Genomic DNA, 72,089 nt, shown 5'->3' with positions numbered 1-72,089 from the left:
CTGATTTATTACTGTTACTGTTACTTGTACCCTCTATCGTGAAGACTGATGCAAAACACCTGTTCAGTTCATCTGCTATTTCCTTGTTTTCCATTATCAGTCCTCCAGACTCACTTTCTATAGGACCAACACTCACTTTGTTAACTCGTTTCTTTTTAAAATATTTATAGAAACTTTTCTTTCCTGTTTTTATATTTATGGCTAGCCTTCTCTCGTACCCTAATTTTGCCTCCTTATTAATCTTTTCATCATCCTTTACTGTTCCTTATAAGCTGTCAAATCTCTCTTTGCACACCTGACATTCCCAATCTATATGTAGATTAAAATCTCTTATGATTATCGCTGTGCCTTTCTGACAAGCTCCTATTATTTCTTCCTTTATGCTCCATCCTACCTTGTAGTTACTATTAGGGGACTTGCACATGACTCGCACAAGTGACTTCTTGCCTTTACCGTTTCTCACCTCTACCCAAACCATTTCCACACCCTGGTTTCCTGAGCTTTAGACATCTCTCCTTATTGTGCTAATAACATAATTAACTAACAGAACCACCCTTCCACCTTTCCCTCACTTCCTCTCCTCCCTAAATATCTTATACCCTTTAATATTCAGCTCCCAATCCTTGTCCTCCTGCAGCTATGTCTCTGTAATGGCTATCAAATCATACTTATTTATTTCTATGTGCGCTCTCAGTTCATCTGTTTTATTCCAAATGCTTCCTGCATTCAGATACAGAACCTTTAGATTCATCCTTTTATCCTTTTTACAACCTCTCCTCTCATCTGTTGCTTTGTTAGATTTGTACTCTAACTCCCTTTCTCTCATGCTCTGCTTTTCATTTCCGGTAATAATACCTTTCTTTTTAGTTTTGCCTCTACTCTTAGATTTACCACATCTTCACAATTTTGTACCCTTGCCACCACTACTTAGTTTAAAACCCTCAACAACATTCACGACTCTTCAGATACTGAAGCAGTCCCTGTTCAAATGCAGCAACACCTGGACAACATCCAGGCTTGGGCTGACAAGTGGCAAGTAACATTCACAGTGGAGAATTGTCAGGTAATGACCATCTCCAACAAGAGAGATAAAAACAAAAAAAACTGCGGATGCTGGAAATCCAAAACAAAAACAGAATTACCTGGAAAAACTCAACAGGTCTGGCAGCATCGGCGGAGAAGAAAAGAGTTGACGTTTCGAGTCCTCATGACCCTTCGACAGAACTTGAGTTCTGAGAATCTAACCATTGCCCCTGACATTCAATGGCATTGCCATTCAATCCCCCACTATCAACATCCTGGGGGTTACCGGTGACCATTTAGTGAACTAGACTAGTCATACAAATGTGGTGGCTACACAAGCAGGTCAGAGGTTTGGAATCCAGCAGCAGGTAACTCATGCCCTGACTTTTGAAAGCCTGTGCACCATCCACAAGGCACAAGTCAGGAGTGTGATGGAATACTCTCCACTTATCTGAATGAGTGCAGTCCAACAACATTCAAAAAGCTTGACACCAGCTAGGACAAAGCAACGCATTTGATTGGCACCACATCCATAACCATCCGCTCCCTCCAACACCGACCACAATAGCAGCAGTGTGTACCATCTACAAGATGCACTGTAGAAACTCACAAAGGCTCCTTAGACAGCACCTTCCAAACACATGACCACTATCACCTGGAAATACAACAGCAGCAGATAGATGGGAACACCACCACCTGGAAGCTCTCCTCCAAGCCACTCACCATCTTGATTTGGAAATCTATCACAGTTCCTTCACTGACACTGGATCAAAATCCTGGAACTCCCTCACTAACAGAACTGTGGGTGTCCTTCCACCACAGGGACTGCAGCGGTTCAAGGTGGTGGCTCACTACCACCTTCTCAAGGGCAATTAGAGATGGACAAGAAATGTTGGCCTAGCCAGCAATGCCCAGAGGGCTGTGCTGTACTGTGCAGGCTGATTGTAAAAGGGGAAAATCTTAAGGGTGATTTAAAGGGGACTATGAGATAGTATGTGGAGAAGTTTGGGTGTGACATACCCCCACTAGCTGAGCATTTGAGTAGGTTATGAGAGGAGATAGACAAGATCCAGGAAAGCATATTATCAAATGTGACCTGTCAAACATCAGACTTTGCAAAGAATTAAAGATATCTCAGAAACATTTTGGTGAGATGCTGGAGCTATTTTTGTAATATGTTCCTGCATGAATATAATATTGTATGTTCTGGTAGTGGTACAGCTTCGAGTTGTAATGTATTTAGTATGCGAATCTTGTACTTAGTCTGGCAAAAGTGTAATAATGTTCTCAGGTGAAACTATACACTTAAGGATGGATGCTGTAAGCCAACGTATCATTTCCCTTTTGAATGTACAATCACTTTTTAACAATGTAACAGTTTATTTCTTTTATACTGATTAATGGAGACCGGTTGTGGTGTAAACCTGTGTGTGGAGTCTGCCTCATGGTGGAAACATAGAACATCAAGGCAATAGAAGAACCCAGACAAAAGATATTTCCAAAGAGGTGTATTGAACTGCTCTGTATGCTCAGAACGCAAAGTATGATGGTTAATTTAGTCAAGTCAAAGCCTTGCTGGAATCAGCAATTTCTGAAAAATGACTTAAAATGTAGAAGTGCTCGTACCAGGGAAAATAAACGGACTGAGCTTCATCGCCTTCTTCCAGCTCGAGAGGTTGATAACAGTGTTGGAGATAACAAAGAGAAGTCAAGCTGGTTGTGATACCTCAAGTGTGACCTTCAAAGGGGGCTCAGCCAAGCATTATCTGGAGAAAGCATAGAGATGATCAATGATGTCATTAACAACCAATTAAAAGGATGAAAAGCAGGCTTTACCTTATATGGCACAGGAACACAGCAAAAAAGATAGCATGAAAGAGTCCTCAGAACCATCTCTACTGCAATGGTTCGAGCAATTTGGCCAGTTGCTCAGAAGACACACACGGAGGGTTCATTATTGGATTGACCACTGAGACCGACTCCGGCTCACAGGGAAGCTCAGCAACCGGTATTATTGTAAGTGTGTAGACTTGCTTAGTGGTTTAATAAAGGGGAAAATTTGGTGCAATTTCATCCAAGTTGTTGTGTGCTGTTGATATCCAAGACAAGAACTTTTAGACCAGGAACAGGGTCTTACAGGATTTGGCGAGTTTGCCCAGGAATCATGAAGCTGAAGAGATGGCAGAACATACTATGGATGGATTAATCAGAAATTACATGGCAGGGGAATCACCCCTTGAAAAGTGGCAGCTTCTGGTTAAAAGCAAAATACCGCAGGTGCTGGAAATCTGAAATAAAAACAGATAATACTGGTTAAACATAACGGGTCTGGCAGCATCTGTGGAGAGAGAAACAGACTTAATGTTTTGAGTTCGTCTGAATCTTCTTCAGAACCTGGAGGGGGATGAGGCAGACAAGATGCTTATTAAACAGGTTCAGACACTGCTCACCGAATGTCCAGAGAAGGAGGAGAGGGTTCCTTTTAAAGAAGTAGCAGTTATCCAAGGACAGGTGTATGAGAAAAGAGCGAGAGCTGAAAAGAGTGAACACTTTTCGGTTCAGACACCTCACTGTTCTGAGAAATGTGACAAGTTTTTTCAGAAGTCAGATAATAAATTAAAACAATCTGTTTCTGTAAATACCACCACATGGCAAGTAATGTGGAGATATAAAAGAATGTTTGGGATTAAAGAAAATGGTTCAGGGAAAGTAAAATTTAAGCTGATAGACCTACAGTATAGTTAAGATGCTGTGTGAAAAGGCAAAAAAAATGGAAAGAGATAACTGGTGTGTGAGGAAGTATTTGCTTGAGTATTTTTTGAAACATTTATTTTTTGTCTCTGTGTGGGGAATAAACTGATTGTTATTGTTTTAATGTTTCTCTTTCCAATATTGTGATTTTGTGGTAGTAGTTTCATTGCTTTAAGTTTAAAAGCTAATAAAAGGGAAGAGTAATTAAGAAAGTACAATTTTCAAGTTATGAACCTGGAGTCATGGTTACTGACCAGAATCATGATTCCAGGGGATCCTTACAAAATTTGTGGGGATTTTAATCTGGGTACAAATTTACACATTTGAGAATGAGTTAGTTCAAAAGGGTAGATTTGACTCTGGGATGCCTAAAGTGATTATGACCAATCCTGAGCTCGGTTGACCTCGGATTAAAAACTATTTGCAAAGTATAAAATTTTGTTCCTGACACAATTGTCACAAAGGGAAAGGAAAATTTTGTGATTGGACTCTGCAAAGAAACAGTTTTGGGAAGTTTCAGGTTTTTCATTATGAGCACAAATTTTAAAAGGGATGGGGACATCATTATGTCCATTAGAGAACTTTTGCTCCACCCCTTTCCAAGCAGAGAATTCACTCATTCCTGCTAGCTGCTTCAACTCATCACAGGTTCTACCTTGTTCAATCAAAATGTGTTTATATTTATATGCACTGGGCATTTCAAAATCTTAAGCTTCTGAATTGTCAGATATGTTTGGATGAATTAATCCATTTTGCCACGAGCAGAATGAATCTTTTGTGTTTTGTTTACAGGTAAGTGCAAGTGGAACAGGATTTGCAGTAGCTTCAAGGATTTGAGAATTTATCTGCAGACTTTCAATGGCACAGCATAGTCATGGACTAAAGGCTTTGTTTTATGAAAAAAAAACTAAGAGAAAGTTGTCCTTAATCCACTCAGTTCATCTGTAATTCCCAGAAACAAAGTGCTTGAGTTTGGGAAATCTGAGGTAAACACGTTGACCAATGAGTATCAGACTTTTAAAAACCACCAAGCCTGGGCACAAGAAACTGGAATTGATTAATTACTTTTAATTCATATGAGCTGGTGTTCCAAACATTTTGAGGACACATTACCTGAAATTCAAAGGGATTCTAGGATGATTAAAAAAAGATATAAACACATAGACTAGGTGGTTACTATGGATAAAGATAAGGTTTCTTTTAAAGAAGAGATAAATTAAATGTGAAAGGAAATCTATCAGATAAGGCTAGTAAGTTGATAGCATTCAGTTGGTGATATTTTTGTCCTTTTCTATGTTTTTTTTAAGAGAACTGAATTTGATTTTCTTGCCAACACCCAATTCACCAGAACCATACATGGAGGGATAATCAAAGAGCTCAAGATCTTTTGATAAGATCACATGAGAGTCAATAATGTGTGGTATACATAACACTTGGGACACTGCATATGTGTGCAGGAGAAGTAGGACAAGGACAGAGGAACCGCTGCAGCCTATGTGGTGTAGGTACACCCACAATGCTGTTCCATCATTTTGTCTCAGCGACAGTGAAGGAACAGCAATATAGTTCTAAGTCAGGCTGTTGTGTGGTTTAGAGGGGAACATTCGGGTGCTGATGTTCCCATGCATCTTCTGCCCTTGCCCTTCTAGCTGAAAGAGGTTGCGGGTTTGGAAAGTGCTGTCAAAGAAGCCTTGGTGAGTTTCTGCGGTGCAACATGTACATGGTACACACTGCTGCCACTGTGTGTTGGTGGTGGAGGGAGCATATGTTGAAGCTGGTGGATGGGGTGCCCATCAAGTGGGCTGCTCTGTCATGGATGATGTCGAGCCCCTTTGATTATTGTTGGAGCTGCAGGAAAGTGGAGGGTATTCCATTGTAAGACCCTGTTCCTGGTCTAAAGGTTCTTGTCTTGGATATCAACAGCACACAGTAACTTGGATGAATTTGGATATCAACAGCACACAACAAGTTGTGTTCCGGTGCCATATAAGGTAAAGCCTGCTTTTCATCCTTTTAATTAGTTATTAATGACATCACTGTACATTTCCATGCTTTCTCCAGATGTTCCTTTGGTAGACCCCCTTTGAAAATCACACTTGAGGGAACATAACCAGCTTGACTTATCTTTGTTATCTCCAACACTGTTACCAAACCACAGAGCTGGGAGAAAGTGGGACATCTGTTGCCCCTTAATGAAACTCAGTCCATTTATCTTTGCTGTTATGAGCACTCCTACAGATTAAGTCATTTTGCAGAACTTGCTGATTCTAGCAAGGCTTTCTCTTGATTAAACTAACCATCTTGCTTTGTGTTTTAAGCCCATAGCACAGTTCAGTAGAGTCCTTTACATATCTTCAGTCTGGGTCCTTCTTATGCCTTGATGTTCCATGTTACCACCATGAGACAGACTCCACACATCAATTAACATAAACAAAATAAAGTGACAGTTACATTGTTGAAAAGTGATTGCACATTAAAAATGTAAATCGTACATTGGCTGACAGAACAGAAGGCACTAACCTGGCCTTGGTTCATTCTGTTTGCTTTCTCTCAGCCACTGCAACCCTCAAAGGTTCTGCCGCCCCCTGCAGGCCATCTAAATCTTTCTCAGCAGAAACTCTGCAGAATCTGTTGGCGCTTTTCAGTTTCCCTAGACTGTTGTGGACATGTGGTAGGTAGTATTGGGCAGCCAGCCAGGTTATTCCCGAGGAGGCAAGCTTGGGATCGCACTCATCATTAGCATTTCCATAACAAGTTCACTATTTAAGTGACTTTCTTTTACTGAAGAGATCTCAATTCCTTCTCCAGTGAGTCCTTTGACGAGCACAATGGAATTTGTTCTGTTTCTGAATGGGAAACCTCCAATTATCCTCTTGAGCAGTGTCTGTAAACACCCAGCATCTCGGAGAATTTTTACCACCTTTCCTTGATCCTCGGAAACGCGAGGACATCCAGTGAACATCTTCCCCTGTTTGCCACGTGTTACGTTTGAACAGAGACTCTTAGCTTTCAGGACCAACAACAGGACTGGCCGCTGTGTCTCCTGTGCTTCATTTGGCAGCCAGCAATTCACCTTGACATGTTTGTTCATTCATGCATGGGATGTGGGCATTGCTGTCTAGGTCAGCATTTATTGCCATTCCTTAATTGCCCTTGAGAAGGTGGTGGTGAGCTGCCCTCTTGAGCCGCTGCAGTCCATCTGGTGTAGGTACACCCACCATGCTGTTAGGGAGGGAGTTCCAGGATTTTGACACAGCGACTATGAAGAAATGACGATATATTTCCAATTCAGGGTGGTGAGTAGCTTGGCTGGGAAATTCATGTGGTGACATTCCCATGTTCGGCTGCCCTTGTCCTTCCAGGTGTTAGTTGTCGTGGCTTTGGAAGGTGCTGTCTAAGGAGTCTTGGTGAATTCCTGCTGTGCATCTTGTAGATGGTACACACTGCTGCTACTGTACGTTGGTGGTTTCAGGAGTGAGTGTTTGTGGATGTGGTGCCAATGAAGCGGGCTGCTTTGTCCTGGATGGTGTCAAGCTCCTTGAGTGTTGTTGGAGCTGCACTCATCCAGGCAAGCGGAGAGTACTCCACCACACTCCTGACTTGTGCCTTGTAAATGGTGAACAGGCTTTGGGGAATCAGGAGGTGAGATACTTGGTGCAAGATTCAAAGCCTCTGATCAGCTTTTGCAGCCAAAGAATTTATATGGCTTGTCCAGTTCAGTTTCTGGACAATGGTCACCCCCAAGAAGTTTATAGTGGGGGATTAAGCAATGGAAATGCCATTGAATGTCAAGGGGTGCTGGTTAGATTCTCTCTTGTTGGAGATGGTTATTGCCTGGCACTCCTGAGGTGCGAATGTTATTTGCCACTTGTCAGCCCAAGCCTGGATGTTGACCAGGTCCGGCTGCATTTGAACAGGGACTGCTTCAGTATCTGAAGTGTCATGAATGGTGCTGAGCGGTTTAAATTAAATAATGCGGACAAGGGTGCAAATTTGGGAAGGTGTGGTAAATCAAAGAGTAGAAGCATGACAAAAGAGGAAGTTATTATTACGGGAAATATAAAACAGAAGTGACAGGAAGGGATTGAGAGCAGAAATCTAACAGTAAATCAACAGATGAGATGAGAGGTTATAAAAAGAATAAAAGGATAAAACTAAAGGTTCTGTATCTGATGCAAGAAGCTTTTGAAACTGAACAGATGAGGTGAGATCACACATAGAAATAATTAAATATGATTTGAAAGCCTTTACAGAGGCATAGCAGCAGGAGGACATGGATTGGGACCTGAATATTAAAGGGTATAAGACATTTAGGAAGACCTGGAAGTGATGAAAAGGAGGAGGGGCACCTCTGTTAGTTAATTATGGTATTAATGCAATAGAGAGAGATGACCTAAGTTCAGGAAACCAGGATGTGGAAATGGTTTTGGTAGAGATGAGAAATGGTAAACGTAAGAAGTTACGTGTGGGAGCCATGTACAAGCCCCCTAATAGTAACCCCATGGTAGGATGGAGCATAAAGGAAGAAATAACAGAAGCTTGTCAGAAGGGCACAACGATAATCATGGGAGATTCTAATCTACATATAGATTGGAAAAGTCAGATGGGCAAAGATAGTCTTGATGAGGAGTTCATAGAATGTTTCCGGGATAGTTTCTTGGAACAGCATGTTCCGGAGTCAACCAGAGAGGTGGTAATACTCCACCTGGTGTTGTGCAATGAGATGGGATTAATTAATAACCTCATAGTGAAGGTTTCCCTCGATAGCAGTGACCATAAAATGATTGAATTTTGCTTTCAGTTTTAGGGTGAGAGGAGCAGGTCTAAGACTATGTTTTTAAAGTTAAATAAGGGCAATTATGAGGACATGAAAGCAGAGTTGGCTAAAGTGAATTGGCAGATTAGGGTAAGGGTTAGGTCAATAGAGATACAGTGGCTAATATTTACAGGGATATTTCAGAATGCACAGTATATATACATTCCAACGAATAAGAAAAATTTCAAGGTATGGACACACCATCAGTGGTTAACCAGAAAGGTTAAAAATAGTCTCAAACTGATAGAAAATGTATATAATTGTACAAAGATGGGTGGAAAACCAGAAGATTGGACAGAATACAAGGAACAGCAAAGGGTATCTGAAAGATTAATAAGGGGGGAAAATTTAGAATACGAGAGAAAGTTAGCCCGAAATATAAAAACAGATGGCAAGAGTTTCTATTAATATTTGAAAAGAGAAACGAGATAACAAAGTGAGCATTTTTCTTACTGTAAGTGAGTCTGGAGAATTGATAATGGAAAACAAGGAAATGGCAGATGAATTGAACAGGTATTTTGCATCAGTTTTCACTATGGAGGATAAAAGTAACATCCCAGAAGCAGCTATAAATCAGGAAGTGGAAGAGTGGGAGGAACTCAGGAGGCTACAATAAGTTATAAACAAAAACAAAAACAGAATTACCTGGAAAAACTCAGCAGGTCTGGCAGCATCGCCGGAGAAGAAAAGAGTTGACGTTTCGAGTCCTCATGACCCTTCGACAGAACTTGAGTTCGAGTCCAAGAAAGAGTTGAAATATAAGCTGGTTTAAGGTGTGTGTGTGGGGGGCGGAGAGAGAGAGAGAGAGAGAGAGAGAGATGTGGAGGGGGGTTGGTGTGGTTGTAAGGACAAACAAGCAGTGATAGAAGCAGATCATCAAAAGATGTCAACAACAATAGAACAAAAGAACACATAGGTGTTAAAGTTAAAGTTGGTGATATTATCTAAACGAATGTGCTAATTAAGAATGGATGGTAGGGCACTCAAGGTACAGCTCTAGTGGGGGTGTTTTTTTAAAAAATAATGGAAATAGGTGGGAAAAGGAAAATCTTTATAATTTATTGGAAAAAAAAGGAAGGGGGAAACAGAAAGGGGGTGGGGATGGGGGAGGGAGCTCACGACCTAAAGTTGTTGAATTCAATATTCAGTCCAGAAGGCTGTAAAGTGCCTAGTCGGAAGGTGAGGTGTTGTTCCTCCAGTTTGCACTGGAAGCCCAACGCAAACTGGAGGAACAACACCTCATCTTCCGACTAGGCACTTTACAGCCTTCTGGACTGAATATTGAATTCAACAACTTTAGGTCGTGAGCTCCCTCCCCCATCCCCACCCCCTTTCTGTTTCCCCCTTCCTTTTTTTTCCAATAAATTATAAAGATTTTCCTTTTCCCACCTATTTCCATTATTTTTTAAAAAAACACCCCCACTAGAGCTATACCTTGAGTGCCCTACCATCCATTCTTAATTAGCACATTCGTTTAGATAATATCACCAACTTTAACTTTAACACCTATGTGTTCTTTTGTACTATTGTTGTTGACATCTTTTGATGATCTGCTTCTATCACTGCTTGTTTGTCCCTACAACCACACACCCCCCCTCCACCTCTCTCTCTCTCTCTCTCCGCCCCCCACACACACACCTTAAACCAACTTATATTTCAACTCTTTCTTGGACTCGAACTCAAGTTCTGTCGAAGGGTCATGAGGACTCGAAACGTCAACTCTTTTCTTCTCCGCCGATGCTGCCAGACCTGCTGAGTTTTTCCAGGTAATTCTGTTTTTGTTTTTGTTTTGGATTTCCAGCATCCGCAGTTTTTTTGTTTTTATCTACAATAAGTTATCGATAGGTTAAGTGAGTGGGTAAAGATTTGACAAATGGAGTATAATGTGGGAAAATGTGAAATTGTCCATTTTTGGCAGGAAGAATAAAAGAGAAGCATATGATCTAAATGGTGAGAGATTTCAGAAATCCGTGTTGGAGAGGGATCTGGGCGTCTTAGTACATGTATCGCAAAAGTTTACTATGCAGGTACAGCAAGTAATAAGGAAAGCTAATGAAATGCTGTCCTTTATTGTGAGGAGAATTGAACACAAAAGTTGAGAGGTTATGCTTCAATTAAATAGTCCACTGGTGAGACCACATCTGGAGTACTATGTACAGTTTTGGTCTCCGTATTTAAGGAAGGATAAAAATGCTTTGAAAGCAGTTCAGAGAAGGTTTACTAGTCTAATACCTAGAATGAGTGGGTTGTGTTATGAGGAAAGGTTTGACAGGCTGGGCTTGTTTCCGCTGGATTTTAGAAGAGTAAGAGACAGCTTGATGGAAATATGTTTGATCCTAGAGGGTCTTAACAGGGTGAATGAGGAGATAAAGTTTCCTCTTGTGGGAGAATCTAGAATAGGCATCACTATTTAAAAATAAAGTGTCATCCATTTAAAATGGAGATGTGGTGATATTTTTCCTTTCAGATGGTCATGACCTTTTGGAACTCTCTTCTTGAAAAGGCAGTGGAAGCAGAGTCTTGGAATATTTTTAAGGCTCATGTGAATGGTTCTTGATAAGCAATGTGGATGATAGGTTATCGGGAGTAGGGGAGATGCAAATTTAAGGTTGTTATCAGCTCAGCTGTGATCTTTTTGAACGGCAGAGCAGGCTCAAGGGGCTGAATGGCCTACTCCTGCTCCTGGTTCAGATGCTCATATGTAACGTTGTGCAATCATCAGGGAACATCCCCACTTCTGACCTCATGATGCAAGCAAGGTCATTGGTGAAGCAGCTGTAGATGGCTGGGCCGAGGACACTATCCTGATGAATTGCTATAGGGATGTCCTGGGTCTCAGGTGATAGACCTCCAACAGCTGCAACCTTTTTCCTTTCTGCTAGGTATGACTCCAACCATTGGAGAGTTTTCCCCCTGATTCCCATTGCCTCCACTCTTGCTCGGGCTCCTTGATTCCACAATCAGTCAAATGCTGCCTTGCTGTCAAGGGCAGTCTCTCTCACCTCACATCTGGAGTTCAGCTCTTTTATCCATGCTTGAACAAAGTCTCTCATGAAGTCGGAAGCTGAATGATGCTGCTGGAAAGCAACCTGAGCATCAGTGAGCAGGTTATTGCTGAGCAAGTCCCACTTGGTAACACTGTTAATGAACCCTTCCATCACGTTACTGATGATCGACAGTTGACTGATGGGACTGTAATTGCTCAGGTTGGATTGGCCCTGATTTTTATGTACAGGACATGTCTGGGAAATTTTCTACATTACCGGGTAGATGCCAATGTTGTAGCTGTACTGGAACAGCTTGGCTAGGGGAGTGGCAATTTCTGGAACACAATTCTTCAGTCCTACTGCCAGAATATTGTCAGGACCCACAGCCTTTGCAGTATCCAGTACATTCAGCCGTTTTGTGACATCAGGTGACATGAATCGAATTGGCTGATGACTAACATCTGTGATGCTGGGGAATCCATACGGAGCTGGGATGGATCATCCACTTGGCTCTTCTGGCTGAAGATTGTTGCAATGTCTTCAGCCTTATCTTTTTCACTGATGTGCTGGGCTCCCCCATCATTGAAGATGGGGATATTTGTTAAGCCTGCTCCTCCAGTGAGTTGTTTAATTGTCCACCACCATTCACGACTGGATGTGGCAGGACTTCAGAGCTTAGGTCTGATCTGTTGGGAATGGAATCACTTAGCTCAGTAAATCACTTGCTGCTTATGCTGTTTGCCAATCAAATTATCCTGTGTTGTAGCTTCATGAGGCTGGTGGGGGGATTTTCAGGATGGCAACCTTTATCTACCAGATTGCCACAGGGATCAGTGCTGGGGCCACAGTTAATTAGAATATATGTTCATGGCTTGGGTGAGGGAAATGAATGTACTGTTATGACCAATGCAGTTGTTAAAGTGGAGTTATTTAAAAATCCTAGAGGGAAAATTGAAATAACTCTCATAACCTATAATTTAAGTGTTTTGTTTATAAGATGCGATTCTAAATTCAGGAATCAGACCACAAGTTCTTGAGGTTTTATATTAAACTAAATGAACATTTTATTAATCAACACAGGTTTATATATATATATATATATATACAAATGGCTGCAAATTACTCCTATCATAACTTTTAACAAATTCCCAAAGTAATATCCATTAAGGCAACTGCAACCCATAGACTAAACCAAACACCAGGCAAAGCATTTTCAGCTTACAAATTCAAAATTAGGTTATTTTCACGTTAGTTCCTGTGGAGACAGTTGGAGGCTGACAGCTGCCGTGTGATCTCACATTGCCTCTGCCCGAAAACTGCTAAAGTTGTACCTAGCACTGCCCATTAAAAGTTAATTCTCATTGTATCAACAACCTCTGAACTAAACCTCTCTAACAATAAAACCCCTTTCATCATACCAATTTTATTAGCATTATAAACATATAGCTTGGTATCTGCTGGATCGGTATCATTTTTCACCCCACTTCTTGAATGCTCTATTCAAAAAATGCAAATGCACGCTACCTCTCTTACATATCAAACCCAGGACACATCAAAGCACCCAGACCAGCTGGCTTTAATCCAATTCAGACACACCCACAAACTAAATATCTATTTTAAAAGAAATATCTTTTCCAATAATATTACAGACATTAATAGCTTCATGATCATTGCAATAAACATGAATGAATATGAAGAGAATGCTGACTGGTTGGCAAGTGGACTCTGATTGGTAGAGGCATTGCCATGGAGAATGCATCGGTAATGATGGCAGACAGTTAACAGCCACACGTTGTTTGAAACTTCATCCAGTCACCTTGAACCTGATTGGTTGAGGCATTGTCCTGAAGAATGAGTTAGTGAATAGCGTCACTTATCTTGTTTAGCTGAAACAGGTGCAATGTGTGTACAGGCTCTTTCTGTCTTTAAAGAACAGGGCCTTTAATATTAATATATGTAGCTTCCAGCACACAAAATGCTCCATACTGTGAGCCCAACTGACAGCTTTAAATTGGTTGTCAGTGTAATTCTTAGCACACAGAGGATTAATTAACAAATGTTGTCCAATCGCGGAATCACATCTAATGTTGCACACTGTGTTTTGAATTTTACAAGCACGGGCTGGTCGGGTACAGTCTAGGCTTTGCCCATTCTAAGCAGCGTCTGGGATAGACTGTTTGATAAAAACTGACAGCCTTTGGCATGTACGGCCCACATACCTCGCATCACGCTGGCACTGAAATTCATAGACCACATTACTGATTTGTGTGATAGGCAGAATGGCTTTTTGGCTTGATGCCAGCATCCTGCTACTAGTGAACACCACTCTTGTTGATGCTGTACAAATGATTGGGGAACGTTGCCTTTCCAGGGTAATCAGAAGTAGACTGGGCACTTTTCAGGGCTGTAAGTGACAGCCTTCGCCCCATTCATGAGTTTGCGTGATACACAACATGAAATGATTTGATCTGGGTAGCCATATTCCTGCAGGATATCTTTGATACACCCTATTTCAGCATCAAGCTTGCATGGGGAGCAAATGGCTCGGGCCCTATTTAGAAGGTTGCCGATAAGATCAATCTTATAGCATGTGGAACTGTAAGAATCCCAACGCCGTAATTGACCAGTGCAGGTAGGCTTGTGGTAGACCTAAGTAGAGAAACTCTAGATTTCTGATCTAGCATATCAAGGAAGGGGAGTGAATTTGACTATTCCATTTCTCAAGTGAATTTGAGGACAGGATGGAGCCCATTAAGAAATGTTAGGAAATTATTACATGCAGCTGAGGACTTAAATGTAGCAAACGTACCATCCACATATCAGAAAATTGCAATGGTGTTATGGCACAGTGGATGGTAAATGCTGAGCTGTTCAAATCCCAGAGGGAAACTTGAAACAACTGCCACAACTATTTTACTATTTCTATTTATTTTGAACTGTGTGATTTAAGTTCAGCACTTATAGGCCCACCAAGTTTTATAGGTTCCTTGTAAATCCAAATTAAACCTTTATTAATAAAAATGATTTTAAGCACATATATTGGTTTACAAATTGCTACTATGAAAGCTCCAGGATCCACTGGTTAATCTAACTCCCAGTTACACTTCCATTAAGGCAACAGTAAAACACATAGATTTTAAATGACCCAGGCAAAGTAACATGATGCCCTGAATAGTAGAATTCAAAGGGAGTTTTCTTCACTTCATTTCATATAGAAGCAACTTGAGGCTAAGAGGCTGGAGGATTTTCACGCTTGTTTGATCTTAAAATGCCTTCCTCTTACACATAACCTCATCTCCTCTGTTCAGGTTTCTCCCTTTTTAATGAAAATCCCATTGTCCCAATATGCCTTTCAACTCTATTTTTCTATCAAAAATATTTTTTAAAGATCTTTCACAGTTCCAATTTTATCAGTAAGCTTTGGGGAAAATAAACATACTGTTTGGCTTCTTCTGGTTAAGTGTAACATTTTAACGCCAATTTTGAAATTCAAACTACTCTGGTTTATCTAAAAATGCAAATTTCCCTTTACACCTCACATTCTAAAACTTCAGCCATATTTAACTATTTATAATTTCAAACCCGGCTTCACTTCTGTTACATCAAATCCTTCAGACCAGCTATCTTTAATTCAATTAAGTCCTACCTTACAATAAATTGCGATACCAAACAAAAAGTTATTGTAACAAAAACAAAATACTGTGGATGCTGGAAATCTGAAACAAAAACAAAAATAGCTGGAAAAGCTCAGCAGGTCTGACAGCATCGCGGAGAGGAATACAATTAACATTTCGAGTCCGTATGACTCTTCATCAGATAAAAATTATTATATTTTCCTAACTAGGGTTAGGAGGTTCGGTGTCACTCCATCAAAGACTCGTTTCTGATGGAAACCAAAAAAGATGTTTGAGAGAGCTGGGCCTCGAGTTGACCCCATGGCAACACCATCTATTTGGGCTTATATGATGTCAGTAAAGCTGAACTTAACTCCGTGAGTTGTCACGATCATAAGTTCAATGAATACTGATTCACGTCATGGCAACGCCTCTATCAGTCAGAGTCCATTTGCCAATCAATCAGCACTCTCTTCTCATACAGCATAAATCATTGTTTGCCCCTTATATTGCTATTCTTGAGCAGTGTCCTGATGAGTATAAAATGAAAAGCTTTGACATGTCTCTGTTTTTAGCAATAATCATGTTCCCTACTACCAATATTGTAATATTACTAAGAGTGCATTCTCTATTAGAGACAAGATTGTACAAAGTTTTCCTCGAACTGTCAATGTTGTGATTGATTTACCATAAAAATGAATTGCATGCTTGGTTCCTGAATAAACATTTATATAATTTAGAAAGTATATTGTCTCATATAACCTTCTATATCCAAACCCGGAAACACATCTCTGTACGGCCTTCAGTGGAGAGTTATGTTGTTGAGGAGAGATGCCCGAATCTCAATAATATCTGGGCTGTTATAATCAAGTTTAAACTTGCTAAAAACGCTATCTGCAGGACAACAATATTCTCTGGTAGTTCCTTTCATTCAGGGAGAGTTAGATCAGCTCTAAGTATCTGTGAGGCCTCATTCTCTTAACCTGATGTGAGAGTGATCATCTGAGGAGTGTGTCTGATCTGGAACAGCCCAAAGAGGGAGTAGGATTATAAGCCACTTCCAATTTTGAATCCACCTTATCAAATTACCCTGTATCCCATGTGTATTCTAAATCTCGCATGTGGGACATTGTCAAAGGCTTTGCTGAAATCCATATAAACTGCATCAACTACACTACCCTCATCTTCACATTTAGTCACCTCCTCAAAAAATGCAATCAACTTTGTTAGGCATGATCTCCCTCTGATAAAGCCATGTTGACTATCCTTGATCAAACCTTGCCTCTCCAAATGGAGGTAGATTATGTCCTTCAGAATTTTCTCCAATAGTTTCCTTACCACTGACGTGAGACTCACTGGCCTGTAGTTCCCTGGCTTATCTCTACTGTTGTTGGTGTGGCTCATATTGTTTCCCATCCCTAATTGCCCTTGATCTCAGAGGCTTGCTCAGCCAATTGAAAGGACAGTAAAGAGCCAACCACATTGCTGTAGATGTAGACCAAACAAGGTAATGGCATTAGTGAAGCAGATGGGTTTTTGCAACAATCAATGTTAGTTTCAGAGTCACTATTACTGAGAGAAGAGCACGACTTCTTCAACGCAAACATTCCTGGGAGAGAGGTGGCACTGAATTAAACACTAAGATAAAAGCAAAACACTGTGGATGCTGGAAATCTGAAATAAAAACAGAAAACGCTGGAAATTCACCAGGTCTACCAGAGAGAGAAACAGAGTTAATGCTTCCAGTCCATACGATCTTTAAAGAAGGGGTGACAGGTGCTGTCAGACCTGCAGATTTTTTCCAGCATTTTCTGTTTATATTACAAGCATCTACAGAATTTTGCTTTTATCACTATGAAAAGCTTTCAATTCCAGATTTTATTAACTGAACTTAAAGTTCAGAAGCTGTTATGGTGAGATTTAAACATGTGCTCCCAGAGCATTAACTTGGGTCTCTGTATTACTAGTTCAGTGATATTATCACGACACCACCATCTCCCCAAAAATAGTAAATGAGTGACCCAGATTTATTTCTGAGTAAGAATCTAACATGAGACCAAAAGTTGAAATGCATCACCCTCTTTATTTCAGTGAGAATACATTCCCAGCAGTTTGAAAAATAAAAGACAAACAAAGGCAAGAAGACAATGGCTAATTTACTCCATGTGAGAAGCCTGTGAATGGGTCACCTGTTAACAGGGTTAATATCTGAATAGATCATGTTCTCAATCACAGGTTCAGTCTGTCAATATTCTGAATGTGAGCTCCCAGTGTGGGTTTGAGGAGATGGGAATCTGAACTTTATACCATGTTCAGTCTCTGGATTCTAATTTTAGATTGGGATTCTTTCTCAGTTTTAAGCTGCTTCAAACCAGAGTCGTCAAATCTTCCACTTCAGTTTCCTCATGATTCTAATGAAAATGGTGTGCATGGGAGACGTGTGTGATCATGCTGCGGGGAAGCTTTTCAGTGGTGAATACTGCTGTCAACTGACAATGCAGCAGGTACAGGTGGGTTATAAAGGAGTGTCCTGGATAAACAGGGAGCATCTTCATCATGACCACAACTTTCCTGCCCAACTCTATTGCTACTAACAGGAGAATTATTGAGTGCAGAAAGGTGGACTACGTGTTTTTCAAACTTAAACTTCGCTATTAGTATTTCATATTACATTTTTCTCTCTTTATTCCTGTCGGCACCATCGTTACTTGTTGAGACTAATTTAATCAGAAAACTCAATGTCCTGGCACAGTTTATAGTTGGCACAACTTGATGGTTACAGAAGGGTTTGGGACATATCTTTATTGTGGAAGAGATAATATTGTGTTTTGTGGACCACTATTTATTGAATGTTCATGTTAGTGTCCAGTGTTGAACTCACCGATCTGTGGAACATGGTTGAAGTTGCCGGCTCAGCTACATCTCCCTTCTATGCATTGTAAAGGAGATTGTCGGAGATCACTCTCAGCAGGGGTAATTGGAATGTTGTAGGTGAACTCAAGGGGCTCAATATTTTGCCTGTCGGGCAGGCGGGTCTGACCCAATCTCCAGCAGGCAGGGAGCCAACGCCCACCGGAGAAGCAGGTCCCAGATAATTTGGAATTGAAGGATGAACCTAATTATAAACAATATGAAAAGCAACAGCAGCAGTCAGGACTCCTCTGTCAGGGACAGTCAGATCTGCCAGGGCTGGATCCTCATGTCTGGTTAATGTGTGGGTAGAAGACCATGTGGTTTCTCCATATTTGGTTGGTTAAGTGAATGGGTAAGAATGTGGCAGATGGAATCTCATTTTTGGGACGTGTGAAGTCAGCCAAATATAGGAAAAATATAAAAGTGGAATATTTTGCAAGGTGAGTGACTGGAAAATGTTGTTATTCAGAGGGGCTTGGGTGTCTTTACACATGAAGCATAGGAAAGTAATATGCAGTTACAACAAGCAATTAGGAAAGCAAATGGTATGTTAGCATTTATTACTAAGAGAGTAAAGAGAAGATAAATTTTACTTCAATTATATAGGTGCCACCACACCTGTAGTTTTGGCCTCCTTACCTAAGGTTGGATCAACTGTCCTTAAAGGGACTGCAATGTCTGTTTATTAGACAGATTACACACTTGAGGGATAGTGTGGGAAGGTGGAATTGAGGTAGAAGATCAGCCATGATCTTACTGAATGGTGGAGCAGGATCAAAGAGCCTCTGTTTTATTTGACTTTGCGAAAGTCATGGAGGTACAGCCCCTGGTGAGAACCATGATCTCTCTGTCACAGGATAGTGTGGGGAGTCAATGAACTGGACACCTGGAAAGAGCCATTGTTTAGAATCACTGAACAAAACAACTAAAGGGACTAGTTTATGTAAATGGGGAAGAAAGGCTCACTGTTGATGCTAACGTGTTTGTATAATTTTGAATGAAGATTAAATGCAGCAGTGTGTGTGGGAGTCAGAGTTAACTGTCAGTAGAGGGCAATGTTCTATACAGGGTCTCAGTGCTGAATGTGTCATTGGTGGAATTGTTCAAAACCCCAATACCCGCACATATATGTAATCTGTCTAATGAACAGTCATTGCATTCCCTCTAAGGTAAATATATCCTTCCTTAGGAAAGGAGACCAGAAATTTGCACAGTACTCCAGCTTAAACCCAATGTGTAAATAATGGAAGGTTCAATCAGTTTAAGAATAGAGTTAAGCACATCTCACTGTTCAATATCTATAGAGGTAACAAAACCTACCCGAGAGGATTTACTATCTTTCTAAAAGCTATTTGCATGAGCCCATGTGTGCTATAAAAAGAAATGGAAAATCTCGGATCAAAGTGTTGATTGTCTTGTTCCAAGTCCTGCCGGAATTCAGTCACAAGTTTTTCATATTGTTGCTCATCAACTTTCTGGTCAAAAACCCTGCAACAGAATTAAGAATATATCATTTTCATTTTTGGTCCTCCTGACACAGCCCGTATGGAAGCCAAATGGATTGTCAGGACAATCAGCCCACTGAGGACCCTCCACCATTCAGTTCATCCAAAGCTGTAGTAACATAATAGATAAGATAGCTAAATGGGCAGACAAGTGGCAGATTGGATTTAATACAGAGAAATGACATTCAATGGCATTACCATCACTGAATCGCCAACTATCAACTTCCAGTGTGTTACTGTTGACCAGAAACTGAACTGGACTAGCCATATAAATACTGTGTCTACAAGAGAAGGGCAGAGGTTGGAAATCCTGTGGTGAATAACTTACCTCCTGACTCCCCAAAGACTGTCCACCAACTACAAGAATGTGATGGAATACTCTCTGCTTGCCTGGATGAGTGCTGCTCCATCAACACTTGAGCAGTTTGACATTATCCAGGACAAAGCAGCACACTTGATTGGCATCCCATCCACAAAAATTCACTCCCACCACCACTGGTGCACTTTGGCAGCAATGTGTATCATATAAAAGATGCACTGCAGCAACTCACAAAGGCTCCTTTGACAGCATCATCCAAACCCACAATCACTGCCATCCAGAAGGACAAAGGTAGCAGATACCTGGGAACACATCCACCTGGAATTTCCCTTCCAATCCACTCACCATCCTGACTTGGAAATGTATCACCATTCCTTCAATTTTGCTGGGTCAAAATCCTGGAACACACTCCAAACTGCACCGTGGGTGTATCTACACCACATGGACTGCAGTGGTTCAAAAAGGCAGTTCACCACCAGTTTCTCAGGGCAATTAGGAATGGGCAATGAATGCTGGCCTAACCAGCGATACACACATTCCATAAATTAACTGAAAACAAAGTGAGGGGATGCATTTTGCAGAAGGTATAGGGAGAGGCAATGGAGACATCATGAAACAATTCTAAAGAGTGTTCAGGGATAGAGGGACCTTGGGGTGCATGGATCTTTGAATGTGAGATCACATATTGAAAAAATGTTCAGCAAAGTACATGGGAACTTGGGTTTCATAACTAGAGGAATTAATTACAAAAACAGCAAAGTGATGATGAACAGTTATAAAGATCTGGAGAGGCAACAATTAGAGTATCAATTTCAGTGATGGTCACCACGCTTTAGGAGGGATGTGAGGCTCTTTGAGGGGGTGCAGAGGAGACTTACTCGAATAGTTCCCCAGCTGGGGGATGTTAGTGACAGGGTTGGATTGGAAAAGCTGGGGTTGTTCTCCTTGGTTAAAGGAGGTTGAGGGGTGATTGGATTGAGCTGTACAAGATTCTGACAGGGTTGATAAGGTAGAAAAGGAAAAGCTGTTCTCATTAGGCGATGGTAAAAGAACTTGGGGAGACAGATAGAAGACTTTGGGCAAGAGATTCAGGGGGAATCTGAGGAAAAACCTTCTTATGCAGCGAGTGGTAATAATCTGGAACTCACTGTTTATTAGGGCGGAGGAAGCAGAGATGATGAATGATTTCAGATGGAAATTGGATGGACATTTGAGGGGAATAAACTTGCAGGGTCACAGGGTTAAAGGGAGGATTTGGGACTGATTGGATTGCTCTATATAGTCAGCATGGTCTCAATGGGCTGAATTACCTCCTTCTGTGCAGCCATGATTCTATAGGCCAAATTTATTGTGCTCCCTTGAGGCAGGGTTGCTGGCTGAGAGGGCATTTAATTGTACGTGTTGGTGGTGGGTGGGCACCCCGCTGCCTTACTGCCTCCACCAAGATTAAATCCAGTGATGGGAGATTCGTGCCCAGGCAGCCCAACCCTTCCCAACCTGCCCTCAATGGAGGCACTTAAATGGACAATTCATGTCAACTTAAGAGTCCCTTCTTGTAGCTGATGGCCTTAACCCAGAGGCAGGAGGGCCTGTTACTATGCTGGTTGCTTTTGAAATTTTGGAGGGGCCATTTTGTTGTTGAGGGACTGGCATCAGGAAGGTGGGCTGAGCTGTGGAGAGCCACCCTTATGCCCTTTATTACTACACAATTCACCCCCTCTGCTGTGACTCCCTTTGCTGTGATCCTCTTCCTCCCATCACTCACCTGTTATCCTGGGGTCCAGCACTGATCCTAGGCCTCTCAGGAACAGAGCCAACAGCAGCCACTACACCTCCTTGTTGCTGACAAGCGCTGAGAGCTGCTGGCCTCTGATTGGCCAGCAGCTTTTGGAGGGCAAGGTCTCTGCCCCCTGGGGTCTTTGATTCTGAGGAAGACCTGCCATTGGCCACCTGAGCGGCATTTAATGCAGCAGGCCCTCCCTAAAGAAGGTGATGCAGGGCCCTTGTTAGCTCTTCAGCTGAGATCCCCATCACCTCCATTAAAAAACCGTCCTATGAGTCTTTGATCAACACCTCAACTCAATTTACTTACTTTAGCTCTGCACTTTAGAATGAATAGATTTGTAGTGGGTGTAGGGGACAGTATAGTCAGGCAGATAGGCACAGTTTTCTGCAGCTGAGGGCAGGAGTGCAGAAGGCTGGGTTGCCTGCCTGGTGCCAGGGTTAGTGACGTCTGATCAGGGCTGGAGAGGAACGTGCAGTGGGAGGTGGAGGATCCAGTTGTCATGGTTCATGTGGGGACCAATGAAATATGTAGGATGAGAAACGAGTTTCTGCTTAGGGAGTATGAGCAATTGTGGATTAAATTAAAAAACAGAACTTCTAAGGTCATATTCCCTGGATTATTACCTGAACCACGAGCAAATCTACATAGGATAAATCAGATTAGAGATTTAAATGGGTGGATCAAAGTGCGGTGTGGGAGTGTTGGGTTTTGACTCTTGGCCACTGGCACCAGTATTGGGGAAAGTGGGAGCTGTACTGCTGGGACAGTCTTAATCTGAACTGCGCTGTGACCAGTGTTCTGTTGAGTCAAGTAACGAGGTTGGCAGCTAGGAGTTTAAAATAATTAGTGGGGGCAAGGGATCAAGTATTACAGGATGTGATGAGAGAAGACAAGCCAGGGGAGCAAGGAAGCAATAGAGGAAATGATAGTCGGAGTGTGGCAGGAAGGGACAGAGAATACAAACTTATAAGTGTGCCAGCAGATAAGACTGGAGGTTGTGGAAATAGTAAAAGGATAGAACTAAAGGCCCTGTATTTAATTGCATGGAGCATTCACAATCAAAAGAATGAATGGATTGAGAGTCCAAACATAAATAAATGTGTATGATCTGATAGCCATTGCAAAGACATGGCTGCACCATGACAATGGCTGGGATGTGAATATTTGAGGGTATGTGACATTTCAGGAGGACAGGAGCTCGGAAAACGTGGAAAGGTAGCTCTGTTAATTAAGTTTGGCATGCGTACTTTAGAGAGAGATGGCTTTAGTTCTAAAGATCAAGATGTAGAATCAGTTTGGGTAGAGATGGAAGTCACTTATGGGAGTGGTTTATCGGCCCCATAACAGTAACCTAACTGTAGGAGCGGGTATCAGAAAGGAATAATGGGGGCTTGTGACAAAGGTACAGTGATAATCATGGGTAATTTTAATCTACATATAAATTGGATGAATCAGGTTGGCAAGATGTGTTCAGAGAGAGCACCACATTCTACAGCCAACCAGAGAGCAGACGATGCTTCATCTAGTCAAGGGCAGCAATACAGGATCATTTAATGATACGTAACAGTGAAGGCACATCTAGGCAGCAGTGACCATAATATGATTGAATTTTGCTTTCAGTTTGAGGCAGAGAACTTGGGACAGAACTTCCGAGAATTGACAAGGACCATTGGATTGCCGCTCTGCTCCTTTTTTCCGAACTTACTCAGGAGCTGCACCTCCCTCTCCCGACATTTCACCTCGGGCTAGGTGAGAAATGTACAGTGCAGCCTGTTCCTGAGGCCTTCAGTCGAGGGCAGCAGAATCATTTGAGAGGAGGCCAGACCCCTTTTTATGGCACCAGCTGCTATAAAGCAGGTAAGTTTAAAGTTTAATGAGCTGAAGAGGCTGGGCTGCAAAGTACATTCTAGTCCCAATATAGACAGATTTTTAATCAGTAAGGGAATCAAGGATTACGAGGAAAAGGCAGGAAAGTGGATTTGAGGATTATCAGATCAGCCATGATCTCATTGAATAGCAGAGCATATTTATTAAGACAGGTGGCCTACTTCTGCTCCTACGTCTTATGATCTTATGGACCCAGCCATTTTGATAAGCCAGGGAGAATGTAAGTGGTTAGGATCGGGAGAGGTCTGGTGGTCAGTGTGGTGGTAGGATGAACCTGGGCCTGGCAGGGGAATGGGGGGTTATCCTGGGAGGATGGGGGTCGATCGTGGGGTCAGGAGGGTTCTAGGAGGTGCTGGTTAATAGTCAGGGGGGTGGGGAATAGTTGAGAGATCAGAAGAATAGTTGAGGGGTGGTGGGGGGTTGTTAGGGGTGTCAGAAGGGTGGCCAGGTGTGTGGGTGAGGGTTGCTAGAGGGGTAGTTGGTGGGTTGGGATTGTAGTCAGTGTGCTGCCATTTTGCCAGGGGGTAGAGAGTGTAGTCAGGGGAGTAGGGTATGGTCGGAGGGTCAGGAGTGCAGTCCGGGATGATGGGAGGGAATTTGGCAGATGGTGGGTAGCTGGTTAGTGGGAGAGGAGTCAGGAGGCTGGGGACAATCAGGAGATTCAAGGGGTAGTTGTGGGATGTGGGGTGTCAAGGGCAGACACTCGGTGTTTCTGGGCAGGAGGGGAATGTTAGTACGATAGTTAGCCAGAATTTACATTTGGTTTTAATTATTCTAACTTTTCCTGAGTAACTATTCTGCTAAGAGAGTTGGAGCCATCCAAAGTCTCTGAATTAAATTGGAATTTCGGATGGTTCCCAGTGCAGGGTAATTGCCAATGGGAAGTTTGAACTTGAATACAATCCTTGCATGGGGACTTCCGCGGGATGCCCCAGTGCATCTTCTGGGCTATCTCCTGGGTTTGACGCCCCAGGGAACAGAAGTTATGGGCCAGCGGGTCTAAGTCTGATGCTTTAAACTTAAATAAGGGCAATTATGATGGTATGACAACAGAGCTGGTTAAAGTCAACTGGGGAAATAGGTTTAGAGATAGGTCAGTGGAGATGCAGTGGCAGATATTTTAGGAGATATTTTATAACACTCAGCAAAGATACATTCCATTGAGAAAGAAAGATTCTAGGGGAGGAACACACAATTCATGGCTATCTAAAGAAGTTAAAGATAGGATCAAATTGAAAGCAAGAGCAAAGAATTCCACGAAGATCAGAACCTTGGACTGGGTATAAAAACAACAAAGGACGACTAAAAGAACAATGAGAATAATGATAAGAATATTAATAAAGAGAAATTAGATTATGAGAGAAAATATGCTGGAAGCATAAAAATGAATAATAAGCATTTCCACAATTAATTAAAATGGATTTGAATAACTAAGGTGAATGTTTGTCCTCTATAGAGTGAATGTGGAATTAATAATGGAAAATAAGGACTTGGCAGGTGAATTTAACAGATATTTTGCATCTATCTTCATTGTAGAGGAAAAAATAATATCCCCGGGATAATTGTGAAGCAAGAAATGAAAGGGAAGGAGCAACTTAAAACAATTACAATCACCAAGGAAATTATTGTAAGTAAAGGCTGGCAGCCCCCAGGCCCTGATGGACTTCATCCTACAGTCTTAGAAGTAGTGACTGCTGAGATAGTAGATGCATTAGTGTTGAGTTTCCAGATTTCCCTGGATCTAGAAGGGTCCCATCAGATTGGAAAATAGTGAATGTAATTCCTTTTGCCCATTTTGATACTTGTCCACTTTGGCAGGAAGAATGGAAAAGCAGCAGATTGTTTAAATGGAGAGAGATTGCGGACTCTGAGGTGAAGAGGGATCTGGGTGTCCTGGTAGATGAATCACAAGAAGCTAGTATACAGATATAGCAAATGATTAGAAAAGGGAAATGGTATTGTTATTGGAATATAAAAGGAGGGATCCTTTGCTACATTTCTACAGTGCATTGGTGAGACCGCATCTAGAGTACTGTGGACAGTTGTGGTCTCGTAAATTAGGAAAGGACATAATTGACTTAGAAGCAGTTCAGAGAAGATTCACTCTAATGATTCCTGGGATGAGTTATCTTATGAGGAAAGGTTGGGCATGTTGAGCCAATTGGAGTTTAGAAGAATGAGGGTATCTTATTGAAACATAGAAGACACTGAGGGGGCTTGACAGAGTGGATGCTGAGAGGATATTTTCCCTTGTTGGAGAGACCTGAACCTGAGAGCAAAGTTTAAAAATAAGAGCTCTCTTATTGAAAATGGAGATGAAGTGAACTTTTTTTCTCTCAGAGGGTCTTGAGTCAGTGGAACTCTCTTCCCCAAAGAGCAGAAGAGGGTCATTCAATAGTTTTAAGGTAGAGGGAGATCGATTTTTGACTATTAAGGGATTCAAAGGTATAGGGGGTTGGCAGGAAAGTGACATTGAGGCTGCAATCAGATCAGACATGATCTTAGTGAATGGCAGAGAAGGCTCCAGGGGCTGATGGCCTACTCCTGCTCCTAATTTGTATGTTTGTATGATATTGATGTGCACAAATTGCCTGCAGAATTTCCTGCTCTCTACAACTCTACCACATACTGCCAACCTACACCCAGCTGATATTTCAGAAACTCCTCCCACCCCAACTTTTGCTCTTTGCAGGGAACACTTCCACTTTCTTTGATTGTTTAAAATATGAGGACAGAATCTGTGATCGGGAATTTCTGGAGTGAATTGTTGTTCACAGGGGTCACTGGCTGGGAATTCACAGGCCCCAAGTCTGACTTTCTATCAATAATTTAAACAGAGTGAAAACTAGGCCATAATTTTACCAAGCAGCAATCTCTGCGATCACAACTGCTCACTGTGAAAGCTCAATGTGCAAACTCTACAGATGACAAAATATCATCACCGTTCATTGCAGCAGGAGGACAATGTCCACATTGGAGATCGTCCTGTGTAGTGACCCTCACTGATAGTGTGAGTTAGTGAATGTTGAGTGAGGAAAGGACTGGGCCCAGCTTGATCCTCTCTGAGATCAGCAAATCATACCGACATTCAACATCCAGACACCTATGAGAAAAATGTCCTCTCCAAAGGGTATGGGAGGGGAGCCAGTAACATTGGAACTGTGTAATTTATGACTAAGCACAGAAAGAGCAGATAAAGGCCAATTTAAACTAATTAAAGTAGAACATCAGACATCTCAATGAGATGATGAAATGAAATGGTTTTGGCTGAGGCACTGATTAACCATAGAACCATAGAAAAGTTACGCTGAAGAAACAGACCATTCAGCCCATCATGTCTGCACCAGCCAAAAAAGAGAAAAACCGCTCATTTTAATCCCGCTTTCCAGCAATAGGTCCGTAGCCTTGCAGGTTACAGTGCTTCAGATGCAGATCCAGGTACCATTTAAAAGAGTTGAGCTTTTCAGCCTCAACCACCAACTTAAGCAGTGAATTCCAAAAGTTTTCCTCATGTCCCCTCTAATACTCCTACCAATCACATTAAATCTATGTCCTCTGCTAATTGACCCCTCAGCCAGGGGAATCAAGTCTTTCCTGTTTCCCCATTCTAGGCCCCACATAACTTTGTACACCTCAATTAGCCTCCTCTGTTCTGAGGAAAACTACCTGAGCCTATCCAATCTCTCCTCTTAGCTGCAATTTTGAAGCCCTGGCAACATTCTTGTAAATCCCCTCTGCACTCTCTCCTGAGCAATTATGTCCTTCCTGTAATGTGGTGACCAGAACTGTGCACAGAATTCCAGCTGTGGCCTCATCAGCATTTTATTAAGTTCCATCATTACATCCCTGTTTTATATTAAATAGGTCGCCTGATAAAGTTAATCACATTGTCTACCATTCCTACCACCTTCAAGGATCTGTGGAGATGCGCTCCAAAGTCTCTCACTTCGTCAACCCCTCTCAATAACTTCCCGTTTATTGAAAATGCCCTTGTTTTGTTTGCACTCTCCAAATGCATTTCCTCACACTTTTCCGGATTGAATTCCATTTGCCATTTCTCCGCCCACTCAACGAAACCATTGATATAGTTTTGGAGTCAACAGCTGTCCATTTCATTATCATCTGCACAGCCAATTTTTGTGTAATTTACAAATTTCCCAATGATACCTCCCGCATTTACGTCTAAATCATTAATGACTACAACAAACAGCAAGTTCCCAACACTGAGCCCTGTGGAAAGCCATCGGAAACCCTTTGTTTCCTGTCACTGAGCCAATTTTGTATCCAACCAGCCACCTTCCCCTGTATCCAATGGGATCTCACTTTTCTGAACAGTCTGCCATGCGGGACCTTGTCAAATGCCTCACTAAAATCCATATAGACAACATCCACTGCACTACTCTCATCAATCCTCCTTGATGCTTCCTCAAAAATTCAGTTAAGCTCACAAGACACAATATTCCCTAACAAAACCATGCTGACTATCCATGATCGATCTGCCCCTTTCTAAGGGATAGTTTATCCTGTCTCTCAGAGTTGTCTCCGATAATTTGCCCACCACCAAAGTCAGACTGACTGGTCTGTAATTTTCTGGCATATCCCTCACACCCTTTTTAAAAAATGGCATGACATTCGCAAGCCAACAATCTTCTGTGAGCTCACCTGTGTCTAGTGAGGATTGGAAAGTGATCCTCAGAACATCTGTGATTTCTTCCCTGTCTTCGTTCAACAGCCTGGATACAATCCATCCGGCCCTGGTGATTTATCCACCTTCAAGAATGCTGGTCCCTCCAGTACTTCCTTTCCCACTATGCTTATTGTATCTATATCTCACAAGGATGTGAATTTGTTCTTCCAAAAATAAACAACGTGGTGGATGTGAGAATGTCGGAAAAACAGGAGCCAACTCCATATGAACCTGACTAATGTGAATGGGGATGTCTTGCTGTGTTCTCAGCAGAAGGAACTGCAGATTGTGAGATATGAATCACTCCATTATACAATTGATATTGACCAATGTTCCCATGTACCCGGAAAAGCCCATTCATCACAGTCCGGCTCTAGGTTGAGTGATGTTGACACAAGAGCTGAGTTAAAGCAATATCAAACTCAATACAAATCAGTAACTGAATTCACCTGACATAGTACCAATCAAAAGATCGACTCTCTAGTTGAACTGTTTGATCTGTTGGTTCTGGTGGAGTGATGACTTCAGCAACTATCAAAACATATATAATGAATGTCTGTTCCATTGTGCCATTTTCTATGGACTCAAAAACTCCCCAAGGTGCAGAGATGGGAACAATTGTACCTGTAGACAAGGAAATACACTGTTACAGCATTGCTAATAAGAACATAAGAACAAGGAGCAGGAGTAGGTAATTCAGCCCCTCGAGCCTGCCCTGCCATTCATTAAAATCATGGCTGATCTGATTTTGGCCTCAACTCCAATTTCCTACCATCTCCCCATAACCCATTACTAATTAAAATCTGTCTATCTCCTCCTTAAATTTATTCAGCACCCCGGCATCCACTGCTCTCTGAGGTAGTGAATTCCATAGATTCACGACCCTTTGAGAAAAGTGATTCCTTCTCATTTCTAATTTAAATCTACCACCCCTTAGCCTAAAACTATGGCCTCTTGTTCTAGAATGCTCCAGAAGGGGAAACATCCACTGCATGTCTACTTTGTCTGTCCCCTTTAGCATCTTATATACCTCCATTAGTTCTCCTCTCATCCTTTTAAACTCTTGCAAGTTTCGGCCTAAACTGCTCAATCTCTCTTCATAAGACAAGGCCCGCATCTCTGGAATCAATCTAGTGAACCTCTTCTGAACCGCCTCCGGTACAACTACTTCCTTCCTCAAGTAAGCGGACCAAAACTGTGCACAGTCCTCCAGATGCTCTCACCAATGCCTGGTACAGTGGCAACAACACTTCCCTATTTTTATACACTATTCGTTCAGCAATAAATGCCAAAATTCCATTTGCCTTCCTTATTACCTGCTGTACCTGCGTACTGGCTTTCAGAGATTCATGCACGAGGACACCCAGATCCCTCTGCACTGAAGCATTCTAAAGTTTCTCCCTATTTAAATAATAAGTCACCTTTTTATTCTTCTGACCAAAATGGATAACCTCACACTTATCCACGTGAAACTCTATCTGCCAAATTTTGTTCCATTCACCTAACCTGTCCATATCCATTTGTAAATTTCTTATTTCTTCATTTCAACTTACTTTCCCACCTATTTTGATGTCATCTGCAAATTTAGCTATAGTACCTTCTATTCCTGAATCCAAGTCATTAATATAGGTTGTAAATAGTTGGGTCCCAAGGACCGAACCCTGTGTCACACCACTAGTTACAGCTTGCCATCTAGAAAAAGACCCATTTTTCCCTACTCTCTGCTTTCTGTTGGTTAGCCAATCCTCTATCCAAGATAATATATTATCCCTTACTCAGTGTGATCTTATCTTGTGTATTAATCTTTTGTGCGGCACCTTATCAAAGGCCTTCTGGAAGTCCAGATATCCTACATCTACAGGATCCCCATTATCCACTTTGCCTGTCACATCGTCAAAGAACTCCAGCAAATTAGTCAAACATGATTTATTCTTCATAAAACCATGCTGACTCTGATGGATTGTATTTTGGTTTTCCAAATGCCCCATTGCTACTTCCTTAATAATGGATTTCAACAATTTCCCAATGACAGGCGTTAAACTAACTGGTCTATAGTTTCCTACTTTCTGCTTCCTGCCCTTTTTGAATAAGGGAGTTATATTAGCATTTTTCCAATCCACTGGAACCTTTCCAGAATCCAGGGAATTTTGGAATATTATAGCCAATGTATCTACTATCTCCGCTGCCACTTCCTTTAAGATCCTGGGATGTAGGCCATCAGGTCCTGGGGACTTGTCACCCTTTAATCCAAATAGTTTGCTCAGTACTTTTTCTCTAGTGATGGCGATTGTTCTAAGTTTTTCCTTCCCTATATTCTCTGCACCACCTGTTCCTAATGAGGTGGTACTAGTGTCCTCCACTGTGAAAACTGAGGCAAAATATTGCTAATGGTGAGTCAGGGTGACTTTGCTGAGATGTGGAAAACACTGATGTGGTTACATTGAATCATAGACACACAGAATGATACAGCCTCCAGGCAGGCTGCTCCTGTGTTGTTTGGTGGACATATCCCACTAATCACCCTGCCCTCCTCTTTTCCCACAGACACACAAAAATGTTTCTCATTATCTCAAGAATTGTCTTTTGAATTTTACTAATGAACTTGCTTCACCACCATTCAGGCAGTTCTCTCCATATCACAGTGACTCATTGTTTAAAGAAATGTTCCACCTGATCCTTTTGCCAATCATCATAATTTTATGCACTTCGGTTATCGACTGCTCTGCCACTGGAAACAGTTTCTCCTTATTTACTCTGTCAAATCTATTCTTGGTTCTGCAAACCTCTCACAAATCTCTTGGCAATTTTCTCTGCTCTAATGAAATGACCTACAATCTCTCCAGTCTCTCCATGTAACTGAGACCCATCCACACTCCTATTATTCTAGTAAACCTCTTCTGCACCCTCTCCAAGGCCTTGATCTCCTTCCTATTGTAAAGGAACAAAGATGTGCCTGGAGGAGGTGCGATTGACAGAATCTGAACAGCTAACGCCTGAAAACAAAAATAGCAAAACAAGAGAGAAAAAAGGAAACCAGCAAAGAGAAAGAAGAGGAAGTGGAGACAGAGGTTCTGATGAGAGTCATTGGAACATGGCAGGAGACTGTGGACAACAAGATCAGCATGGAAGCAAGGTGGAGAATTAAAATGACAGGTGACCAGAGGCTTGAAGCCTGAAGGGACGTGTTTTGCAAACCAATCGCCTGATCTCACTTTCATACAAACATACAAATTAGGAGCAGGAGTAAGTCATTTGGCTCCTCGAACCTGCTCTGCCATTCTGTAAGGTCATGCCTGATCAGACTGTAGTCTCAACTCCACATTCCTGCCTACCCTCTGTATGCGTTGACTCCCTTGTTGTTCACAAATTTACCTATTTCTGCCTTAGAAATACTCAATGACCTGCCTCTGCCTGTCTCAGGGGAAGTGGGTTAGACAGACGCACAACCTTCTGAGAAAAAACAAAATTCTTTTCATCTCTCTCTTAAATGGGAAACCCATTAATTTTAAACTGTGTCCCCCAGTTCTGGTCTCTCCAACAAGGGGAAATATCCTCTCAACATCCACCCTGTCCAGCCTCCTCTGGGTCTTATATGTTTCAATATAATCACCTCCATCTTCTAAACTTCAATGGATACAGGCCCAACCTGCCCATCCTTTCCTCATAAGGTAATCTGCTCAGCCCAGGAATCAGTCATCTGAACCTTCTCTGAACGGCTTTTCACGCAAATATGCCCTTTCTTAAAAAAGGAGACCAAAACTGTACACAGTATCCTCGATGGTCTCACCAATGCCCTGTAAAGCTACATGAAAAACATCACCACTTTTATATTCCATTCCATTACTCGAGGAGAGTCTGGGCAGGAGGAGTGGGCCTGGGCATGCTGGAGTTTGAAATAAAATACGAAAGAATAAATAAATCAAAATGTCACACCACTGGAAATTATGAATTGATTGGCTTGTGAGTGCTGTAGCTTGTTTCCCTATCTCCAAAGTTAAGGAGATAGTTTAAGTAGCTGGGAAATTAAAAACTGAAAAAAAAAATTAAGAAAGGCAACGAGGTTTAAATAAAACATTTGGTCACCTTCCCTGTGTTTCAATGGCATCAGTAGAAAGGAAGTGAGAAGCTAGTGAGTCTTTATTTTTTTAAGTGTAAGCTGTATTAGTGATAGTAGGTTTTCTTACCTAACAGATAGAGGTATGGCAGAGCAGCTCTGACCTCTTAAATGCACATTCTGTGCTACGTAGGAACTCCAGGATGCTATCTTCCTACCTAGCTCCCTAAATCCTGACTGCAGGATCACATTCCTCATTCTGCCTGTGCCGTTGGTACTGCTATGGGCCAGACTGCTGGCTGTTCACTCTTCCCCAGCAGGGTACTCAGCAGCTGGTCCATGACATCTTTGACCCTTGGCACCATGGAGGTAATATACCATCCAAATTCACCTCTGCAGTCACAGAAAAAAACAATCTGTCGCCTAACTATTGAATTTTCTATTATTATTGCTCTTCCAGTCTTCTTCATGTGTCCCTCTACAGCTGAGCCAATGGTGGTGCTAATGACTTCCCAGAAGGTAAAAACAGTTCTTACTTCCTAGTTTTATTGCTGTTCTATTTTAAAGTATACAAGGTGGGTTCAGGGTAAGCGGAAGAGTAACAATGTCTAAATTAATGTTACTGTGCATGTACATGAACACATGGGGCAGGATTTTACGCATTGGCAAGTGGGGGCGGGGCCTGCTCACTGACGTGTAAAATGACGTGCGGTGATGTCGGGGGGAACTCCCGATGTCACTGCTCCCCATTTAAATTTTCAGGAAGGTGGGGACACTGTAAAATCAGCTGTGCATCCGCTGACCTGTCAATGGCCAACTGAGGCCATTGACAGGGTCAATTAAGTAATTAATGGACCTGCCTGTCCAGCCTTAAGGTTGGCGAGCAGGCCAGGAGCCCCAGCGGGAACTAGAAATAGCATGAAACCTCAACCACAGGCGGGATGAGGTTTCATGTAGGTTTTAAAAAAAATTAATAAAGTTTTTGTAAAAATTATGCACATATTCCAAATCATGTAACATTGTCACATGAGGGGAATGTTAGGGAAATTTCATTTTTCTATTTTTATCTTTTTTCCATTTACAACTGATCTCCCTGAGGCTGCACTTAGCCTCAGGGAGATGAGTGCATCCTTTCGTGCACGTGTGCCAAAGAGCGCACTCTCGAATTTGGGATTCGCCTCCCCATCCCCCCCCCCCCCCCACCCCCCCCACCCCCCCCCCCACCCCCCCCCACCTCCCCCCCCCCCCACCCCCCCCCACCTCCCCCCCCCCCTCCCCACCCCGCACAGGGAGCGGATAGCCATGTAAAATGGATGTGCACCTCCGATCAGGGATGCTGATGGGAAGTGCGCCTCTACACACCTGCCCTTCAACTTCAAACCCCAAAAGGAGGGAAAATTCAGCCCACGGAGTGTGCTTAATAAGATTGGTGAGTTGCAGGCAGAGATAGCCTCATGGTAATGTGACATTGTGGCTATAATGTATACCTGGCTCAAAGGAGGGCAGAAGTGGGTATTAAATATTCCTGGATACAAAGTGTCCGGGAAAGATAGGGAAGGGGTAGGGGTGGCAGCATTGTTTAAGCAGAACATTGCAAAGCTGGATAGGAGTGTGTCCCAGAGGGGTCAAGGACAGAATCTATCTGGCTAAAGCTAAGGAAGAAAACGTCTTGTGATTACATTGTCTGACGTAGTCTAAAGGCCACCAACTAGTGGGGAAGATGTACATTTTGCAAGGAGATTATACAGAGGTGTCAGAATTACAGAGTATTTATCATAGGGATCTTTATCAGAATATAGACTGGGATAGTAGGAGTGGAAAGGACAATGAGGGGCAAGAATTCCTAGATTGTGTTCAGGAGAATTTTCATCAGTGGTATATTTCTAGTCCAAAGAGAAAGGAGGAACTGCTAGATTTGGTTCTTGGGAATGCAGTGGGTCCAGTGGGTCAGAAGGGGAACATTTATGGGACAGTAATCATTGGGTTTAGATTGATCATGGAAAAGGACAAAGAACAGTCCAGAGTCAGAATAATTACAGGGGGAAGCTCAAATTCAGTGGGGTAAGGGTGGATCTGGCCCAGATAAACTGGAGTCACAATTTAGTAGGTGACTGAACAACAGGCTGCCTTTAAAAGACAGTGTTCAGTCACCATCAAGGTATATTCCCACAGAAGGGAAAGTTAGAGCAAACAAATCCAGCGCTCCTTGGATGACAACATGGATAGAGATTAAGATGAAAAAGAAAAAGTGTGCACATGACAGATGTCAGGTTGGTAATGCAGCTGTGAACCAGGCTGAATATAGAATGTTCAGAGGGGAATTGAAAAAGCAAATGAAAGAAGCAAAGGGAGAGTATGAGATGAGGCTGGCAGCTAACATAAAAGTGAATCCAAAAGCCTTCTGTAGGCATATTAATAGTAAAAGAGTGGTAAATGGAGGATTGGAGCCAATTAGGGATAAAAAAGGGAATGAATGCGTGGAGGTAGAGGGCAGGATTGAGATATTACATGAATAGTTTCCATCTGTCTTTACCAAGGAAGAAGTTTCTGACCAGGTCATGGAGAAAGAGGAGGTAATTCAAACATTTGGAAGGTTTAAAATTGATAATGAGGAGGTGTTGAATAGATTGTCTGTATTTAAAGTTGATCAGGCAACAGGACTAGATGAGATGCACCCAAGGATACAGAGGGGAGTTAGGGAGGAAATTGCAGACGTAATGGCCATAATTATCCAGCCTACCTTAGACTCAGGGATGGTATCAGATGACTGGAGAATTGCAAATGTCACACTATCGTTCAAAAAAGAATATCAAGGTGAACACAACTACAGGCTAAACTCGGAGGTGAGGAAACTTCCAGAAACAATAATTTGAGACAAAATGAATGGCCGATTCAGCAAACATGGGTTAATGAAGGAAAACCAGCCCAGACCTCTTAAGCACTAAATGTGTTTAACTAACTTGCTTGAGTTAACTGATGAGGTAACAGAAAGTGTTGATGAGGTTAATGCTTTTGAAGTGGGTGTACATGGACTTCCAACAGACTTGTGAGCAAAGATTTACCTCATGGAATATAAGGGGCAGTAGCAACATGGATACAAAATTGGCTGAGCGACAGGAAACAAAAACAGCCTGTTCTTCGGACTGGAGGAAGGTGCATAGTGGAGTTTCCCAGTGGAGGTGTTTGCTACCTGTGTGGTTGAGGAGAAGGGCTGCAAGTTGGATGAGCAGGTTGACCATGGCACCATGGTGAGGGATGTCATTCAAGTGGGTGAGCAGAGAGGAATGTGGTAGTGATAGGAGATAGTATAGTCAGGGGGATAGAAACAGTTCTCTGCAGTTGAGAACATGAATCCAGGCGGCTGTGTTGCCTGTCTGGTGCCAGGGTTCAGGCTATCTGCTCTGGGCTGGAGAGGAACTTGCACTGGGAGGGAGAGAATCCAGTGGTTGTGATCCATGTGGGTACCAATGACATAGATAAGAGGTTCTATATTTTTGTTCATACTCTTTCGTGGGATGAGGGCACTGCTCGCTAAGCCTGCATTTATTGCCCATCCCTAATTGTCCTTATTCTGAGGGCATTTAAGAGTCAACCACATTGCTGTGGACCTGGAGTCACATGTAGGCCAGACCAGGTAAGGATGGCAGATTTCCTTCCCTAAAGGACATTAGTGAACTAGATGGGTTTTTACAACAATCAACAATGGTTTCTTGGTCATGGTCAGAATTTAAATTTCAGATTCATTCTGAATTCAAATTTCACCATCTGCTGTGGTGGGGTTTGAATCCTGGTCCCCAGAGCATTACCCTGAGTCTCTGTAATTCCAGAAAATAACACTATGCCACCCACTCCTCCCTCCTCATGGATTATGAGCTGCTGGGGGCTAAATTAAAAGGCAGAACATCAAGATAACAATCTCTGGATTATTACCTGAGCCAGAAGCAAATTGGTGTAGGGTAATTGCGATTAGAGATATGAATACATGGCTCAAAGATTGGTGTGTGACAAATGGGTTTCGATTCATGGGATGCAGGCAGTGGGAGCTGTACCATTGTGATGGTCTACACTTGAACCGTGCTGGGGCCAGTGTCCTAGTGAATCATATAACTAAGGTGGTAGAGAGAGAGCTTTAAACTGAATAGTGAGGGGAAGGGATCATATGTAAGGATATACAGTAAAGTAAATGGAAACAACAATGCAATGGAGCAGGGCAGAAATTTGGGGAATGAGTTTCAGAGTGTGGCAGGAAGGGACAGAAAATACAATCATAAGAGTGAACCAGCAGATGAAACAGAAAATGGGAAGGAAAGCAGAGTTTTAGGCCTTGCATCTGAATGTACGCAGCATTTGTAGCAAAAGAGATGAATTGTTCGCACAACTAGAGATAAATATATATGACCTGATAGGCATTATAGAAACATGGTTGAAACAGGACCAAGGCTGGGGCCTGAATGGTGAAGCATGTTTGATAAATCAGAATGAGAGGAAACTAAGAAAAGGTGGTGGTGTATCCCTGTTAATTAAATAGGGCAATAGTTCAATACTGAGAGAAGAGCTTAGCTTGAAAAGGCAAGATGTAGAATCAGTTTGGGGAGAGATAAAAAAGTAAAGGCAAGAGATCACTTGTGGGAGGGGTTTATAGGCCCCCTCACAGTAATGATACTGTAGGACAAAGCACACAGGAAGAAATAAATGGGGTGTGTAAGAAATATACTGCAATAACCATGGATGACTTTAATCTCCACTTATTTTGGGAAAATCAGGTTGGCAAATGTAGCCTGGAACCAAGAGTTTTCGGGAAAATTCCAATGAGCAGTACATTCTAGAGGCAACCAGGGAACAGGTAAAATCTGCTAATGTGCAGTGACACAGGATTTACCTCATGGTAAAGAAGTCTCTAGGGACAGCGATCATTTGATAGAATTTCACCTTCAGTTTAAAATGGAGAAGTGTTGGTCGAGGCCTAGTGTTTCACACCCAAATAAAGGTGAGTATGAAGGCAGAGTTGGCTTAGGTGAACTTGAAAACCAAAACTTAATGCAGTAAAGTTGCAGTGACAAAATTTAAAGGAATATTAAAATGATAGTTTCAAATTGAACGAAACACTGTAGAAATCTGCAAGGTTAGTGGTAGGCCCAAGGAATGGACAGATTTTAACAACCTGCAAAGAATGACTTACAAGATAACAAATTGGCAGAAAGCAGAGTATGAGAGAAAGCTCGCTAATAATCTAAAAACCGGTAGCAAAAATAACTTAATCTAGAGAGTGATTCTGAGGAATCAGTAACAGAAAGGAAAGAAATGGTAGAGGCATTGAACAGGTATTTTGTGTCTATTTTCACATTGGAGGACTTAGAAAACTTTCCAAGGAGTCTTGAAAATCAAGAAATGATAGGGAGGGATGAACATAATACAATCACCATCACCTGGGAAAGGGTGCTAGGAGAACTATTCAGCCTAAAATAACAAGAGAAAATGCTGGAAAACTCAGCAGGTCTGGCAGTATATGTGGTGAGGGAAACAGAGTTAATCTTTTGAATCTGTACAATTCTTTCTCAGAGCTGAATCATGTGGACTCGAAATGTCAACTGTCTTTCTCTCTCCGCAGATGCTGCCAGACCTGATGAATTTTTCAAGCATCCTCTGTTTTTATTTCAGATTTCCAGCATACATAATATTTTGCTTTTAAACCATTAGATTATGATGATAGGAGTACATTTTTATATTCCTGTGTTTATGTGTATATACTGTGCAGGTAAGGGTAATTTGTGTCTATCTGTGTCCAGGGTTAATCAATGTGAGATTGTTGGAGTCAGATTCTCTGCAGGGTCTAAAGCACAAAAGACTAAGGGTGTTATCATCTTGCATTTCGTAAAGAGGCCTTTTAGTGGGTGTTAAATTACAAGGAAACAGAGTAGGTCTGAAATGAGCATTTGGGGATAAGTTTTGAAATTGATTTGTAGCTGCTGCATTTCAAAAGAGTCTCAAAGATACAAGAACATTTGCATTTTACAGGAGATTTGTGAGTAAACAGGGGCAGGTGTTTTAAATTTTATGGATCCAAAATAGAAGTAAAATAGGAACATGAAAGGTTTTGATATTTGGGAGCTGGAGTTTTCAAAGAGATAATTAAAGACAATGGAGAACTATGAAGAAAGGGGTGAAAAGGTTTTTATACAAATGGGTTTTCAGCTGTAGCAGTTGCTGTGGGAGACGTCCCACCGAAGGCCAACCCCAGTGTTTTGGAGTGTGCAGAAAAGCTCGGAAAATCTTTTAATTGAGGAAAGCAGCTCAGTTTTGGGCCAGGAGAATATGTGTCCTTAGAAACAATTTGTTCGAACTCTCCCTTTGGAAAAGCCACAGAAGCGTGGATTTGTTGTGGGAAGTCATGGATTGTACTTCTGTTTAAAGTGAAAGCAATTTCTCAGTTTGGGGAATATTTCCTGGATTTACTGGTTAAGAATCTATAAGAGCTGTTGCAGAAAAATAGTTTATTTGTGTAACTTTGATCAAGCATTTTGGTTGTCATTTTGTACAATTCATTTTCTTACTGTAACTTTTATCTTGTGTGTTTAAGTTTCACCTTTTCTTTTTTTTTCAATAAACATGTTAATTTTTAAAATTTTAAAAGTAATAACTGAAGTCCTGTACTTTTGTGTTCTGTAGCTTTCCCTCCTCATTTCTACAATATGGAAAAATAAATTATGATCAGCTGAGGGGGGTTTCAATCTGAGATCTGGTTTGCTGAGCATCAACATCAGCTGCAGATGAAAGAAGACCTAAAGGTTGAGAAGCCCCCAGTACCGGATGGTGTGCATCCGAGAATCTTAAAAGAAGCGGTGGCATAGATTAGAGATGCATTGGTTATAATCTTGTAAAATTCTTTAGGTTCTGAAAAGGATCCAGTGGACTGGAAAATAACTAAAGTAACACATTTATTCAAGAAAAGAAGATGGCAGAAAGCAGGGAACTATGGGCCAGTTAGCCAAATATCAGTCAAAGGGAAAGTGCGAGAATCTATTATTAAGGAGGCTCCAGCAGGATACTTGATCAGGCAGAACCAACATGGCTATGTGAAAGGGAAATTGTTTTCAACAAATCTTTTTGAATTTTATGACAAAGCAACGCTCAAGGCAGATGAAGCGGAACATGTGGATGTGGTGCACTTGGATTTCCAAAGGCATTTGATAAGGGACCACATCAAAGGTTACGACACCATATCAGAGCACATAGTTTAGTGGGTAACATATTAGCATGGATTAAGATTGATTGGCTAACATAAAGCAGGGGGTATGGGATAAATGGATCGTTTTCCATTTGGCAAGCTGAAACTAGTGGAGTGCCAGAGAGTTCAGTGCTTGGACCTCTACTGTTTACAATCTATATCAATGACTTGCATGAAGAGAGTGAATGAGAATCCATTTCTTTCACTGTGGCTGGATCAAAATCCTGGAACTCCCTCCTTAACAGCACTTTGGGTGTATCTACACCACAGGGACTGCAGCAGTTCAAGAAGGCAGCTCACCACCTTCTCAAGGGCAATTAGGGAAGGGCAATAAATGCTGGCATAGCCAGCGATGACCACATCCCTTGAATGCATTTTTAAAAATGTACGTCAGCTAAATTTGCCAAGGTCACCAAGGTATGGTGGAAAGTAAGTTGTCAATAGGAGGTAGTAAGTTGGCAAAGGGATATAAACAGATTAAGTGAGTGGGAAAAATTTGGCAGATTGAGTGTAATGTGGGTAAATGTGAGCTTGTTCACTTTGGCAGGAAGAATAGAAAAGCAGTATACTATTTAAATGGAAAGAGATTGCAGAACCCGATTGTACAGAGGGATCTAGGTGTCCTCATACATTGATCACATAAGGTTAGTGTGCAGGTACAGCAAGTGATTAGGAAGGCAAATGGAATGTTGGTGTTTATCGCAAGAGGAATGGAATATAAAAGTCAGGAAGTTTTACTACAGCTGTACTGGGCCTTGTTGAGACCATATCTGTTGAACTGGGCAGTTTCGATCTCCCTTTTTAAAATAAGGCATAATTGTTTTAGAAGCAGTCAGAGAACGTTCACTGGAATGCTCTGGAATGAGGGAGTTGTCTTATAAAGGAAGGTTGAACAGGTTAGTCCTATACCCAGTGAAGTCTTGAAGAATGAGAGATGATCTTATTGAAACAAACAAGATCCTGAGGGGACGTGATAGGTGGATACCCGGAGAATGTTTCCTGTTGTAGGGCAGCTAAAATGAGGGAACATAGTTTAAAAATAAGGGGTCTCCCTTTGAAGACAGAGATGAGGAAGAACTTTTTCTCCCAAAGGATCGTTGGTGTGTGGAATTGTCTTCCGCAGAAAGTAGTGGAGGCTGTGTCTTTGAACTGATTTAAGGCAGGGTTAGAAGGTTCCTGTTAGGCAAAGGAGTCAAGGGTTATGGGGAAGCAGACAAACATGATCTTATTGAATGGTGGAGCAGAGTCAAAGTGCCAAATGGCCTGCTCCTGCTCCCATGCTCCTATGCTTATATTGGATGTCCTGTTAGAACCTCCTTATTTTTTACTGCATTTCCCAACATTAATGTCATCTGCAAATGTTGGCATTATGCCTTGCATACCCGATTCCAGATCATTGATATTTATGAAACGTGTAATCGTCCCTGACCCCTGGAGAACACCACTGTATACTTCCTTCCAGCCTGAAAAACAACTGTCCACCACTACTCTCTGTGTTCTGTCACTTAGCCACTTCTGTGTCCACACTGACAACCCCTTTAATCCCATGGGCTTTAATTTTAATAACAGTCTATTATATAGTAATTTGTCAAGCATCTTTTGAAATTGTATAGTCATAATATCAACTACCCTCATCCAACATTAACCATTAAATATCTCAATGAAGCTAGTCAAACACGATTTATCTGTAACAAGACAGAATTTCCTGCCACTGAGCCTCAGTCTGGACCCAGCATTCCAGCAGCATCCAGTAACCTGAGAGAGATGCAATGTATCAGCTTCCACAAGGGTACATGTCGACTCCAGTAGTGGGATTCATGCCTGGCATATGGAGCCTTTATGAAACTAGGAAAATTCAGCAGCCACTGCTGGAGTAGGAACATGAGTTTGGAATCCCATCCTACCATGGGCAGGATTTTCTGTGCCCACTGGAGTCGGCATGATCGGTGGCATGAGCAGATAATATGGCGCGACTGGTTTCATGACATGGTTCATCCCGCTATCGGACATCATTATAATTCATTAGGAAACTTATTGTAAAACATCTGCATATCATTATCAGGCCAGCTCACCAGAATCGTACCCCCCTCCCCCAGGGCATGCATCCATGTCAGCAGGATAGTCCGCCAACGTGTTTCACAACAGCACATAAAAGGAGTGAGCTTGGCAGCTGCACTTTGAGGGGAACTCGGAGGTGAGTACACAGTAACTTTGTGCAACTCTTGCCAGGGTCACCTGCTGGACCTCAAGCTTCAGGAGCATCGGGGCTTCGGGGTTAAAGGCAGCCCTGCCATTGAGGAGACTGGTGGCTGCAGGACGGGCAAGGTTAGGCCTGGCATTGAACATCGTGCCCAAGTATTCGGTGAGGGTGGGTAGGGTGGGCGAGGGAAGTGGCTACACATTAGGGAACCTGTATAAAGTGGATACTCCTCTGCAACTGAGACAGCTCAGGTACAGCCACATTGATATGGTTGGGGTCAGGCTCCTGGCTTACCTGCCCACTCAAGCAACACAGAGGCGGCAAATTACCACCAGGTGCCCCAGAGCTCCACGTGCACCACACCTGCTCCACCCGCCCTCAGCCCACCCCACAGGCAGACTGCAAATTCATGAGCATTTTAGTGGGCTGCAGAGCAGTTGGACGACTGCACACGTACAATCTCCTCAGTAAAGCTGGCCATGGAGCAGTCACTGCGGGAGACGCTCACAGCTCCTTGCAATGTCAGTATCCCAGTTTGAACACGTCTCCCCAATAGCTCAAGCTAATAGGGCAGCCATGCAGCACACTATTCTCTGACCATCCAAGTGGTGGCCAGCACTCTCCGGGAAGTGTTACGGGGCCGTTACACTTAACCAGGACAAGTTCTTAGTGCACCCATGCTAACCACATGTCTCTCATTTTCATCCTGCAGGCTGAATATATCAGGATCAAGGAGCCTAGTGAACTAGCTATATGCCTGATGGCCTACAGGATGCAAAGATGATGGAGGAGAGAGCAACTGAGGATCCTGGCTGCATAGATGCAGGAGCAGCAACCTCAGGAAGAAGGGGTGGCTGGGTGCTCCAGCAAATGCCATTCAAGAACCCCAGTGAGCCATTGCAGGCCAGTGCCTAGCCACACCCAGGGTCTTAGATGTTGCCTTTCATTCCCACAGATGATCGAGAACCAGTGTCGCCAAAGACTGCGCATGTCTAGGGAACTGGTCAGTCCCATCTGCCGGCTCCTGCAGGATTTTGTGCCATGGGGACATGGAGGACATCCACTGCCAGTGGCCGTGAAATTGACAGTGTTGCTCAATTTCTATGCCAGTGGCTCCTTTCAGGGCTCCACAGATGACCTCCGTGGGGTATCACAAGCTTCCACTCACAAATGCATCCATGAGGTCACGGATGCCATCTTCACAAGGACACACAACTTTGTGCATTTCACCGGGGACCAGGACAGCCAGAATGCAAGAGCGATTGGATTCGCCCAGATCTCGGGTTTCCCATAGCTGCAGGGTGTGATTGACAGCACCCATGTGGTGCTCAGGTCTCCATTGCAACATAGTGGACTATATCAACCACATGTGGTTCCATTCGCTGAATGTGCAGCTAGTGTGCGACCACCAGAAACACATCCTGCAGGTGTATGCACGGTTTCCAGGGAGTGTGCATAACACCTACATCCTCAGACAGTCTCAGATCCCTGGAGTTTTGCAGGGTCCACAGAGGCTGCAGGATTGGCTCCTCAGGGACAAGGGCTACCCACAGAGGCCAGGGCTAATGACACCCATGCGGCAGCCTCAGACTGCAGCAGATAATTAACAGGCCCATTAAGGACATTAAAGTTCTAATTGAATGAAATGTTTCACCGCCCGTCCGACCTTATGATTGGTGGGTGGGTGAAAAAGCCAAACAGCCTTTGGATTTTTTGTGAATCCTCATCCACGGGCGGGATGAGGTTTCAATCAGTCATTCAAAAAATATTTTAATGTTTAAACTAAGTTCTAACACATCCCTGCTCATCTCACAGAGTCACATGAGCAGGGACATGTTATTAAAATGTTTACAATCTTTCTTTTTATTTCAAGAATCTTCATCTCCCTGAGGCAGCTCTGAGCCTCAGGGAACTTTTCCTTTGCTCAACCGCGCATGTGTGAACTTCTGCGCTCACCCTCCTCTACCCCTCCCCCCACACAGGCTGTGCTGAGCGCTGTTGTGAACCTTTCTCACTGGGCAGGCCTTAGTTGGCCCGCCAGCGTGAAATCACGGTTGTGGCCCATTCACGGGCGGCTGTTGGCTTTCCGACCACTTCCACTTGCCCCCAGCGAGCCCGCCCAATGAGGGCAAATTTCTGCCCCAGGGAGTGGGAGGCCAGACCAGCACTTTGGTCTGAAGGCTGCACAGAGCAGAGGGAAGAGGCTCTGGACTGAGACACCTGGCTTTATCTTGTGCAGAAAGGTTTCATATCTTGAGTGACAAAAACACTGCTCATCAGAACAAGGGGCAATAGGCAGGGAAATATTCTTGGGAATCGGGTGGGCTGGATGCTCCACGGGCCACTTGGATGGATGGGCCTGGAGAGTGCACCTGCTGGTCCTCCTCCCTGTCAGTGCCTACCCCTTGAGGAGCAGGTGTAGCCAGGCTGAGATCGAGCTGCCTGGCACCCATCTTGGGTGCACATTGTTGGAGGTTCACTGTGGCATCAGCGATGGAGCTGCACCCACATAGCAGTACAGGAGCAATATCCTGGACCAAGGTCTCCATGGCAGCTGCCATCCTACCAGTGTTAACCTCAGTGCATTGGCATGTCAGCACTATCACCTCAGGCTGAAGGTGGACGGACCCCTCCATCGTGCCTTACAAACTGAGGAGTGCAGCGGACATCCCTTCCTGATGTTCCCGAGCCTGCCTTTGCAGCTCCAGCAAGTGTGACATGACCGAGTCCAGAGGCTCGTCATCTGACTGGGACTCAGCACAATTCTGGCCTCCAGCAGTCCTCCGAATGCCAGAAACCTGTGGATGTGCAATGGGTTTGTGAGTGTGTGAGTTGAAAATGATGAGTGACCTTTCTATTTTTATTCGTTTATGGGATGTAGGTGTTGCTGGCTAGGCCGGCATTTATTGCCCATCCCTAATTGCCCTTATTCAAAGGGCATTTTTAACAGTCAACCACATTTCTGTGGGGGTGGAGTCACATATTGGCCAGACCAGCTGAAGACAGCAGATTTCCTTCCCTAAAGGGCATTACTGAACGAGATGGGTTCTTATGACAATCGACAATGGTTTCATGGTCATCATCAGAATTTCAATTCCAGATATTAATTAAACTAAAATTTGAAATTCCACCATCTGCTGTGGTGGAATTTGAACCGGGTCCTCAGAGTGTTACCCTCTGGATTACCAGCCCAGTGACAATACCACTACACCACCCCCTCCCCTAATTACCCTGGCAGAAAGGAGGAGGTATTTCATCCTCTTGCAGCACTGGGTGGCTCTCCTCCATTGAAGGGCGTTGGCACTGCCAAATGCTGCCACCTCCTCCCAAGCCGGGTTAGTGCTGTTGATGCCCTTCCTGTGGCCAGAGTGGGGGAGAGGACATCCCGGGATCCCCCACGGCATCCAAACGGTTCCCGAGGGGCGCGTCGCTGAACCTGTGGGCTGCAGTCTTTTCCGTTTCAGAGCCATGTCTTAGGTGCAGCAGTCGTGGTCTGGAAGCACTGAGATGTGTGCCTGCAGCTGGACTTTAAATGTGGTGCCCGGTGTGATGCAGCGGCGGGGTAATGGTGGGAGGGTGAATGATAGCCCGCCCGCCATGGAAATAGCGCGTTTCCCGGGAGTACATAAATAATGTGGTGGGCTTGGGATGATACGGAGTGAAAACCCACCATCGTTTTACCTGCCTGCTTCCGCACTGAGTGTGAATCTGGGATGATTCCGCCCCATATGCGGGAAACCTTCCGATTCTGGGAGCATAAAGTCTGCAAGTATCAAAGAAATAGCCCGAATGGCACTTCTACCCATTGGGAACATGTGAACAAGGAATCCTCTGGGATTGACAATGGTGGGATTTTTCAGTCAGTGTCTCATTCTACACACTAAGTGTGAAACAAAACAGATCAAAGATCGAAAGGTTGTTTTCTATTATCTTGTTATTTTGAGGGAACATTTGATGTACCTGCAGCATTAGAGAAATGTGAATAATTGAAAAGTTTCTCCAGGCCGGTCTCAATTGCACGATTCATATCCACTCCAGTAACCACTGTTTGAACAGCTTGGAGATGTAGGAATTTTTTCTCTTCATAATTCTAAGACAAAAAGAGCAGAATGTATTACCATATGACACAACTGAATTCCCTCTGTAAAGCGTCAGTGTTGAGAGGACATGCTAATTTCCCAGGTGTGGTAGCAGCATTCATGTCCTGGATGGGCTGGGATTGAAAGAGAGTTAGGAAGTTTGATGGAATTCTTGGCATTCACACTTCCTGGTTCATTTTCCTTTCTCCTTCACTCTTTCAACTTTAGTGTTGTCCTACACTATTGGCCTTGCTCCTCCTCTTGTGTTTTCAACAAAAAAAAATAGAGAGTGTTATTGACAGCCTTTTACACTGAGTCACGTCCCTCTCAGTGTTCTCAAGGCCAGGGAGAGGAGTCATGAGCCCTAGTGCTCCACCTGTCTCCATGCCCCTTAATCCCAACACCACCGACATCCCATGCGCTTCCCCCCCCACCACACCATTCCCCCCTCAATGATGCATGATCATTTATCCCCATTCAACACTCACCAATTAATTCACCAAACAATCACAGGAAGGTCACAGTAAAATGGTAACTCACATTATTTGCATCTGGTTGTAAGTATCTTCTGATATTTATGCAGCATGGGTCAATAATATTAAGAGCTACAATGATACAATGCCGTGTTAGTTAGTGTGCACCCGAAAGGTGATCCCACCATGACCATTAAACAGACCAGAGTTTACAAATTTTACTTTAACAGCATCATGCAATATATCCCATTAGTTATTTAAAACACTGCAGACGATAACACTGATTTTGTTCACTGCCTTGGCCCTCATTATAATATTCTGCGTGTTGTACCTTATGGAAGTGGTGACAGTAAATTAATATTTGTGAAAAGATTCTAAACTTGCAACTCAGATTAACTGCACAAGATCTTTTTCATTCTATGGAAGCAGTAGAAGACTTTATTCTGCCTTAGGTGCATGACATCATTCAATATAATTATTTCACACAAGGGGTCATACAGTCATGGAATCATAGAGGCCTACTGCACAGAAAAAGGCCCTTCAGCCCATCTCGTCTGTGCTGGTCAAACAAGTACCTAAGTATTCTAATCTCATTTTTCTAGCACTAGGCCCATAGCCTTGTATGTCATGGCATTGCAAGTGCACACCCAAATACTTGTTAGATGTTATGATGGTTTCTGCCTCGACCACCTTTTCAGGCAGTAAGTTATAGATTCCCACCACCATCTTGGCGAAATAATTCTTCCTCACATCCTCTCTAAACGTTCTACACTTTACCTTAATAGATTCTACTTTACCAGTAAACTCACAGGCTAGAAATATGAAATAGCTCCTGATCAACAAAGTGGAATGATAGCACAACATGGTCTTCACTGTTAGAGAGAAGCATTGGAGCCCTAATGTGTCTCTGTGCAATGCAACATTTAAAAGGCCAAAGGACAAAGTCTGAATGGTTCACATTTGTATTTATATTTTCTTGTTCAGCAAGTCTGAAGACTCTTCTGATTGCTGCTTCTTGCTGAGATATATTTTTAATATCTAGTAAGCAATACAACTTTATCATCATATTTCAATGCCTCAAGAAACTCATGAAAGCACCAAGACAGAGGGAGGTAATAGGTAAGTAGATAAAAAGACAAGATTGAAGTCAATGGAAAAGACTTTTGAGAATTATGTAGGGTGTAAAACAGGTTACAGATTCACTATGAGCCCATTATGCTCTTGTGTCCTTGTAATTTCACCCCACAAAGCCTGCTCACAGTAAACATCCATTGGCAAAAAAATAAACAGAAGTCCAGCAATGATTGAACTCCCTGATTGCAAGATAATTATGGATGATAAAGGCCATCTAGACCAGCTTATTGGATCCATCCAGAATGACACACAAACATACTATTAGGAGCAGGAGTGAGCCATTTGGCCCATTGAGCTTGCTCTGCCATTTAATAACATTCCCTAAATTATAACAATGATTACAACACAAAAGCACTTAATTGGCTAGAAGGTGATTTGAGACATTGTGAAAGGTGCTGTATAAATACATGTTTAATGTTCTTTCATTACACCTGCATTCAGTAAGCAGAGTGACTGTAGCAATGGTGATATTGCAGGACCAATGCTGATTCTCTTAGGATAATTAATCACAGAACAATCAACTAGTGTTAGCAAAGTTACTACAAAGAAAACACTACATTTACAAAACAATTTAACTCTGTAACAATATAACCTTTCCATCTGACTTCACTGGAACCAACTCATAGTTTACTTTAAATGGCATTGGTCCCTTGTATGCTAATGCCACTATCCAAGGGTTTGTCAATCAGACATCTACTCGCAACTCAGAAAAAATGTAGAGAGAATTGTTGTTCTGAATTTTTCAGAGTAGAATGATACATGGTACAAACATTCAGTACGGCCACTCAAGAACTGGATTGATTCCCCTGCCCCCAGAAGCTGTCGTACAAGTTGTGCTGAGCACTGAATTTACAGCCTATCCACAGGTTCAATGTGATGTTGCATTTATTTGCACTAAATAAATGTGCAAATAGTATTTTTTTTAAATTCCTATTGCTTTTGAGATGTGTGAAAAACAGGGAAATTAAGTGGAAAAGTGTAATTAATAAAGAAGAATCTCCAAAAGGAAAAAAAAAGTGACAGCAATTTTCAGTGTGACCGAACACTGGAGTGTGACCTCAACAGAGTCCCGAGAGTTTGGTGAGTTGAGAGAACGTTACATCTCTTTCTAGATGACTAATAATGTTTATATTTAGCATTTAGCATTTAACTGCCAATACTGTTTAAATTCTAAATCTCATCCAGGGGCCCAAGCAGAGAGAGAGTAGCTAACCACTGGGGCACAGCTGTAGATAGCTTGAAATGTTTTTCTGTACCTGGGCTCAGCTAGTGACGTTATTTACAGAACACATGAATTCAAACATTTCAGTGCAACTTAGCACTGGACTATGACCTCAACACACTGCTCGGAGTTCAGTGAGGAAGGTGCTATTCTGCTTTTTCTCACTTTTTCACCTGTAGGAACAGGGGAAGGATCGATAGAAAAGCTGCAGCATACATTTAAGGGGATATTTCAGAATACTCAGAATAAGTATATTCCTACCATCAGGAAAAATTCTAAAGTGAGGGCCGATTGTCTGTTTTTAACTAAGGAAGTTAAGGAAAGCATAAAACTGAAGAAAAAATCCTCTAACGGTACAAATTTGAGTGGTGGTCAGGTGATTGGTCAGAATACAAAGAATGGCAGCGAATGACTAAAAGGCTATTCAGGGGAAAGAAATTAAAGTATGAGAGAAAGCTAGCTAGAAATGTAAAAATGGATAGCAAGAGTTTCACCATTAAAGCAAAGGAAGGGGTTATCAACAATGCTTTCAAGTGGCACTTGCTTAGCAATCATCTGCTCACTGATGCCCAGTTTGTGTTCCACCAGGGGCACTCAGCTCCTGACCTCATTACAGCCTTGGTACAAACATGGACAAACGAGCTGAACTCCCGAGGTGAGGTGAGATTGACTGCCCTTGACACCAATGCAGCATTGACTGGGTGTGGCCCCAGCAAAACTGGAGTCAATGGGATTCAGGAGAAAACTCTCCGATGGTTAGAGTCATACCTGGCACAAAGGAAGATGATTGTGCTTGTTGGAGGTCAGTCATCTCAGCTCCAGGGCATCAGTGCAGGAGTTCCTCAGGGAAATGTCCTCGGCCCAACGATCTTTAGCTACTTCATCAATGAGCTTCCTTCCAGCATAAGGTCAGAAGTGTGGATGCTTACTGCTGATTGCACAATGTTCTGCACCATTCGTAAATCCCCAGATACTGAAACCGTCCATGTCCAAAAGCAATAAGACCTGGAAAATGTCCAAGCTTGGGCTGACAAGTGGCAAGTAACATTTGCGCTACACAAGTGTCAGGTAATGACCATCTCCAACAAGAGAGAATCCAACCATTGCCCCCTGATGTTCAATGGCATTATCATCACTGAATCCACCACGACTATCAACACCCTGGGGGTTACCAATGGCCAGAAACTGAACTGGACGAGCCATATAAATACTGTGGCTACAAGAGCAGGTCAGAGACGTGAAATCCTGCGATGAGTAGCTCACCTCCTGATTCCCCAAAGCCTGTCCACTACCTGCAAAGCGTAAGGGAGGAGTCTGATTGAATATTCCCCACTTGCCTAGATGAGTGCAGCTTCCACAACACTCAAGAAGCCTGACACCGTTCAGCTTGGTTGATTGGGACCACAGGTGTTTCTCACGTGTTGGTGTAGACTCGATGGGCCAAAGGGCCTCTTCTGCACTGTGATTCTGTGATTCTGTGATTTGGTCTCCTTATTTAAGGAAGGATGTAAATGCATTGGAGGTGGTTCAGAGGAGATTTACTAGATTAATGCCTGGAATGAGCAGATTGTATTACGAGGGAAGGTTGGGCAGACTGTACTTGTTTCCAATGGACTTTAGAAGAGTGAGGGGTGATTTGATTGAAGTATATAAGATCCTGAACAGCCTTGACAAGGTGGACATGGAAAGGATGTTTCCTCTTGTGGGTGACAGCAGAGCTAGGGGGCACTGTTTTAAAATGAGGGGTCACCCTTTTAGGACAGAGATGAAGAGAATTTTTTTCTCTCAGAGGGTTGTGCGACTTTGGAACTCTCTGCTTCAGAAGATGGTGGAGATAGGGCCATTGAATATTTTTAAGGCAGAGATTGCTGTTAGGCAAGGGAATCAAAGTTATCAGTGGTAGATGGGAATGTGGAAATCAAAACACAAGCAGATCAGACGTGGTCTTACTGAAAGATGGAGCAGGTTTGAGGGGTCAAATGGTCTACATCTGCTCCTATTTTGTATTATTGCATCTTCATATCCTGAGAGAATTCATTTCTAAAAGCACTCCAGTCATAGGGTTGTTTTCTGTAAAGACCCTTTTTATAAAATCACTTTATTCTGTTTCTCTGAGATTTCAATTAATTTTTTTTTTGCCAAAGTTACAACGAATGATCAGGAACAGTCCTCCCCAGGGACATTTTAGTCCCACAGTGTGACCACATTCTGCTGGATTTTAAACAGGATGGTGCAGGATGGGATGAATCTAGGATGGAGCAGGGATTTGTAAAACCTTCCCTTAACCCAGGCTTGTCCAACCTTTTCACTCCGGGGGCCACATTTGTACATTTTTCACACTCAAGAGGCCCACGAGCAAATTTCAGAAAGATAAGATTTGGCACAACAATAAACTGAATTTCATTGAAAATTTTCAGAAAAGGAACATTTGCTGAGCGGATTAATGATAGCGACCACAACATGGTACAATTTAAACTCGTTATAGGCAAAGAAATAGACAAGTTGCAAAAAAAGTGTTTTGGATTGGGGGAGAGTGGATTTTAGTAAAATAAGGCAGAATCTGGCCAAGGTAGACTGGGAACAGCTGCTTGTGGGGAAATCTACAGAAGAGCAGTGGGGAGCTTTCAGAAAGGAAATGGGGTGATTACAGGCTCAACATGTTCCCTCCATGGTGATAGGAAAGAGTAACAAGCCCAGGGAACCATGGATGACCAGAGATATTCAGGATACGATGAGAAGGAAAAGAGAGGCTTTTAGCAGAGACAAGGGGAGTAAAAGAGTGGAGGCATGAGTAGAGTACAGAAAGTGCAGGGTGGAGATTAAGAAAGCAATTAGGGGGTATAAGAAAGCTCTGGCTGGTAAAAATAGGGATAATATCGAGATATTGTATATCAATGGGAAGAGGATAACCAGGGAAAGAGTAGGGCCCATTAGGGGCAATGTGGTAATCTATGGGTGGAGCCAGAGGACATCGCTAGAGTGTTGAACAAATACTTCACACCCGTCATCACCCAAGAGAATATGGATGAAAGTATGGAATTCGGGGAGAGAGACTGCGAGGTTCTTGTGCAAATTGGTTTAGGGAGTGACAAGGTTTTGGAGGTGTTGGCAGGCATAAAAGTGGACAAAACACTAGGTCTGGATGATTTGTGTCCCAGACGGCTGAGGGAGGCAAGGGAGGAGATCATAAGGGCTCTGACCCAAATGTTTAATTCCTCCCTGGCCACGGGAGAGGTGCCAGAGGACTGGACAACAGCTAATGTGGTTCCGCTACTTAAAAAGGGTTGTAGAGATAAGCCAGGGAACTACAGATCAGTGAGTCTCACGTCAGTGGTAGGGAAACTATTGGAAAAAATTCTGAAGGAGAGAATCTACCTCCAGTTGGAGATGCAAGGTTTGATCAGGGATAGTCAGCATGGCTTTGTCAAAGGGAGGTCATGCCTAACAAATTTGAATGAATTTTTTGAGGAGGTAACCAGGTGTGTAGATGAGGATAGTGCAGTTGATGTAGTTTATATGGATTTCAGCAAAGCCTTTGACAAGGTCCCACATTGGAGACTTATAAAGAAAGCAAAGGCACATGAGATACAGACTAATTTGATAAGGTGGATTCAAAATTGGCTTAGTTGTAGGATACAGAGGGTGATGATAGAAGGATGATTTAGTGACTGAAAGCCAGTGTCCAGTGGCATCCACAGAGATCTGTGCTCGGTCCCCTATTATTTGTCATTTATATAAACGACATAGATGACGATGTGGAGGGTAGGATTAGTTAGCTTGCAGATCACACAAAAATTGGCCGGGTGGTTAACAGTGAGGTTGAGTGTCTTGGGCTACAGGATCGTATAGACGGGATGGTCAAATGGTCAGATAAGTGGCAGATGGAATTTAAACCTGAAAAGTGTGAGGTGATACACTTTGGAAGGAGTAATTTGACACGGAAGTATTCAATGAACAGCATGACACTAGGAAGTTCTGAGGAACAAAGGGACCTTGGCGTGTGTGTCCATAGATCTCTGAAGGTGGAGGGGCATGTTAGTGGGGCGGTGAAAAAGGCATATGGGACACTTGCCGATAACAATCGAGGCATAGATTACAAAAGTAGGGAGGTCATGTTGGAGTTGTATAGAACCTCGGTGAGGCCACAGCTGGAGTACTGCGTGCAGTTCTGGTCACCACATTATAGGAAGGATGTGATTGCACTGGAGGGTGTGCAGAGGAGATTCACCAGGATGTTGCCTGGGATAAAATGTTTAAGTTATAAAGAGAGGTTGGATAGACTGGGTTGTTTTCGTTGGAGCAGAGAGAACTGAGAGGCCATCTGATCGAGGTGTACAAGATTATGAGGGGCATGGACAGGGTGGATAGGGAGCAGCTGTTCCTCTCAGTTGAAGGGTCAGTCAACAGTGGACACAGGTACAAGATGAGGGGCAGGAGGTTTAGGGGGGATGTGAGGAAAAACCTTCTTCCCCAGAGGGTGGTGACAGTCTGGAATGTGCTGCCTGTGAGGGTGGTGGAGGCGGGTTGCCTCACATCCTTTAAAAAGTACCTTGATGAACACTTGGAATGTCATAACATTCAAGGCTATGGGCCAAGTGCTGGTAAATGGGATTAGGTAGGTAGGTCAGGTAGTTCTGTCGAAGGGTCATGAGGACTCGAAACGTCAACTCTTTTCTTCTCCGCCGATGCTGCCAGATCTGCTGAGTTTTTCCAGGTAATTCTGTTTTTGTTTTGTTTCTCACATGTTGGTACAGTCTCAATGGGCCGAAGGCCCTCTTCTGCACTGTGTGATTCTGTGATTCTGGAAGTACAGCAATTTCATAGCAATAAACTGTTAACTTAAAAAGCGCAATAAATAAAAATGACATGAGTGTGAGATCCAGTGTGTGTGTGTGTGTGTGTGTGTGCAGCTCACTCCCAGTCTCAGGGTGCTCAATCATTCACTCACCTTAACCCACTGTGCTAGGATCAGTGTGTGTGCCTGTGTGTGCGTGTGCGTGTGTGATGGTGAGAATGAGTGACAAGCTTGCGACTGAGGGTAATTCAGATACCCACACACACACTCAGTCTCTCGCACCCCCACCCATCCACATATACACACACACACACAAACACACATTCAGTATCTTGTACTCCAAATCACACACTCGGAACTCCCTTCCTCACCACAATTATGTTATACCAACACACATTGAATGCAGTGGTTCAATAAGGCAGCTCACCACCACCTTCTCAAAGGCAATAAATGCTGACCCAGCCAGCGAAGCTCACATCCCGTGAATGAATAAATAAACACAGTCTCTTGCACTCCCCCCACACACTCACTCAGTCCTCCACATTCCCCCCACACACTCACTCAGTCCTCCACATTCCCCCTAAACACTCACATGTCCACATTCCCCCCACACGCTCACTCAGCACTCCATATTCCCCCACACACTCACTCACTCAGTGCTCCACATTCCCTCCACACACTCACTCAGTCCTCCACATTCCCCCCACACACTCACTCAGTCCTCCACATTCCCCCCACACACTCACTCAGTCCTCCACATTCCCCCTAAACACTCACATGTCCACATTCCCCGCACACACTCACTCAGTCCTCCACATTCCCCCCACACACTCACTCAGTCCTCCACATTCCCCCCACACACTCACTCAGTCCTCCTCATTCCCCCCACACACTCACTCAATCCTCCACATTCCCCCCACACACTCACTCAGTCCTCCTCATTCCCCCCACACACTCACTCAATCCTCCACATTCCCCACACACACTCACTCAGTCCTCCACATTCCCTCCACACACTCACTCAGTCCTCCACATTCCCTCCACTCACTCACTCAGTCCTCCATATTCCCTCCACTCACTCACTCAGTCCTCCACATTCCCTCCACTCACTCACTCACATCTCCTCATTCCCCCCACACACTCACTCAGTCCTCCACATTCCCTCCACTCACTCACTCACATCTCCTCATTCCCCCCACACACTCACTCAATCCTTCACATTCCCCCCACTCATCATTCAGTCCTCCCCATTCCCTCCACTCACTCACATCTCCTCATTCCCCCCACACACTCACTCAGTCCTCCACAATCCCCCCACACTCACTCACTCAGTCCTCCACATTCCCTCCACACACTCACTCACATCTCCTCATTCGCCCCTCACACTCACTCAATCCTCCACATTCCCTCCACACACTCACATCTCCTCATTCCCTCCACACACTCACATCTCCTCATTCCCTCCACACACTCACTCAATCCTCCACATTCCCTCCACACACTCACATCTCCTCATTCCCTCCACACACTCACTCAATCCTCCACATTCCCTCCACACACTCACATTTCCACATTCCCTCCACACACTCACATTTCCACATTCCCTCCACACAATCACTCAGTCCTCCACATTCCCTCCACTCACTCACTCACATCTCCTCATTCACCCCACACACTCACTCAGTCCTCCACATTCCCCCCACTCACTCACTCAGTCCTCCACATTCCCTCCACTCACTCACTCACATCTCCTCATTCGCCCCACACACTCACTCAGTCCTCCACATTCCCTCCACTCACTCACATCTCCTCATTCGCCCCACACACTCACTCAGTCCTCCACATTCCCTCCACTCACTCACTCAGTCCTCCACATTCCCTCCACTCACTCACTCACATCTCCTCATTCACCCCACACACTCACTCAGTCTTCCACATTCCTCCCACTCACTCATTCAGTGATCCTCATTCCCCCCACACACTCACTCACTCCTACACATTCCCTACACACACTCACTCAGTCCTCCACATACCCCCCACACACTTACTCACTCCTCCACATTCCCTCCACACACTCACTCAATCCTCCACAATCCCCCCACACACTCACTCAGTCCTCCACATTCCCTCCACACACTCACATCTCCTCATTCGCCCCACTCACTCACTCAATCCTCCACATTCCCCCCACACACTCACTCAATCCTCCACATTCCCCCCACACACTCACTCAATCCTCCACATTCCCTCCACACACTCACTCACATTTCCACATTCCCCCCACACAGTCACTCAGTCCTCCACATTCCCCCCACACACTCAATCAGTCCTCCACATTCCCCCCACTCACTCAATTATTCCTCCACATTCCCTCCACTCACTCACTCACATCTCCTCATTCCCCCCACACTCACTCAGTCCTCCACATTCCCCCCACACACTCACATCTCCACATTCCCCCCACACACTCACTCAGTCCTCCACATTCCCTCCACGCACTCACTCAGTCCTCCACGTTGCCCCGAACACACTCAATCAGTCTCTCGCACTCCACCCCAAACACTCAGTCAGTCACTCACTCTCACTCCAACACACACACACACAAACATACACTAGTTCACTCACTCTCTAAAACATACACACACTCTGATTGCCTCACATCTGCACTACACCCTCTCCTCTCCGCGCTGCAAAAATGTTGCCCTCCCTGGCCCAGACCCACATTGCTCCCTCGACTCCAGCTCCAGCTCCAGCTCCAGCCGGCCTTCACTTCCTCAGCCCTCAAAACAAGGCCTGTGTTCACTGCTCCTCCAATCAAAGTATGTTTCTTTCCCTCATTTTCAGCTGATAGGATCACTGGTGAGCCTATCAGCAGCAAACATGGAGAGAAAAGGCCTGTGATTGGAGCAGCTTGATGCAGAATCTTCCAGTGAAACTCTTCTGTTTGTCTGGAATTTTGAGAACTGGATCAGAGGGGCACATTGAGGCACATCTGGCCCATGGGCCGTACTTTGGACAAGCCTGGTTTAAGCAATCTCTTAGTCTTTTTTGCATTCGTTTGCAGGATGTGGGCTTCACTAGCTGGGCCAGCATTTATTGCCCATCCCTAGTTACCATGAGAAAGTGGCAGTGAGCTGCCATCTTGACCCATCGCAGTCCACGTGGTGTAGGTACCTCCACAGTGCTGTTAGGGAAGGGCTTCCAGGATTTTGACCCAGCGACAGTTAAGGAATGGCAATATATTTCCAAGTCTGGATGGTGAGTGACTTGGAGGGGAAGTCCAGGTGGTGGTGTTCCCCCCTGTCTGCTGCCCTCGTCCTTCTAGATGATGAAGGTGGTGGGCTTGGAAAGTGCTATCTAAGGAGCCTTGGTGAATTGCTGCAGTGCATCTTGTAGATGGTACACACTGCTGCTACTGTGCATCAGTGGTGGAGGGAGTAAACGTTTGCGGATGGTGTGCCAATCAAGTGGGCTGCTTTGACATGGACAGTGTCAAGCTTCTTGAGTGTCATGGGAGCTGCACTCATCCAGGCAACTGGGGAGTATTCTATCACATGCCTGACTTGTGCCTTGTACAAAACAAAAACAAAAATACCTGGAAAAACTCAACAGGTCTGGCAGCATCTGCAGAGAGAATGGGGAGGCAGGAAGTGAGTTACTCATCGCAGGATTCCTAGTCTCTGACCTGCTGTTGTAGCCACAGTATTTATATAGCTAGTCCAGTTCAGTTTCTGGTCAATGGGAACCCCTATGATGTTGATAATGGGGGATAGTGATGGTAATGCCACTGAACATCAAAGGATGATGGTTGGATACTCTCTTGTTGGAGATGGTCATTGCCTGACACTTGTGTAGCACAAATGTTACTTGCCACTTGGCAGCCCAAGCCTGGATATTGTCCAGGTCTTGCTGCATTTGGACATTCTCGCTGCTTCAATATCTGAGGAGTCGCGAATGGTGCTGAACATTGTGCAATCAGCAACAAACATCTCCACTTCTGACCTTATGAAAGGAAGGTCACTGATGAAGCAACTGAAGATGGTTGGGCCTAGGACACGACCCTGAGGAACTCCTGCAGTGATGTCCTGGAGCTGAGATGACTGACCTCCAACAATCACAACCATCTTCCTTTTTGCTAGGTACGACGCCAACCAGTGGAGAGTTTTGCCCCCGATTCCCATTGGCTTCTGTTTTTCTAGGACTCCTTGATGCCACACTCAGTCAAATGCGGCCTTGATGTCAATGGCAGTCAACTCTTTTGTCCATGTTTAAACCAAGGCTGTAATGAGGTCAGGAGCTGAGTGTCCCTGGAGGAACCCAAACTGGGCATCAGTGAGCAGATTATTGCTAAGCAAGTGTCGCTTGTTGGCATTTTTGATGACCCCCTTCCATTACTTTACTGATGTTGGAGATTTGTCTGATGCGGCGGTAATTGGCCGAGTTTGATTTGTCCTGCTTTTTGTGCACACGATACACCTGGGCAATTCTACATATAGCTGGGTAGATGCCAGTGTTGCAGCTGTAGTGGAAGAGCTTAGCTAGGCACATGGCAAGTTCTGGGACGCAAGTCTTCATTACTATTGCCGGAACATTGTCAGGGCCCATAGCCTTTGCAACATCCAGTGCCTTCAGTCTTTCCTTGAAATCACATGGAGTGAATCGAATTGGCTGAAGACTGGCATCTGTGATGCTGTGGACCTCTGGAGGAAGTCGAGATGGATCATGCACTCGACACTTCAGTTTGAAGATTGTTGTGAATGATTCAGCCTTAACTTTTCCACTGATGTGCTGGGCTCCTCCATCATTGAGGATGGGGATATTTGTGGAGCCTCCTCCTCCAGTGAGTTGTTTAGTTGTCCACCACCATTCATGACTGGATGTAGCAGGGCTGCAGAGCTTAGATCTGATCCGTTGGTTGTGGGATTGCTTAGCCCTGTCTATCGCTTGCTGCTTATGCTGTTTGGCATGCAACTAGTCTGTGTTATAGCTTCACCAAGTTGACACCTCATTTTTAGGTATGCCTAGTGCTGCTCCTGGCAACCTCTTCACTGAACCAAGTTTGATCCCTTGGCTTGATGGTAATGGTAGAGTGTGGGTTTTGCTGGGCCATGAGTTTACAGATTGTGTTTGAGTGCAGTTCTGCTGCTGCTGATGGCCCACAATGCCTCATGAATGCCCAGACTTGAGTTGCTAGAACTGTTCAAAATCTATCCCATTTAGCACGGTGGTAGTGCCACACAACCTGATGAAGGATATCCTTAATGTGAAGGAGAGATTTTGTCTCCGCAATGACTGTACGATACTGTCATAGACAGATGCAGCTGCAGCAGGGAGGTTGGTGAGGATGAGGTCAAGTATGTTTTTCCCCCATGTTGGTTCCCTCACCACCTGCCACAGATCCAGTCTAGCAGTTATTTCCTTTAGGACTCGGCCAGCTCAGTCAGTAGTGGTGCTACCGAGGCACTCTTGGTGATAGACATTGAAGTCCCCCACCCAGAGTACATTCTGTGCCCTTGCCCCACTCAGTGCTTCCTCCAACATGGAGGAGCACTGATTCATCAGCTGAGGGATGGTGGTATTTGGTAATTAGCAGGAGGTTTCCTTGCCCACGTTTGATCTGATGCCACGAGACAATGCTGAGGACTCCCAGGGCAACTCCCCCCCAACTGTATACCACTGTGCTGCCATGTCTCCTGGGTCTGCCCTGCCTGTGGGACAGGACATACACAGGGATGGTGATGGTGGTGTCTGGAACATTACCTCTCATATATGATTCTGTGAGGATGACTATGTCAGGCTGTTGCTTGACTGGTCTGTAAGACAGCTCTCTCAATTTTGGCACGAGCCCCCAGATGTTAGTAAGGAGGACTTTGCAGAGTCGACAGGGCTGCGATTCCCTTTGTCGTTTGTAGTGCCTAGGTCGATCCCAAATAAGGATTTAATTCCCAGACTTTGCAAGAGCAATAAGTGAGTCAACGCCCTCTTTTGTACCACTCGTTTCAATGAGGTCCAAGACTCTCAAGCGTCTGGTACACCAACACAGCGTGTCATTCGAATTGTTCCTACTTTAGGACATCATGAAAAGTTAGAACGCTATTGAAATGCTGGTTTCAACTGAAAAGAGAATTTATAGAAACGTACAGTATTAATTTTTAGTACTAAACCTTAAAAGTGACCTCCCAACCCACACCATCCTCCCGCACCCCTAACTCAACTTCACTTTCCCACCCAGCCCCCATCTGTGATGTTCCTAGAATCCAGAAATCTCTCTCAATGACTGAGAATCAATAACCCTCTGGGGTAGAGAATTCCAAAGATTCACAAGCCTTTGAGTGAGGAAATTTCACCTCCTCTCAGTCCTAAATGATTAGCCCCTTATCCAGAGTCTGTCCCCCCATGTTCTAGATTGCCCAATCAGGGGAAACAACCTCCCTGTGTTTGCCCTGCCAAGCCCCTTCACAATCTTGTATGTCTCAATGAAATCACCTCTCACTCTTCTAAACTCCAGAGAGCATGCCCCAATTTATAATTCCTCTCATCACAGGACAACCCTCCTCATCCCAGAAATCAACCCCGTGAATCTTCATGCATCATCTTTAAAGTGTGTACATCCTTCTTTAGATAAGGAGATCAAAACTGTACCCAGTACTCCAGCTGTGGTCTCACTAAAGCCTTGTACAATTGGAGCAAATACAAACTTTCTGAGTTTCTTGGAGTAAGACACCAAATGCTTCTAAATACCAAAATGGAAATGTTCTTTATACGAATTAAAAAATTAGAGTTAAAGAGCATCGAGCCCCATCGAGTCTGCACTGGTCAAACAGTTACCTAACTATTCTAATCCCATTATCTAGCACTAGGCCCATAGCCGTGTATGTCATGGTATCACAAGTGCACACCCAAATACTTCTTAAATGTTATGAGGGTTTCTGCCTCTCCCAACCTTTCAGACATTGCGTTTGCAGATTCACATCACCCTCTGGGCAAAAAAAATCTTCCTCACATCCCCTCTAAACTTCCTGCCCCTTGCCTTAAATCTATGCCCCCTAGTTATTGAACCCTCTACCAAGGGGACGAGTTCCTTTCTGTCTACCCTATTCTATGCTCCTCAAAACGTTATGCAACTTAATCTTGTCCCCCCTCAATCTCCTCTGCACCAAGGAAAATAACCCCAGCCTATCCAATCTCTCCTCATAAGTAAAACTATCCAGCCCAGGCAACATCTTGGTAATTCTCCTCTGCACTCTCTCTAGTGCAATCAGATCCTTCCTATAATGCGGATTTCAGAACTGCATGCAATACTCTAGCTATGGCCTAACCAGCATTTTATACAGTTCCAGCATAATCTCCCTGCTCTTTTTTTCTATACCACGGCTAATAATGGCAAGTGTCCCATATGCCTTCTTAACCAACTTATCCACCAGCTGCGCTACCTTTAGGGACTGATGGACATGCACAGCAAGGTCCCTCTGATCTTTTGTACTTCGCAGGGCCCTACCATTCACTGTTTATTTCCGTGCCTTATTTGTCCTGTCAAAGTGCATCACCTCACACTGATCCGAATTAAATTCCATTTGCCACTGATCAGCCCATCTGACCCTCCCACCTATATCGTCCTGTAATCTAAGGCAATCCTCCTCACTATTTACCACCCCACCATTCTGATGACCCTCTGATTTTCTTCTTATCAAAGTGAATAGCTTCACACTTGCTCACAAAATATTCCATCTGCCAACTTGTTGCCCAGTCACCTAACCGGTATATATCTCTTGGCAGCAGAACAGACAGCACAACCTTCAGAACACCCGGTCATAGCTGCAGAGAATTGTATCGATTCACTGAACTGAATCCTAGGATGTAAACCATCAAGTACAGTGAATTGGTCAGTCTTTAGTCCCATTAGTTTCTCTAGTGCTTATTTTCTTCTATAACAATTACTTTAAATTCCACACTCTCTTCTGCCCTTTGGCTCCCCATTATTTTATGTGGTAAGCCATGGGTTGACCAGTATTCCTGCAGAATTTATTGTTTCTCAATAGAATGTGTTTTCACTGAGAATTTGGAATTATTTCTTTAAATGTTTCCCACAGTTTATCAAAACCCCATAGCTTGTCTGTCCATTATCTAATCCCCTATTCATGTTAATGGCTCACAACATCTGGGGAGTGATAATCACATTCGGATGCCACTACGTTCCTTTTCACTCACCCAGGTGTGGGGAGGGTCAGGATGTCGGGAGGGGTAGGGAGCAGTGAGAGGAGGTGGGGGGTATTCATGGGGGGATGGGAGTTCAGGTGATAATCAATGGGACTGGTAAGATAGTTGGGTCAGTGTGGGTTTGTTGTAGGGTCATCAAGGTAGAAAAGGGGTGTCGTGGTTGGGGGATAGTCAGGGGCGGGATGTATTCAGAATGTTTTGGGATAGTCATGGATTGAAGGAGGGGCGGGGAGTCCAGTGTTCAAAGGGGTGGGGCGTGGGGGTTAGTCAGGGAGTTGTGGCATAATCAGGGAGTGGGAGGGTCAGAGGATGATGGTAGGGGGGGCGGTGGTGAGTGGTCAGAGTGGTGGAAGGTCTTTCTGTCTCTTTCTGTCTATTATCCAATCCCCCATTCGTTCTAATGGCTCACAACTTCCTAGGGGTGGAGGGGGGCTGGGGTGGGGGTGGGTCCTGTCATTGGGGTGGTGGAGGTAGTCAGGGTGTGGGGGTTAGTTTGTGGAGTTGTGGGGTAATCAGGGGGTGTGAGGTTCTGGGGGTATTTGGAAAGGGTGGGGATCAGTTGAGGTGGAGAGAGGTATTTGTGTTGTGGGAGGAGGGTCTGGGGTTTGGGTGGTGGGGGTATCAGGTGGGAGCTAGAGTAGTGGGGCGAGGGTTAAGTCAGTGCGTCATGGACAAACCATGTGGTGGGAGGACCAGGGGGTTGTTGGGGGGTAGTGGGGAGTAGATGGGGCAGGGGGTGGTTGTCGGTGGTCATGGTATGAGGGAGGATCTGGGGATTGGGTGGAAGAGTTGGGGTCCAGTCAGGGCATGGGGGTGGTCAGGATGGTGGGCTAGTTTGGGGTATGGGATAGTTGGTGGTGAGTGGCCTGGATGGTAATTGGGGGCTAGATTGGTGTGGGGATAGCCGGAGGTGCGGCAATGATAATTGGAGGGGTGGGGGTAGTCGGGAAATGGTTGGGGGTGGGATGGTTAGTCCGAGGGTGGTAATTTGAGGTGTGGGGTAGTTGGGAAATGGTTGGGGGTGGGTTGGTTAGTCCGGGGTGACAATTGGAGGGGTGGGGTAGTCAGGGGTGGGAGGTTTAGTCAGTGGGTGGTGGGTTAGTTGTGGTTGGTGGGTAGTTTGAGGTTGGGGTTAGGGGTGGTTGGGCAGTGGTGGGGGGGTGGTTGGTGTTGGCGGGGCATGTGTTTCAGTGGGGAGTTGGAGGGTCAGTACCACAAGGGGTAGAAGTGGGTTTAATCTGTCTAACTTTTCCCAGGTAATTATTCTGCTAAGAGAGTCGGAACTATGTAAATTCACTGATAACATCATAGTAGCGGATAGTTCCCAGTGCAGGATAATTGCCCATCACGAGCTTAAATATTCCCGGACATATCCCATGCAGTCCTTGCGTGGGGACTTTTAGGATGTCCCCAGCCCAACTTCAGGGGAACCTCTTGGGTAAAACTCCCCAGAGATCAGATTCTGGCCAATTTATATTATCCGAGCAAGGATGGAGTGTAATTCTCACAGCCAAACCTACTTAAAGGACGCTGCTGTATTGATGTGACTTTCCAGGTATCTGTGGTGTGGGGGTATCGCCTAAAGCAAGACTTGGCTTCTTACAGATGTAACATAGTGAACCTCAGTCTGTTATAAATTTCTGAAGTTGTGTTAGATTCAATGAATACAGGAGTAACAGGAATGTTCCCAATTCTATTGTCCTATTCATCGACCCTCTAACCTCTCTGTTTCCACACCAACCCCACTTTAGACCCTCTGCTGGAGACGGAAACCCTGATATTCTCACTACACAAGCTGGCAGTGGAGACCAATCAGCCGACAGCAGCTCATGTATAAAATGTTAATGAGACCCAAGGACCAATTTCCGTCCAGTCTCATGTTTCAGGGTTGGGGGATGCGCTGTCGATTCACTGCAGGTTATTTACCCCAAAAACGGGCATTGAATAATTTCCCCTGGGACAAACATGACTGAACACAGTAAAATCTGAACAATACTTACCTTGTCCACAATGACTTCTGCGGGCTCAATGCAGTCATTTTCATAACAGAAGTTCTCCACCTCATCCTGTGCAGCAAGTTGCTGCCAGGAGAGGACAGACACAGTTAGGAAGAGTCTCAGCATCCTGGTGTCTGCTCAGATCACTGGTGAACGCACTGAATGACTCTCAGTACCTTCAGGTGGATCTGCAGATTGAGCAGAGAGCTCAGGTCTTTTTATACTGTTTTATGAAGATGATTTTGAATAAAGTTAAGCTGCAGGTAGCAACATCATGTGTTGAAGAAACGTACTAGCTGACTCATTATGGAAATGTAACTTGAAATTAGAAACTAGAAACTCCCTGAATGCCAATTCCCGGGATGTCTGAACACTCGGGAAGCTATTTTACAATTGATCCCATTCACACACTCAGGATTGTCAACCCTCCCTGTTTGGGAGTTACCTGGAATGGAAGATTGATCTGCCGGTCGCTGGTGTTAGTGACCCGGGAGAAAACAATTTCACATTCGTGTTTCATGTCTGCACAGTTTCATTTCTTGGGTTTCTTGCACCAGGTGAAAGTGGGAACCCAGTGGCCATGCTGCACTCCAACCGTGGGACAGACCACCATTTCCTCACTGAGTAGGTGAAGCTGGTGTGGGTCTCACTGCCCAATGACTTGAGCATTTTCACATCTAATCATCACCCCTTGACGTTTAATGGCATTATCATCACTGAATACCCCCACTTTCAACATCCTGACCAGAAACTGAACTGGGCTAGCCATATAAATACTGTGGCTGCAAATGCAGGTCAGCGACGTGGAATCCTTTTTCCTGTTACTCACCCCCTGATTGGCCGAAGACTGTGCACCAAGTCAGGAGTGGGCTGGAATACTCCCCACTTCCCTGGAGCTTGATTGGCACCATATCCACAAACATTCACACCCTCCACCATCGACGCAGAGTAGTAGCAGTGTGTTTCATTTACAAGATGCATTGCAGGTATTCACCAAGGCTCTGAAGGCAGCACCTTCCAAACTCACGACCACTACCATATAAATGGACAAGGGCAGCAGATAGATGGGAACAACACCACCTAGAAGTTCCCCTCCAAGTCATTCACCATCCTGACTTGGAAATATAGCACCGTTCCTACACTGTTGCCCGGTCAAAATCCTGGAACTCCCTTCCTAATAGCACTGCAGGAGTTCCTGCGCCACACAGACTGCAGTGGTTCAGGTAGGAAGCTCACCGCCACCTTCTCAATCGCAACTAGGGATGGACAATAAATGCTGGCCGAGCCAAAGAAGCCCACTTCCCTTAATGAATAATTAAATAAAGCTTTCTTGGCACAGCCTCTCACTGTGTTACTTTATCCCTGGCCCTGCCTCTCACTGGGTTTCTGTTTCCTGGGCACTGCCTCTCACTGGGTTTCTGTTTCCTGGGCACTGCCTCTCACTGGGTTTCTGTTTGCTGGGCACTGCCTCTCATTGGATTCTGTTTGCTGGGCACTGCCTCTCACTGGGTTTCTGTTTGCTGGGCACTGCCTCTCACTGGGTTTCTGTTTGCTGGGCACTGCCTCTCACTGGGTTTCTGTTTGCTGGGCACTGCCTCTCACTGGGTTTCTGTTTGCTGGGCACTGCCTCTCACTGGGTTTCTGTTTGCTGGGCACTGCCTCTCACTGGGTTTCTGTTTGCTGGGCACTGCCTCTCACTGAGTTTCTGTTTCCTGGGCACTGCCTCTCACTGGGTTTCTGTTTGCTGGGCACTGCCTCTCACTGGGTTTCTGTTTGCTGGGCACTGCTTCTCACTGGGTTTCTGTTTGCTGGGCACTGCCTCTCACTGGGTTTCTGTTTGCTGGGCACTGCCTCTCACCGGGTTTCTGTTTGCTGGGCACTGCCTCTCACTGGGTTTCTGTTTGCTGGGCACTGCCTCTCACTGGGTTTCTGTTTGCTGGGCACTGCCTCTCACTGGTTTTCTGTTTGCTGGGCACTGCCTCTCACTGAGTTTCTGTTTGCTGGGCACTGCCTCTCACTGAGTTTCTGTTTCCTGGGCACTGCCTCTCACTGGGTTTCTGTTTGCTGGGCACTGCCTCTCACTGGGTTTCTGTTTGCTGGGCACTGCTTCTCACTGGGTTTCTGTTTGCTGGGCACTGCCTCTCACTGGGTTTCTGTTTGCTGGGCACTGCCTCTCACTGGGTTTCTGTTTGCTGGGCACTGCCTCTCACTGGGGTGCAATCCCCCTGACACTGACTGACTGGGGTAAATGGGAACCTGCAATGGGGGGCACAGTCTAAAAATAAGGAGAAGCCTAGGAATGTGCATCTTTTTAATGTTTTGAAGGCTGGGGAAAGAGGACAGGGAGAGATAGTACAACCCCTCGAGACTGACCATCCATTCAGGCCCAATAGTCTATCTGAGTGTCGCTCCAGGATCCACTCAAAACTCTTTTCCACCTCCGGTTCAGGCATCCCTTCACCTTCCCCAATTCCAATTCTTTCCAGACCTTTTCCCTGACCATTTTCCCAATGCCAGGGATCATTCTCTCCAGCCTCAAGTGGTGGCCTTTTTAATGGTTCTACTATTTTTAGCTGCCAGCAAGGTAAACCAATTCCCTTCAACTTATTGCTCGTTTAAAGTCCCAAGTAAAAGAGATTTTAAGCATTAACGGAACATAATCTTAGACTGAGTCCTCAAATACAAGTCCTGTCCCCCAGGAGTATCAAAGCCCACAAAATTATCATAGGATGGGGCATAAATTGAGGCATTTCTTAGTAGACCAAGTCCCTTGAAAGTCAACCAATGTCAGCTCTTAGAAATCTTAATAAGGATTCTGGAGTAGTGTATTTATGTGAATTGCCGAGATAATAAATATTTTAGATTAGATGTTGCACATGTTTCAAAAAACTACACGTTTTATTGAAGCCCATTATGCTTTATTGCTTATACATGAAGTTATAAATGATAATTAAAGCGAAACATAACGTGTCAATAATAGTCGAAAATACATGAAATTTATAAATCCAACTTGCCTGCAAATATTGTTGGATAACTCAAACAAACAGTAACAATTAATAAAGATATTTACTCACGAATTCAATATGGCGATATTGAATTTTGATAAATGTCTGTCTCAACCCTGGGTAATTCTCAAAAGAGAACACTGACCCTTTATGTTCCAAAGGTGCCTGATTGACCTAATCCTCTTGGTGTGAACTTTTAAATGCATTGGGTGGAATCGTCTGTGCCCGCTGGTGTCGGGCGTGTTCGGTGCTGTGAGCTGACAATATGGCAAGAAGGCCAAAAATGGGTTCCAGGGAGTTGTGAAACCAGTTTGTGATCGTCCTCTCAGTCCATCGATGGTGGGCCGCATTTCCATCCATTGGACATGGGGAACCTCAATGTCGTGCACCTACATATCATTGTAAGGTTCACCTGTCAGACTCATTCCTCCCCCAGCCGGATCGTCCACCCACGCTGATGTGCTTCACAACAGCATATAAAAGGTATGTGCTTCACAGGCTGCTCTTTGAGGCAAACTCGGAGACGAGTGCACAGTAACATTGCGGAGCACTCACGAAGGACGCCTGTTAGACTTCAAGGTCCAGATGTGTTTTGCAGGGGGTTTGGAGCAAAGGCTGCCCTGCAGTTGAAGGTAGCGCACAAGCCCGTGTGGGGTGGTGGGTGGGGGAGTGGGTGAGGGAAGCGGCCACACATTAGGGACTCCTTGTATAAAATGACCCTTACTCTGCAGCTGAGACAGTTCAGGAGAAGCCACATTGATATGACTGGATTCAGGCCTCGAGCTTATCTGCCCACTCAAGCAACATAGAGGAATTAAAGTGCCACCATGTGCTCCAGAATTTATTACTCCTCGGGCACAGACTGTAAACTCATGAGCGTTTTAGTGGACTGCAGAACTGTTGGATGACTGGGCACATTGTACAATCTCCTTGCTAAAGCTGGCCATGGAGCAGTCACTGGTGGAGGAGCTCACAGCCCTTTGCATTGTCATCATCCCTGTTTGGACCAGTCTCCCCCATGGTACAAGCTAACAGTGCAGCCTTCCAGCATGGGTTAGGAGAATGTCTGTGCCTGAGCTGAGAGCACAGCATGCAGTCCAATGGGCAAAGCTGCCGCCAATCGGCCGGGTGGAGTGGGGCGGTGGAAGGTGGGGTATCGGGCAGCCATGCAGCGCAATAATCTCTGGCCATCCAAGTGGTGTCCAGAACTCTCCAGGATGTGTTAAGGGGACTTCAAACTGAACCAAGGGAGGTCCTTAGTACACCCATGCTGACCCATGCCTCTCTCTCTTTCATCTTGCAGGTGGAGTACATCAGGGTCATGGAGCCTGGTGAACTAGCTGTATGTCTCATGGCTTACAGAGAGCAAAGGCAATGGAGAAGAGAGTGACTGAGGCACTGGCTGTGCAGAGGGAGGAGTAGCACCCTCAGGAAGAAGGGGTGACTGGGACTCCCGCTCACGCCGCTGAAGGGCCACAGTGAGCCATCGCTGGTCGGCACCTAGCTAGAGCTAGGGACTAAATGAGAGCCAGGATGCAAGAGTGATTAGATTTGTCCAGGACTCAGGTTTCCCACAGGTGCAGGGTGCCATCGACTGTACTCATGTGGCACTGAGATCTCCTTCGCTACACACGGTCCACTGTGTGAACCATAAGGGATTCCATTCGCTGAATGTGCAGCTGATGTGCAACCACCACAAACACATCCTGCAGGTCCGTGCACCGTTTCCAGGGAGTGTTCACAACTCCTAGATTCTCAATCAGTCACAGATCCCTGATATCTTCCAGGGTTCACAGAGGCTGCAGGGATGGCTCCTCAGGGACTAGGGCTACCCACAGAGGACATGGCTGATGACACCCGTGCGGCGGCCTCAGACTGTAGCAGAGCAATGCTATAGTGAGGCTCATGCTGTAACCTGGTGCAGCAAACCATCGGGATGCTGAAAAGGAGGTTCCGGTGCCTGGACCGGTCTGGAGGAGGCCTGCAATCCAGTCCCCAGAGGGTGTCTCCCATCATCGTCGCCTGCTGCACCCTTTACAACCTGGCGCTGCAAAAAGGAGAGGGGCTGGCTGAGGAGGAGATGGAGGAGCTGGAGGTCTCCTCCTCCTCCACCACCTCTGAGGACATCGACTGTGATGAGGGTGAGGAGGGCCTTGAAGGCAACCATGACTAGGATGAGGCCCTCGCACTGGCCAGACGAGGCAGACATGCTCGGGAGACCCTCACAGCCTCTAGACTTGTGGAGGATGATGACAACGTGCAGTGGAGAGACACCATAAGATCCTCACATTACATCTATGAATATTTGAATCCAGTCTGGCTTATGGCAGGACACATACCCTCTGTGATAATGATCCTGTCATGGAGATGCAGTGGAGGCCCTAATAGTCACTTGGCTGCAGGAGGATGATGACAACATGCAGTGAGGACTCACCTAATATCTTTACATAGCCTCTGAGAATGTCTGACTCCTGTCTGGCTTAGGGCAGCTCGCTTCCGCTCTGTGATCAGGGTCATATCAAAGAGACACAGCCCTGAAACTTAAGGAGCATCTGATCCTTTGTCCGCTTTCAGCACCTGAGCCCTTCAGGAGCACAGCGTCACTGGTCACAGATGCTGGGGAGATGGGGGCCAGCCCCACCTTAAAGGTGCTGAGAACACACAGAGAGAATGACGGATCTCTGGGATGCCTGCCCACAACATTCCAGCAGCACTAACAAGCACAGCCGAGGTGCAGGCATCAGGAATGTGTCCAGCGAGCGTGAGGACACTGCATTACTTTGGTCTGAAGGCCGCACAGGACACAGGGAATAGGCCATGGACTGAGACTCCTGCCTTTACCTTGTGCAAAAATGTTTCATATCTGACTGACACAAACACTGCTCGTCAGAACAAGGAGATAGAGGATGGGCATCCACTGGAGGCTGAGACCTGGAGGCCCCCAGCCTGCTTTCGGAGTCCTGCTGTGTGGTGTTGGCACCCCCATTGGCCTGTGCAGCTGGAGCTTTTCAGGTCACAGGAAGAGGGGATTAAGATGTGCCGGACACTCCCGGAGTCACCTGGATGGATGGCCTCAGGCTGTGTACCTGCTGATCCTCTCCACTATGGGTGGCCAAGGGCCCCTGGCTGACCCCATGAGGAGAAAGGGTAGACTTACCCTGGTGGAATGGGGGCGGTCATTCATCCTCTTGTGGCACAGGGTGGCAGTCCTCTTGTGCAGGGCATTGGAACTGACCACTCTGCCACAGCCTGCCAAGCCGGATTGGTGATGTTGCTGCCCATCCTGCGGCCAGAGTGGGGGTTAGAGGACATCACGGCGACTGTCCAGTGTGTCCATACGGTGCTGGAGAGACATGTCATTGAACTGGGAGGGCTGCAGTCTTTTTCCCATTCAGGACTATGTCTTCTGTGCAGCAGCCGTGGGCTGGAAGCACTGAGAGGTTTTGCTGCAGCTACACTTTAAATATGGTGCCGGGTGTGATGAAGCGGTGAGATGATGGTGTGGAGGGTAAATGAGAGGCCGCCTGGCATGGAAACGGTGTGTTCCTGGGAATGCCTAATTAACACGGTGGATTTGGGACAATAAGCTGTTTTCCGACCGTTGGGTAAAATGTCGATTCCGCCCAGTGTCTGCAAAGACAAAACAAGCTCCTATTGTCTATTTTATTAATAAATCTTATCATTGAAGAATTAGTGAAGGCTAAATGTTTTCTTTCCAACCTGTGTAATGGGGTGTTTTGAAGTGACTGGCTGGTTGGCTCCCTTCCAAAAGTAATTTAGCTTCAGCATTTAGCTGTTCTCTGTGTTTCTTTCAATTTTGTTTTATACAAATGAACATACGAATTAGGAGCAGGAGTAGGTCACTCAGCTCCTCGAGCCTGCTCTGCCAATCAATAAGATCATGGCTGATATGAATGTAAACTGAACCCCACATTCCTACCTCCTCCGATAACCTTTCACCATTTTGTTAATCGAGGATCTATCGAGCTCTATCTTAAAAACATTCAAAGACTCTGCTTCCACTGCCTTTTGAGGAAGAGAGATCCAAAGACTTGCAACTCTCTGTGAGAAGAAAATCTGTCCTTATTTTTAAACAGTGACCTCTCATTCTTGATTCTCCCATAAGGGGAAACATCCTCTCCACATCCACCCTGTCAAGACTCCTCAGGATCTTAAAGGTCTAAATAAAGTCAATTCTTACTCTTTTAAATCCCATGGATACAAGCCTAACCTGTCCAGCCTGTCCTCATAAGACAACCTGCCCATTCCTGGCATCAATCTAGTTAACCTTCTCTGAACTGCTTCTAACGCTTTTACATCTTTCTTTAAATATGGAGAGCGGTGCTGTTCACAATACTCCAGATGATTCATGCACTAGGATCCCCAGATCCCTCTGAATCTCAGAGATCTGCAATCTCTCACCATTTAGATAATAAGCTGCTTTCTAATTCTCCCTGACAAAGTGAACAAGTTCACAGTTGCCCACATTATACTCCATTTGCCAGATCTTTGCCGACTCACTTATCCTTCCTATGCACTTTGTAGCCTCCTTACATTCTCTTCACAATTTACTTTCTGATCTATCTTTGTGTTGTCAGCATATTTAGCAACTATTCCTTAAGTCCCTTCATCAAAGTCATTTATATAAATTGTGAAAAGTTGAGGCTCCAGCACTGATTCCTGTGGCACATAGAAACATAGGAACTAGGAGCAGGAGTAGATCATTTGGCCCTTCAAGCCTGCTCCACCATCCAATATAATCACTACTGATCCTCTATTTCAACATCATATCCCCACTCTCTCTCCATACCCCGTGATGCCACTAATCTCCAAAAAATGATCAATTTCTTTCTTGAATATACTCAGCGGCCTGGCCTCCACAGCCTTCTGTGGTAGAGAATTCCACAGATTGAGCATCTTCTGAGTGAAGGCATTTTTCCTCATTTCAGCCCTAAATGGCTTGCCCGTATCCTGAGAGTGTGGTCCCTGGACTCCCGAACCAGGGAAAACATCCTCTCTGCAACCAGTCTGTCTAGTCCTGTTAGAATTTTTACATTTCAATCAGATCCCCTCTTATTTTATTAAATTCTAATGAGTACACGCCCAGTCGAACCAATCTCATGTCATACGACAGTCCTGCCATCTCTGGTTTCAGTCTAGTGAGCCTTCGCTGCACTTCCTCAATGGCAAGTATAACCTTTCTTAGGTAGGGAGACCAAAACTACATGCAACACTCCAGGTGTGGTCTCACCAAGGCCTTGTATAACTGCAATAAGACATCCCTACTTCTGAACTCAAATCCTCTTGCAATGAAGGCCAACATACCATTTGCCTTCCCAACTGCTTGTTGCACCTGCCTGTTTACTTTCATTGACTGGTGTACAAAGACACCCAGATCCC

General features: G+C 44.4%; 1 protein-coding gene across 1 annotated transcript; it reads right to left on the bottom strand.

Moving 5' to 3' along the window:
- Positions 1-17,497: 17,497 nt before the first annotated feature.
- Positions 17,498-63,861, bottom strand: LOC121278303 (heme-binding protein 2-like). The gene is made up of 4 exons (XM_041188589.1): positions 63,688-63,861; positions 45,728-45,857; positions 28,738-28,912; positions 17,498-19,592 (listed from the first exon to the last, which is right to left on the bottom strand). The coding sequence occupies exons 1-4, from the start codon at positions 63,808-63,810 to the stop codon at positions 19,421-19,423; spliced, it is 600 nt and encodes a 199-aa protein (XP_041044523.1). The 5' UTR covers positions 63,811-63,861; the 3' UTR covers positions 17,498-19,420.
- Positions 63,862-72,089: the final 8,228 nt, after the last annotated feature.

This window comes from Carcharodon carcharias, chromosome 5 (assembly GCF_017639515.1).
Source record: "Carcharodon carcharias isolate sCarCar2 chromosome 5, sCarCar2.pri, whole genome shotgun sequence".
NCBI lineage: Eukaryota > Metazoa > Chordata > Chondrichthyes > Lamniformes > Lamnidae > Carcharodon > Carcharodon carcharias.
The sequence above is the reverse complement of the archived record's forward strand: the minus strand, read 5'-3'. Positions and strand labels throughout refer to the sequence as shown.

Excerpts from the sequence above, each read along its gene's own strand:
- LOC121278303 (XM_041188589.1), bottom strand. The coding sequence starts at position 63,810 with ATGCTGAGACTCTTCCTAACTGTGTCTGTCCTCTCCTGGCAGCAACTT. Across the intron at positions 28,913-45,727 it reads ACATTTCTCTAATGCTGCAG|GTACAATTGTTCCCATCTCT; the intron begins GTACATCAAATG and ends CCTTGTCTACAG. Across the intron at positions 19,593-28,737 it reads TTTGATTGGTACTATGTCAG|GGTTTTTGACCAGAAAGTTG; the intron begins GTGAATTCAGTT and ends ATTCTGTTGCAG.